This window comes from Podarcis pityusensis, assembly GCF_964106645.2.
Source record: "Podarcis pityusensis genome assembly, chromosome: 9".
In the NCBI taxonomy this organism is placed as follows: domain Eukaryota; kingdom Metazoa; phylum Chordata; class Lepidosauria; order Squamata; family Lacertidae; genus Podarcis; species Podarcis pityusensis.
The window spans coordinates 3589672-3661760 of NC_138034.1; the positions used below are offsets into that span (position 1 = coordinate 3589672).

The 72089-nt window shown below is 41.1% G+C and overlaps 1 long non-coding RNA gene across 1 annotated transcript; it reads left to right on the forward strand.

Annotated features, from left to right (window-relative positions):
• Positions 1-22467: 22467 nt before the first annotated feature.
• LOC308485696 lies at positions 22468-51558 on the forward strand. Its single transcript, XR_013990683.1, has 3 exons — positions 22468-22572; positions 50811-50911; positions 51429-51558. It is a non-coding gene; the product is annotated as an uncharacterized lncRNA (long non-coding RNA).
• The last annotated feature ends 20531 nt before the right edge of the window (positions 51559-72089 follow it).

Here is a 72089-nt window from a genome sequence, read left to right on the forward strand (position 1 = left end):
TCCAAGTACAAACACCTGTGAAAACAAAATTAGCCCTGCCAATATATCTACTAAGAAATGCTTTCCAGTAGGTTATAGATATAATATTCAACCCATTCAGGGGGATCCAAACAAAACACAAAACGTCTTATTGGGGCAAGAGGATATTAAGAATAATAGACAGATTATATACGAGAGTTTATTGAAGGGAAAGGAAGAGACATTAGTCATAGTTTTGCTATAAAATGAGGCTTAATCAAAGGGGAGCAGGTTAGAGGTCAGATGTTGTATTTGTACTATTATTATTTTTAAATCATCGAGGCTTCCATGAGTGGCAAAAGAAATGATCCTGAACAGAGAATAACAAGGGAAATCTCTCAGGAGGAGGACTTCAAGATGAGCCGAGAGAAACCATCACATCAGCCTCACCTATTGTAGTCGGCGTCATGAGCCTTTTTCGAACAAAAAAAATCTTTGTCCAACCATCTGAGACGTTGGTGTTTATGCAGATGACTATAAAATATATAAGATGCCATTTTAAGAGAGAGCGAGTATTTCAAGCTATAAAGGCCTTTGCTTATGTAGACAACATAGTAGCATCCACACCCAAGAGGGAAGCATTAGCAGGCTGTGGGGGGACCCCAAAGTTTGCATAATTACCCCAAAAAAACCTTAAGGGGGGGAAAAACCTTAAAGGGAAGGGACCATGGAAGCACCTCAAAGATGACAGAGCATGCTCAGTGGATATGGAATGCTGGTTGTTGGGAGTGCATGGAGGAAACTGGGGCTGGGGAAAAGGAATGGCTGAAATCCTGAACAGGGAGCACTCTGTCCTGCACCACTTGCATTTTCCTGAGTTAGGTTCTCTACTTTCTTGCCCAACAGCAGCAGCAGTTGGTGTGGTGGGCCTCTGGCGCTCACTTGACCTCTGGCTGTGTCACTTTCTGGGACAAGGCAGTACTGAGGCCAGTGTGTTGCGAATCCACCAACCTCATGGCCTCGACCAGAGCCAGGGCTTTTTCCGCCGTGGCCCCGATCTGGTGGAACGCTCTGTCACAAGAGACGAGGGCCCTGCGGGATTTGACATCTTTCCGCAGGGCCTGCAAGACAGAGCTGTTCCAACAGGCCTTTGGCCAAGGCACAGTCTGACCCCCTCTCTCCTTCTGTGATCCATTTAAAAAAAAAATAATATTCAAAATTAAAACAAAACATATTATCCAGAAACATATCATCCTTATTTCCCCCCCATTTTTCCTCCCTCCCCCACCCTCCCCCACAAAACCCACCCACCCCCATCCCCGACTTCCCTCAGTTCCATTCTTTGATTTCTCTGAGAATGCTGATTTCTGCATGTTACAAAATCGTATAGATCCTCGAACTATTTAGCTGATTATTATCAATAAAAAGTTTGTGAATGTTTATTCAAAGCCAACCAAGGAGTCCAGTTTGCTTTGTTGCGTCTTCAAATACTTTGTAAAGGGTTTCCATTCATCTTTAAAGTCACAGTTATCCTTGTCCCGTAGCTTGTATGTCAGTTTTGCCAGTTCTGCATAGTCCATCAATTTTTCTTGCCATGATTCTTTAGTTGGGGTTTCTTCAGTCTTCTATCCTTGTGCTACCAGAACTCTCACGGCTGTTGTTGCATACATGAAGGTGTTTTCCAGCTTTTATGTCAGATCTTTCCCTACAATCCCTAACAAAAATGCTTCAGGTTTTTTAACAAATGTTAAATGGAACATTTTCTTCAATTCATTGTATATCATTTCCCAAATTTTTTAAATTATATTACAATCCCACCACATATGATAAAATGTCCCCTCCTTTTCCTTACACTTCCAACATATATTTGAACTAGTTTTGTACATTTTCCCTAACTGCACTGGTGTCGTGTACCATCTGTACATCATCTTCATGTAATTCTCCTTCAATAGGGAACAATCTGTAAATTTAAAATCAGTTTTCCATAATTTTTCCCAATCTTCCATCATAATGTTGTGACCTACATCTTGTGCCCATTTAATCATAACTGATTTTACCTCTTCATCTCTTGTCTCCCATTCTAGTAATATGCTGTATGCGGCCTTCAGTAATTTCACTTTCCCTTCGATCACTTCCGTTTGAAACCTAGATCTTGTATAACTGAATCCTTTCTTGCTGTCTTCTTTATGTGTTTCATATAATTGTCGATAATGCAACCAACTCTGAAAGTGGTCTTTGATCTCATCGTAATCTCTTAATTTCCATTTTCCATCATGGTCCTTTAAAAAATCAACATATGTGAGCCATTTTCCTTTCTTTCCAAGTGGTTTGAGCAGTAATGCTTCATGTGGTGAAAGCCACCACGGGGTCTTTTGTTCCAATAAGTCTTTGTATCTCTCCCATACTCTCATTAGTGATTTCCTGATTATTGGTTGTAAAAACTTCCAAGAACCTTCCCTTTCCTGTACCATAACTATACGTGCCAGCCGAATTTGTTATCATGTCCTTCTAGTTCTAATACCTCTTGCTTATCCAATCTCATCCAGTCCCTGATCCATACCAAACAAGAAGATTCATAATACAATTTAAGATCTGGGAGGGCAAACCCGCCTCTGTCTTTTATGTCTGTAAGTATTTTATGCTTTATCCTTGGCCTTTTGCACACCCCCCCCCCGATAAATTTTGAAATCTCTTTCTGCCATTTTTTAAAAGCTTCTGTAATCCTCATCCTCATAGAACTCTAACCCAATGGTTGCCATTAATTTGATTCTGAATTGATTTTAGAATGTATTAATTGACTGTGATTTTATGTACACTGTGCTATTTTTACTTGTTGTTAGCCGCTCTGAGCCCGGCTTTGGCTGGGGAGGGTGGGATACAAATAAAAAATTATTATTATTATTATTATTATTATGGTTCCCATCTGCACTGTGCTGACCTCGCTGCAAGCAGCAGCAATGCTATGGATGGGAGGTCAAGGGAGCACCCCATTCACAACTGCTCAACAGTAAGTAACATTCCTATGTGTTTGAGGGTACTTTTGTGATTTCCTCCAATCTGGCTTTCCACAATTATATTTAAGCTGTAATATATTATGACTAAGCTTTATTCTTGGCCCAATGTATTTCTCAAGTGCTACATATACACAGTCTGCTACAAGAAAGTAGATATGTGGCATTCGCTGCTACAAAAATCCCAACAGAGTTATTTAAAAAGGCCCTCCGGATCGTTGAAAAAGACTGCTTATAAGTTTCGAATGCTGGAGCAAAAATTAAGCCACATTAAATGCATTTTAAGTTCCATGAATTCCAGTCAGGCAATTGCTTGACTCTCTTTCTCCGAAATCAAGCAGAGTTGAAGTCATTTCAGGCAAGATCCAGCCAAATCCAAACCCTTCTAAGTCAGGTTGATTTCTCTTGATAATGCTTCACCTTAACTTTCAAATAATAAATGTACAGTGGTGCCTCGCAAGACGAATGCCTCGCAAGACAAAAAACTCGCTAGACGAAAGGGTTTTTCGTTTTTTGAGCTGCTTCGCAAGACGATTTTCCCTATGGGCTTGCTTCGCAAGACGGAAACGTCTTGCAAGTTTGTTTCCTTTTTCTTAACACCGTTAATACAGTTGCGACTTGACTTCGAGGAGCAACTCATAGAACGCGGTGTGGTAGCCTTTTTTGAGGTTTTTGAAGACTTTGGTGATTTTTGAAGCTTTTCCAAAACTTTCCCGACACCGTGCTTCGCAAGACGGAAAAAACCACAAGACGACAAAACTCGCGGAATGAATTAATTTCGTCTTGCGAGGCACCACTGTATTCATAGACCATCTTTTCCTGGTATCAGGTATCAGCATATCCTGAAATTCTACAACAAACCTGTTAGGTAGACCACTGTTATCTCTGCTTACAGATGGGGCTTTTTCAAGGCCACCCAGCGAAAACAAGGAATTTTAAGTCAGGCCTCCATTTGATCCACTGCACCACACAGGGGTTCTCATTAATAAACATATCGTAAATACAGTGGTACCTCGCAAGACGAATGCCTCGCAAGACGAAAAACGCGCAAGACGAAAGACTTTTCCGTTTTTTGAGTCGTTCCGCAAGACGAATTTCCCTATGGGCTTGCTTCGCAAGACGAAACTTCTTGCGAGTTTGTTTTCTTTTTCTTAAAGCCGCTAAGCCGCTAATAGCCGCTAAGCCGTTAATAGCCGCTAAGCCGCTAATAGCTGTGCTTCGCAAGACGAAAAAACTGCAAGACAAAGAGACTCGCGGAACGGATTAATTTCGTCTTGCGAGGCACCACTGTACACTGTGCTTACAGGCACAATTATACCCACCTGTACACAGAATTCAACCTTAAATTAATTGCATTGGATGCATCGCTGAATTGTGGTAATTGTAATTTGAATGTAGGTTTCTTGGTCAGGTTTCCGTGCCTTTCACACATGTTGACTGCCACATCAGTTTTGTCCCATTTTCATGCAGGTTTCTAATGGGAAATCCTTTTTTTAAAAACCCCGCACACTTTTAATAAAATGTAATTTTTTAAAAATGAAAAGAGACTATTGTTATTTAAAGAAAGAAAAACATTTTCAAGTCAGCCATGGAGCCACCTCATAAAGATGTATCTAGCTGAACCCTCAAACTGTTCATAGAAATGTAGTCTAATCCGCATATCTATTTGTTAGGAGGTACAGAACAGGAAAGCCCACTCAAATTGCGGAGTAAATAAAATCCTTAGTACTCTTACCTTAAATAGGTTCAATGCTTTGCCATCAGCAGTTATGGAAGGTCCATTTACCAGGTTGTCTTTGCACTTGAGGGTTTGTCCTTGTACCCATATTCTCCTGTACAGTAATTTTTAAAAAAGTATAAGATCCTTGTTTTTATCCTCCTATATGAAAATCAGATGAATCCTATGCCTCAATTTTATTGTCACATTTCGACCCTAAGTTTATAGAAGATATAGCCAAGTTCATTGCTGTCATCAAAACAAAATCGCAATTATTAATGGGAAGACAATAGAAGTCAAAATATCTATATTTTTAAATATTTATAGATTTTATGACACTCTCATTTTAAAGGGCACAATTTGTGCACATGTATTCTCTGTTGCGGCTGTATACTACACGAGCTTTAACTTTAGTTGATGTGCTTATATCTTTTGGCAACACATATTATCTTTTGCTTATTGGTAAGAGTTTGCTACCCAAGGCAAGCAGAGGTGAATTTCTCGACACTGGGGGGAATTGGTTCATGAACAAAACCATGGATTCCCTTAAGTAAAATGAAAATGTGGCACTGCTGTGCATGTAACACGGGAGAAAAACAAAAGTTGAGAATGTAAAGAGCCATTTGACTGGCTGTCCACTTGAGCACAGGTTATATGGGTCACTGAGACCCCTCAGAGAGCTGTTGATACCAAATGCTGTCAGGAAGCACTTCTGCAATCCCAAAGGTATAGAGACAAATGCACTTGGAGGTGAATTACATCTTCAAAGATCACAGACGGTCACAAAACACTGGATGACAACAACAACTATTTCTAAAAGCCTTTGGAAGGACTGCTTCCCTGCTTACTTGTGTGCACCAAGATCCTATGGAAATAACATCCGACTTCCTTTATTTTCTCATTCTTATTTTCTGCAAACATTACATTCTTGGTAATAAAAATAAGTGAAGCAAACCAAGCAACCAAGAAAAAACAACAACACAGGCTAGCTTCTAAGCTGGTCCAATTTATGAAGTATTACTTGAACATCTAATAAAAGGACAGGTTTTTAAACAAGGGTGAACTAGAAAACACTAGAAACTGAATATATGATTACTGATTTTATTCTGTTAAATTTTAGAACACAAGGAAGCAAAGTGGTAGAAAACATACCTCAGTTCAGAGGTTGAGTGAAGGCACCTTTTGGCTGCTATGTGATTTCCTGAGGAGCCATAGCCAGAGATACAAGGTGTTGCACTGGGCCCCACAACAGACCTGACATGTAGGTTCACATATTTTGCATGAATAAAATCCTAGGTGCAGTTCCAAATAAGGCCCTCAGGTGACAGGGCAGCAAAATAAAAATACTCTGCCTCACATCTTGGAGAACTGCTGCCAGTAACACAAGAAAATACTCTTCTTCTTCTTCTTCTTCTTCTTCTTCTTCTTCTTCTTCTTCTTCTTCTTCTTCTTCTTTGGTAATCACTCGTAGCCCAGTAAGATTGTCTTCCATGAACACGGTCTTAACAGTGAGTCGTGACTGTGGAGGCCAATTCTGGATCCGCATGTCCTTCCACAGTGGGGACACAGGTTTCTGGGCAGGAGTTGATCATGGTGAGAGTTTGCCAAATGTGCCTTCCTTCTAGCACGTTTTCCCTTGCGTCCTGAATTCGAGTGTCTTCAAAGCCCATGATACCTTTGGGAAAGGCTGTTCTCCAATTGAAGCGCTTGCAGGCCAGTGTTTCCCAGCTGTTGGTGTTTATATTACATTTTTTTAGATTTGTCTTGAGAGAGTCTTTAAACCTCTTTTGTTGGCCTTACGCTTTCCATTTTTAAGTTCAGAAAAGAGTAGTTGCTTTGGAAGACGATAATCAGGCATCTGCACAACATGACCAGTCCAACGAAGTTGATGTTGAAAAATCATTGCTTCGACACTGGTGATCTTTGCTTCTTCCAGCACACTGGAAAAATACTAGAAAATACTAGAAATACTAGAAAATACTAGGGTAGATGGGTCATTGTTTCAACTCAGTATATAGTAGCTTTTCATATGTTTAACATGTGGATATTCTGCATTGACAAGGGGCTTAAAAACTGAAAGACGAGCACACAGCTAGACATGTCTGCTCAGGAATAAGTCCCACTGAGTCCATAGATGCAGGTAAGTGTGTAATGTCTTGTAGGCGAAAAAAGGACTGAACTGAATTTGACCAACAAAATATCAGTCACGATGATGGACAAAGTACTGTGGCTATTGCTTTCTGAGGGCCACTAGAGGGAAATATTGCACTGTTAAGGAAATAATTTTTCCATGTTTTCATATGTTATTATCACATATGAGTGAAAATAATCGTACCAATTCCACACTGTGCCTTCTTGTAATGTGCTTAGTGTTCTGTACAGGAAACCTTTCCCCGCCCCCTTCCTTACAGGAAAGTCATTTAAGGCAGCTTGTAATAAGAACAAAGCTAGGATTGTGAAGCATTTCTTAGTATCCAGTATTGTTCACTGATTTTAAATGTTGCATATTTCATATAGTTGTTTTCTGGAAACCCAAGGGCCACAGTAGAGCTTCAACTACAAAAAATCTGAATCTGCTGCCACTTCATCAGTATGTAAAGTTTTCATGAAGTTCAATCCTATCAATACTGTTGAGCAAAATAATGCAGTGAAAGTTCTGATTACTTAATGATGGCATAATTTTGCCCTAAATTATTATTATTGCCGTGAGTAACATTACTATGCCCAGGAATATGGACCTTTACCATTGACAGGGTATTAGGTAACAAACACAGATATTCTTTCTTTCTTTTTCACTTTCTGCATGCTCTGTTAAAGTGTGTCATGAGATGGAAAGAGGAAATGTTCCTCAAGGCCATTGGAAATACGGCTGCTTTGAAGAACCAGTCCCTGGCGCGTTGTGCTCATTATCAAACCAACGATAGTTCACATGTCACAACTGTGTTTTGCAATAAATGTTGAATACGCCGGCCACATCGTGAATGCAGTAATACATGCTTCTCTGTATATGTTCAGTAGATTGCACTTCAGAAATAAACATACATAATTTACCATAGCATGAGCAACCACCCAAATAGTTAGATGATATTTCTTTTAAAGTTAGCCAACTATTGCATGCTAGTTAGGTTTAGCTGAGTTGTGTTGTTGAATGCACCCTTTTTTAAAAAAAACTACTTTATAAAATGTTCGTGTACACAGAGCTGTTCTGAGAAGCAAATGCCAGTGAGCAATGAATAAAATGCAGTGGAGGCCTACTGTAAGTTAAGTGTGCATGAAAACCAGACACGTGAGTGAATTTTCCATCTTTCTTTGCCCTGAAAATATTACTGTCATTGTTTGTCTGATAAATATTCCATATTCAAGGGCATTAACCAAACATCCAGAAGAGATGGAATGAAAAGTTAAATGTTTGCTCTGCTATTCACCCCATCAATCAGAGCAACGTTCTGGATAGCGTTTCCTCTCATACCCTCTAGGAGAGGCCCAAATATTTAAGCACCTTTTGCTGCTTCTGGGAGATTGACAGCTCTAGTGGACAGTGAGACCACACTAGCCCATTTAAAGAGATCTCATAAATCTCTTCCGCTACCTATTTGAGAAGTGTCAGTACCTCGGGCCTCTGAAGCTGACTATTCACCACCCAGAGAACTTAACTGGAGAAAATGTTAACTTAAATAGAACTTTCCATCACAGTGAGATTTGGTTCAGTCAGGAATAAAATTTTGTCAAGGCAGGCAGATTAAGCAGCAAAGAAGCCGTATCCTCTGACAGACAGGCATAATTTTAGGACCATGAGTTCTTGGGGTTGTCTTTGGTCCAAAATAAAAAAGAACTCTTGGCAAGAAATTGTTTACCTCTTTATGGTTTAGTAGTAAAATTGGCACATATATATTGCAGGCATATATCCATGTCTCTAGCTGCTACTGGAAATCCTAACTGCTCAATCCCCGAGACTGAATCAAGTTTGTAAAATAGTGATATTTCCAAGCAGTCACAGTGGACAATGTTTGGAAGCAGAAACGCTAAGCAGCTCACTTCTCTTGGTGCGGCTGCGTTGCTGGATGGAAGAGGCTTCACTGGGGCCCCAACGGTGGAAATCAAACGGCAGTGCCCTTTCTATCAGGAACTTCCTATCAGGAGCTGGATCTTAGCCTGCACCCTGCATTGGCGAATGGAGGTGCAGGCTGGGATGTGGGTGGAGCCAGAGGCGGAGCCAATGGAGCCGATGGTGAGCTTTCCTCGGATCCGCCCCCTGCCCATTTAAGCAGCCCACACCTGGGGCACAGCCTGTTTGTTCCTGCGCCGGGTTTCCCCCCCATCCCACCTAACCATGGTTTACACTGATAGGCAATGACTTTGCTGTGGTTACAGTGGTCACTGTTCTTTACGGGGCCGGGTAGGAATTTGCCCACCTGGCTAATTGGCACTGACCCGGTGGTTTTGCCTACCTCGTAGCAATTCATCACAACTGGTTGAGCATTGGGGCAATCCCTTGTTTTGGACGGAAGGGAGGTTGTAGTCCCCGCCTGCCCCTCCAAACGTGGGGGTATCCCATTAAAGAAATCCGGGGAGAGTGGCCTATCTGTGTGCCCAGGGGGGCCAGGGCCGAAGGCACCAGTCCCTGCGGGGGTCACCCTATTTGATGTAAGTCTTAGGAACCCCTGCCTGGGTTGACCATGCATCACTTCCGGCGGAAGGGCTGGAAGTATTTAGATTGCCCCATGCCCATGCCAAACCTCTTTCATCTGAATTCAATAAAGTTGTGGCCTGTTTTTACCCCAAACCCAGTCTGATCAGTCTCTTATTTATATGGGTTGGGGTATGGGAAGTCCAATGCCTTGCCCTCAATGCAAGATGCCAGAACAAGTTCACATAGCTTGATCTAATAATAATAACAACAATAATAATAACAATAATAATAATAATAATATATTATTTATACCCCTGAGTTTCCCCAGCCACTCTGGGCGGCTCCCAATCAAGTGTTAAAAACAGTACAGCGTTACATATTAAAAACTTCCCTAAACATGGGATAAACATGAGGTGTGAGTGGATGTGGACAGAGTCTAACATGTGAAACTAGTGACATTGTTTCACCAGCGGCCCAGCTCTCAACTCAACCCAGGATACTGGGTTGGATACTGATAGGGTAAGTATACGCAGACCCTCCAAGTGTCCCTATTTTCCAGGGGCGTCCCTGACTTAGAGAAGCCGTCCCAGTTTCTGATTTGATCCTGGAATGTCCCACTTTTCCTTAGGATGTTCCTATTTTCATTGGAGAACTGTTGGAGGCTATGGAGTTATCCGACCCCCAAGCCATCTGAAGGCAATCCTGTTTAATGTTTTATTATGTTTTTATATGTGTTGGAAGCTGCCCAGAGTGGCTGGGGCAACCCAGTATGATGTGTGGGGTATAAATAGTAAAATTATCATTATGGAATGGGATTTTCATCAGAGAAGTGTTGCAGGTATGGTATAGGTTCCAAGCCTTGGTCTTTAAGTGTCCAGTCAACTCTCCTTCAATTTTCTCCTAGTGAAAACCTAGTCCTGTGAACTGGTCAAAACTTTTTGCCATATGTTTTGCTTTTAGCTAATCCTCTTTGCACCCTCATGATTTCCAAAACCTTAATTTGCAATTTTTGTGAACCACCCTGAGACCTCTGGGTATAGGGCAGTATATAAATTCAATATATATAATAAATAAAAATAAAGCTGAGGTGTGTACATTTGAGACCAGCTGTTGTATAGGCACAGGTGACAGTGTCCAGCTTCATAAATAGGAATTTGGGGGGTCCAGGCATTGGGAAACCAAACAGTTAACTACTCGTTATGGAGAGGGAACTTCCTTTATGAATGTTATAATACCTTTGTTCCTCTCTACCATGGTTTGTTCTCTGCAGGTTCCAGTCTGTTTCCTACTACATTTACTTCAAAGTTTGAAGCTGAAAGGACATAACTCTAGTGAGAAATAACTCTTTATCTGCATGCTTCCTGGATCATGAGTTTATCTTTGGAAAAAAATTATATCGGCTATCTGGAACCCAACTCTTTCTTACAGGAGGTGATAAACTTTGCTGCTAACACGAAAGTGGTGTGTTGCAAAACTGATCTTTACATTAAGTATTAAGAGGTCCGAATATTTAAGATAAAGACTAATACCAGGGTCAAATTCAGCTCATGGGGGGGGGGATATAATGTTATGCCAGCTGCACTGATGCCATGATCTACAGGAATAAATCATGAAAGATATCCAGACTGGCACACAGGATTACAAGCCAGCAGGCAGGAAGGCAACCTAACAAGCAAAAATGCCAGGCAAAGGCTTTTCTCCCCGAATATTCTCCCTGAACATATGAACCTGCGAATGGGGTGGGGCATGCACACAAAACTCGCCTCCAATGTCCCTGGGCACTCAGACTACTTTTGAGATTGTTGTACTGTTAGTGTGGAAGCCGGAATGGTTTTTGTTAAGTTTCTTTGGTTGAACACACTTAGAAACTGTCTTTGCGACCCTGATGACCCAGGTGTCCTGTTTGTGGGGAGCTTTCTCAGTATCTTCAGATGAATGTCCTTAGAAGCCATTGGTGCAAACATCTGATGCTTGAATGTGCACCCCTGACCCACCCACAGCTTAACTCTTGGTGTGTTCAGGTGAAAACCTGACCACAATAATGTAGGGAGAAGAGAGAGAGTTTTAAGCAGTGGCATTGCATCCTTTGTTGGTGCCTGGGGTACATGCGCATGCACCAGGTGGGACCAAGGGCTGGGTGTGGAGGGTGAACAAAATCCGCTGAGCAGGGCATAGAGAGTACACAGGCCATGCTGTGCCACCTGTCTGCCCGCCTGGGCAGCGGGGAGCCCGGCTTGCCGATGCCAGCCCTTGGTGGGTGCGTCCCCCCAATGCTGGCCAGGCGGCCATTCAGCAAGGGGGCCTGGGGTGTGGTGGCAGGCAGGGCGGGATCCCTGCACGGGGGCACCTGGCTCTTGCTCACTCAAAATCATGCACCCAGCACTACGACCCCCCAGTCCTCCCCCCACTATGCCCCTGGTTTTAAGAAAAGATGGGAGAAGCTGCTTCCATCACAGCTTATGATAAGTCCTCATCACCCTTCCAAAGATAATAAGATATTTTGTTTTTCTGGGGAAATCACCCACATGGGCCCTGCAGCACCACAGTGAGTAAAAGCAGGAGGGATTTCTCCAGCTGTAACTCAGAATGTGGGCTGCAAAATGCCAGAAAGCACCATCCTTAGCTGAAGTCCTGGTCACAAAACAGTTCTAGATTCAGCAAAACAGCACTGGGCATGAATCTCCTTCCCCAATGTGTTTATTGAATGCTGAATTATTGTGTGAACAGGGCAGACCAAAGTGCAGTGGGGATACTGACTTGCCACCTTGTGCTAAAGATGAGGTGTTACAACTGCAAAATATTAATGGAATAAAATATTAATATTTTAGGACTTATTCATTCTGCCTTTGAAATGCTTCCATAGTGGCATATTCTGCAGTGACATTTGTGTCTACTTTTTTACAAACTTGCTGCATACTCTGATATTTCAGGTTTTCAACTTGATCCTAGCCACACTTACTTTGTGCGTATGTTCCATGGAAGTCAATGGCAGCTCCCTCCAAATGGATGTGTTTATGACTGGGCTGTTTATCTTTCTGTGGTGGAATAGAGGCCTAGTCTTTTTTGAAAGAAACACAAAAACCGTAGCCAAAGTAATTGTGGGCTGTAATATAATTAGACAGCAAACTGGCTTTTCCACAAACACTAACATAGCATCTGGGCAAGCAACAAAGCTGAATCAAAAATCTTATTCACTAAGTTGTAGGGAAATTCTCCAATCCCAAAGAGTCATAATTGGAAGCAATTCTCACAGAAATCAAGTGAAGTTTATTTGGCCCCAAACCAATTGGCCAAACACAAGCTTTGGGGATTTTTATTATTTTTTTAATACATTGGCTGAGTAATTATTTCTTCTTCCTCCTCCTCCTCCTCTTCCTCTCCCTCCTCCTCCTCTTCTTCTTCTAGTTTCTCTTCTCTTTGCAAATTCTTATAGAAAAGGGCTGCGTAGGGGCCTTAACATTCCACTCTTCTCTCACCTATGCTGCTTAACGCCTCCAACCCAGTACATATCAAAACTAAGGGGTATATGCTAGGACTGTTTCGTATTGCTGGCTACTGACTGCTGCATAAGGAGGGGTGTGTGTGTGTGTGTGTGTGTGTGTGTGTGTGAGAGAGAGAGAGAGAGAGAGAGAGAGAGAGAGAGAATGATCGAATACCAAGCAACATTTTTAAAAGAGGAAGGAAAAGTTCATAATTAAGTCAAAGGAGGCTTCAGAGTGGAACATTCCCTGTCTCAGGATTAGAACAGAGCAGGCAGAGCACTGTAGTGATCTGAGTGTTGGTTTTATGCTGGTGAGATTTTGCGGTGCACCTTGAAAGCCACTGGGAGTGTAGCCAGCAGAAGGAAGAGCATCTACAAAAGGAAGTTGGAGGTAGTGACAGAAGATGGCTTAGGCCTAGCCAAGCTGTGCAGTCACATTTTTAAGATAAAGCATTTTCTCTCATTCCTGACTGTTGTTGGATATATCCGGAAAGTCCATGGAATCTTAGAGTCACTCAGTCTCAGCCTTAGAGTTAAGGAATGGTTCTGATAACCATATAGCCATACGACATTCTTTTTTAACATTAATAATGCATTATTAAAATGTGACACCAGAGGGAGCTGCAGAGCAACCCCCTTCCAGAAACGGAGTAGACCTTGTAGAAAGGAAGCGAAAGTGAAACCAAATGTCTCGGCGTTTTAGAACGGTATTTCTAATATCGTTCTAATAATGCTTAAAAGGTGAGTGTAGATCCAGCCCTGGAGAGTCCTCATGGCTCACAAAGAGACTCTCCCTGGAGCCCAAAGAGATTGGAGGTGCAGCTGCTCAGCCTCCCCGCCTAACAGCTGGTGTATATGACAACACAGCAGCCGCTTTTCCATGCATCCTCCAGACTCCTGCCCACCCCAGATCTTCAATTCCAGGTGTGGATACCTTTGATTTTTGGAGAGTAGTATTTTGGAGAGGGAGTGGCAGAGAGGGCATTTAAGGAACATTCAGAGAATTTTTGCTTAGGTGTGTGGGTCGTTGGAATGTAACCCTCCTGTAAGTGGGGAGTCACCAGTATAAGATAATGAATTGTGGAAATGGTGAATTGAATTTTCTTTTTGGAATGAGTAGCCTCTAGAATTCAACAGTAACATAGAATTAATTATCTTTCATTAAATTTATGATTATGTCAAATTATGGTCTCAGCCAGTTGTGAGTGAAGCACTAATCGTTTACAGTCACCAAAAACTAAATTTCACTGATATAGATAGAGACATATTGTCTTATGGACATTTATTTTTCCAAGGAGTAGAGAGCAGCAGTTTAGTCTCAAACAATCCTATGATATAGGTTAGGTGTGATCAGAGGAGAATTCCCTCCCCATTTTACTAAGACCATTTGACATGGGCCTGACACATTGATTGATTGATTGATTGATTGATTGAATATATATACCACCATATACCCACAGGTCTCAGGGCGGTTCACAGAATAAAGTCAAAATATAAAACCACAAAATACATAATCAAAATAAAAGCAACAACAACCCAATAACCCCCTCAAAGAAAACCCCATTTTAAAAGTGCCTAGGATGTCAGTCAAATCAACCAAAGGCCTGGTTAAAAAGGAATGTTTTTGCAGAGCCCAATATGCACAAGAGCCAGTTTGCACAATCTCCTCTCTTCCATTTTTGGGGGCGGAGGGAGCAGGAATACAAATCACATGAACAGGAAGGGTCTGCATCACACATTGCTTCAGCTCCATTAAAGAAATGAAGGCAAGCACTAATTTCCCAATGACTGACCATTTGGTGTTAATCCTATTATACCACAGTTGCTTGTAATGATATAATGTTGCTCCAATATAATAAAAAGAGCATTGCGTCTGAAAGTATTTTATATTAATACACTCTATATGGGCTGCTAAACAGTTGAAGAAAAGTTATTGAAAGAAGTATGAGATAACTCGCAGCTTCAGAAAGAAAAGTACTTATGCTAAAAGGAAAAGGTAGCCTCTAATATACTCTTTCTATTTCCATTTACAGTAATGAGGCGAAGCAAAATAATCTTTAAATAGACTCTCCCTGCCAAAAAAAGAGAGAAAAGTTTGTAGATAATCTGTTTTGTACCTTCATTCGCCTCCTCTGCAAAGATTCCTCTGCATTCAGAGCTCATACTGTACACCTGTTTGTTTGGGTAGTGCAAGTATGTATTTAGTGGGATAAGTCCTGTCAGCTTCCAAGAATGCGTTAAAAGCCGGAGCCTTCTTGAAAGCACATTCCAAAGCGCCACCTTAGCCCTTCAGAGGATTTCTCCTGGGGGCCCCTGCGTATTGTTGCAAAATGTTTGTGTCATCGTCTCTCCATCACTTACAGGGCCAGGGCTGGGTGTCCAATTCATAGTCCGCACCTGAACAAGCATAAGAAGAAGGATAAGTCTTGAATGTGCTTTGATGAGAATTGTTTTTGTAAGACACCCACAAGCTATTCATACCACAATGAAACAGCTTCTGCTGAAGGAACACCAGACCTTTGCTAAAGAATGTATGTTGCTGATCTTTTGTAGTGACAGGGCAAAGTCCTCCAAGAAGGCTCGGAACGAGGCTCAGAAAATCCAAGTGTTTTCATCTAAACTCAGAAAATATGGCTGTTTATTCTGAGGCTAATTCCGATATCACGACGCTCCCAATTATGGAATCAGGAGCACAACAGGGTCCCGTGCCACCGAGTCACCTCCCTCCACCCACCTATGTATCTGCCCACCTACTGGCTTGCCAGTATTGCTGCTCTAACAGCAGCAATGGGCTTGGAGTATTTCATAGAATCATAGAATCATAGAATAGAAGAGTTGAAAGGACCCCGAGGCAGGAGTCTCAACTCAAGGATCAATGACAGATGGCCATCCAACCTCTGCTTAACAACCTCCAAGGAAGAAGAGTCCACAGCCACCCAAGGGAGTCCGTTCCACTGTCAAACAGCTCTTACTGTCAGAAAGTTCTTCCTGATGTTTAGTCGGAATCTCCTTTCTCATAACTTGAATCCATTGGAGTCCTACCCTCCGGAGCAGGAGAAAACAAGCTTTCTCCATCTTCCACGTAACAGCCCTTTAGATATTTGAAGACGGCTATCATATTTTCTCTCAGTGTCCTCCATAGGCACCAACTCTAAGGGGCCCAGGTCCCTTTGCCCACCCAATAAACTATTGAGGGGTGTCCCACCCAATGTTGAGGACAATCAGGCACAGATTTAGGGGTATGCAAGCAGTGTGCAGGCACCGGGCACTGAGCCGAGGGGGGCACTGGCACCAGGTTTTGGAAAGAAGAGGACTCTGACAGGGTCCTAGAGGCCTCCTTCCTCCTTCCTCCTTCCCAAAGGGGGGGGTGCATGAAAGAGAGAGAGAGAGAGAGAGAGCAAGAGGGGTTTTCCTTGGTGAAGCGGAGGGAGTGTGTGTGTGCACCGTGGTCCATTGCTGAGGCAGGGGAGAGAGGTGGCTGGTGGAAACAAAGCCCAAACCTGTCAGCTTCCTCCACTGCACGCCTGCCGCCCCATTGCTTGCCTTGTATGTCAGGGACTGGGCAGCGGAGGAATGGTGGAGACCGCCTCCCCAGCCTGACCCTTCCAGGGAGGAGGAAGACAGTATAGATTTACACCAGGGGTTTGAGGGAAGTGGCAGCTCAGAGGCAGATGAATGGAAAAGCTGGGAAATCATGGGAGAGCTGGAACAACACCCAGCTGACATTGTGTCTTTAGAAAGCCTTCCAGACCCCTCCTCTCCCAGAACCCGGCGAGCCTTAAAAGTAGGAGAGCATGTAGCAGCACCCACAGAAGTGACGGATGAGGAAGTAGGAGAGAAGGGGGTGGATAGTCACTCAGGACAATGCCATTTATCCAAGAGGCTGGGACCTATAGCCTCTCTCTGTAAAGACTGAAATAAAAAAGGATGGTAAGAAACTTTTCCTTGTTTTTATACTTTCCTGGACAACCAGCTGGGAGCTGCTGGGAGCATCCTGACGTTACAGCAGGCCAGTGAGCATCAAATGAGCTGCAGAGTCATGTGTTGGGGTGGTTAGGTGGGCGCATGAGTATTGGAAAGGGCTTGAAAATATCCTTTATGTTCTCTCCCCTCCTCACTTTTTTCCTCCACCTCTCAAAGATTAAAAGTGGTGGAGAGAATGGGCCTCCCGCACCTGTCCTTTGTGGAAACAGGAGCCTTTGAACAATTTAAAGGACAAGTTCACAAGACGAACACTGCAGTGCCGCTTGCTTCTATGTGTGTTCTGTGTGTTTGTGTGTCTTTGGATCTAGAGGACAACAGCCACACCAGCCACACCGTGTCCTGCGTGTGAGCAGAGGGTGTCTCTCTCCCTCTCCTTCGCAGGGGGATAGGGTGAACGGAGCTGTGGAAAGAGAGTACTGCATATAGAAGGATGGAGGAACTGCCATTGAAGACCTGCGCCCTCCCACCCACCCCCACCTCTGTGCTCGGCAACTTCCCCTGGCTCCTCCCAGCCCCTATGCATCATAACAGGCATCATCACCGCTCCCCAATGTTTTATTTGAGTTGGTCTGCGTGGTCTCCTCCTTTCCAGACTAAACATCCCTCAACTCGTCTTCGTAAGGCTTTGTTTCCAGATCCTCTTGGTTGCCTTCCACACAGAGAGAATCCCAAGCAACTGAACTTCATATTACTGAGCTGGGAAGAAAGTTTCACTATCGCTTTTGTCTGAAAAAAAATCTATACATAAAATCACATAATGCATGCCTAAAAGACTAGCTTCGTTGCTAAAATATATTTCGCTTACATTATAGTAAGGATATGAGGCCATGGGACAGAAAGTATAAAGCCTATGTTTTAAACCATGGGTAGGCAAACTAAGGCCCGGGGGCTGGATCTGGCCCAATCACCTTCTAAATGCGGCCCATGGATGGTCCCAGAATCAGAGTGTTTTTACATGAGTAGAATGTGTCATTTTATTTTAAATGCATCTCTGTGTTATTTGTGGGGCCTGCCTGATGTTTTTACATGAGTAGAATGTGCGCTTTTATTTAAAATGTATCTCTGGGTTATTTGTGGGAGCATAGGCATTCGTTCATTTCCCTCCCTCCAAAAAATATAGTCCGTCTCCCCCCCCCCCCAAGGCCTGAGGGACAGTGGACCGGCCCCCTGCTGAAAAAGTTTGCTGACCCCTGTTTTAAACTGTGAAGACTTTGAAATGATTGATTTATTACAAGACCTTCGGTTGTGGTGGAAATCATCCAGGACCAGCATTCAGAACTTGCTACCATTCCAACCACTATGGAGTAGTTTTGGGCTTGGTGGCAATGGACATCTCTAACTGATAATGTTTGCAAGGGGTGAGGAATGACTACAGATGCTGACATCTAGAAAAGCATTTGACCCCATTTATTGGAATCAATATTATAAGCATGCACTCCTTGAAAGATTATCTCCCCCCCCCCAGTAAATAATTAAAAACTTACAAGAAGCTTGTTGTGAAGGACAGATGCTCTTCCTCTTGATAGGAGTTCAATTTGCCTCATATATACGACTCCAGTATTTGGATATTCAAGCACCCACAATGCCACTCAGGTTTTTTTTATTAACAGGCACCCGATGTGTCGTAATGTTGTGTTGTGAGCTATCATGTGATATTCAGATGAGGGGCGGTATAATAATAATAATAATAATAATAATAATAATAATAATAATAGTAGTAGTAATAATAATATAATAACAACGCTGCTGCAAGATTATACCATGTGCAAATTTAGCGCTGAGCCATATTTATTCCCTTCCCATTTCACCACCCAATTTGTGAGCACCTGTGTATTTTCTGCCAGCAGGTAGAGATACCACACCCTCCAACATTTCTCCAATGGAAATAGGGATTCCTTCTTGCTGGGTCCTGAACTCACTGTCTCTAAGGGCTTATCTGCCACCAACCATGTAATCAGCAGAATCAGGGGGAAGATGAATATTTCTGCATTTTGTATTTCTGGACTTCATATAAATGAAGATTTGCTACATCTCATTTTCCGTAGCATGTTTGGTTGGGCTGTCGAGACCTTTGACAGATTCTGTAAGGCAATTTGTGGAAATCCGTCCCCAAAGCTCACATTATAGTGGTTGGTTGAAGATAATTTACTTCACACATAGCTTTCCCCCCTCGCTCAAACTGCTTGCCTATTACTCTTGTCCATCCTACTGATAATTCCAGAAATATTTCTTCTGTTGTAGTTTGCGTACAAAGACGCCAGTCCAAGCCATTTTGAGGGGATTCTTTTTTAAAAATAAAAACCATAAATGAAACTTCATGCTGGCCTAGGCAAGTGAAGTACTTGATTAATAAAGAGTTTCACTGTTTTCAAACACATATTCCATGCAGGCTCATTTCAAGAAAACCGCAAGTGGAGAATGCTTTGCTCTTTCCAGTCACAAGGGGGTTGTGTATTTCAGCCCTGCTTACACAGTTAGCTTACTTTGGAACTCAGGTAGGAAAGAAACATGACCGGCAGAAATAATGGTACATTCAGTGACCCTGTCTTTTGAGTCAATTGGCCTGCTGGGGTAATTTCTCTTCGCTCCCCCGCCCCCACTTTCCCTCATCTCTTTTGCTGCTACTGTTAATATATTATAATTTATGTGGAGAAAACAAAACCATTTAAAGGAACCCCTTTGCACCTGAGGATTTCACACACCAGTTGATACGACAGTTTGAGAACAGAACCAAGAAACTGACTTCTGGAGTTTCTGTCTCTGTGTGTGTTTGTGGTTTATACCGTATTTTTTGCTCCATAACACTCACTTTTTTCCTCCTAGAAAGTAAGGGGAAATGTCTGTGCGTGTTATGGAGCGAATGCCTACGGGTAGCGGGGGGGATCTGCTGCAGTCGTGAGCAGAGGATCCATGGTTCCCCTTCCTTCCCTCCTCCGTGGCTCGCTTTGAAACAGCAAAGCGGGAGAAGAGCCACTGAGCGGGGAGAAGAGAGGGACAGAGAGCCTGGTTACAAAGCGCGGATCCACATGGATCCTCAGGATTTTTGCACTGGGTCACCCCAAATTCACCATCAGATCACATAGCATGTCCATGGCTACAGCCTGCACCAAAAAAATCACGCACCCACTGTTGCCTGGGGCCGCAGTGGTGCAAAAACGTGGTTACAAAGCATGGATCCACATGGATCCTCAGGATTTTTGCATTGGGCTACCCCACACTCACTGTCAGATCACATGTCTGTGGCCACAGCATGAACCACAAAAATCATACATCCACTGTTTCATTTAAAATATTTTTTTTCTTGTTTTCCTCCTCTAAAAACTATGTGCGTGCTATGGTCAGGTGCGTGTTATAGAGCGAAAAATACGGGTAATTAAGAAATATTTTTTTACATTTCTACATTTTTATAAATGTAGAATGCATTATTTTTTGCATGCAACTGGCATGCCAGACATGCTTTGGAGTCTTCTAAGAATACAGGAGGACTGTTTGTGCAAACAAACCTTTACGGTGTGGTCCTAACCATGTTTACTTGAAGGTAAGGTTACACTGATTTCAGTTAAACTTGCTTGCAAGTAAAGAGGTTGATTCCTATGTTCTGTACACACCGTTTTGCTGCTGCAATTTGACTTCTACTTTCTCTTGTCCCCTGCATGGCTCAAAAATCTGCTCTGGAGAGGCCCCCACTCCTCTGGAGGTGGTTTTGAGAATGTGCAGGAGACAGGAGGAGACAGGGAAGGAAGTGAAAGCTTCATCTCTCACACACAGGTATCTGCTGCACCAACAAAGCCACAGCATAAGATACAGCATCACAGGCCAAGCTTATTCATGTTTATTCAGAAGAAAAGACCCACCTGCCTGCACTGCGCCAGGCAAAAACGTTCCTTTTTAACCAGGCCTTTTGTTGATTTGATTGACAATCTATGCCCTTCTAAAATGTGGTGTTTTTGAGGGGGTTATTGGGTTGTTTTTGTATTTCATGGTTTTATATTTTGATTTTATTCTGTGAACCGCCCTGAGACCTCTGGGTATAGGGCAGTATATAAATACAAATAACAGCAACAAAAATAACAACAACATGTTTAATGCAAGAGCATGCCTCCTTAAAAAGTCATGGGAATCCTGGAAACTGCAGTTTGTTAACGATGCTGAGAGTTGTTAGGAGACCCCCCCCCCCAGCAACAAATCTCAGAGTGGTCTAACAGTCTCTCTTCACATCGAACTTCACAGCTGTTAGGGGAATAGGTGTCACCTAACAACTTTCAGCCTTGTTAACAAACTGCAGTTCCCAGGGGAAGCCATTATTATTTTAAATGGTATGATCCTGCTTAAAAGTGTAAGGTAAAGGTACAGGTAAAGGGACCCCTGACCGTTAGGTCCAGTCGTGACTGACTCTGGGCTTGCGGCGCTCATCTCGCTTTATTGGCCGAGGGAGCTGGCGTACAGCTTCCAGGTCATGTGGCCAGCATGACTAAGCTGCTTCTGGCGAACCAGAGCAGCGCATGGAAACGCCGTTTACCTTCCCGCCGGAGCGGTACCTATTTATCTACTTGCACTTTGACGTGCTTTCGAACTGCTAGGTTGGCAGGAGCAGGGACCGAGCAACGGGAGCTCACCCCATTGCGGGGATTTGAACTGCTGACCTTCTGATCAGCAAGTCCTAGGTTCTGTGGTTTAGACCACAGCGCCACCCGTGTCCCTCTTTTAAAAGTATAGTTAGATTCATTTCAATAAGAATTACTTCCAAACATGATTGCAGCTTTAGGGCCGTTTCCCACATTACACAGAGAGTTGCCACCAAGTGTACACTCAGCAAAGAGGTGCAGCCCTTTTCGTGCAACCTGACAAAAGTATCTATATGATCAACATGCCAGGAAACATACATTGTCACATTTACACACTTGGAAAAAAAGGTGCATGCCTAAAAGAGGGAGAGAGAAATGGCAATTAGTGTCAGAAGGGGACATTGGGGTGCAATGAGGTGAATAGCTGAACAGCAAGAAGAAAATATGTCCTAGTGGTGAGATCTATTAGGCTGTGGAAAAGCCACCCACAGGGTTTGTTTCTCTGGTTGAAGCCCTATCTCAGGGAGTGATTTAAAACTGGATTGGACAAAGCACTCAAACACATTCTGTGGTTACAGTGAAAAGCAAAGTAAAGATCATTATTTATACTCCTTCCGTCCCACTAGCCGTCATTGGCAGGCTCCAAAGGAACAAGGCTGAGCCTGCCCAGTTGTGGGTGTTACCTACTGACCGTCTGGCATTTAAAAATCTGCTCAGGATTAGCCAATGCTCTGAAAACATTTGCTGCTCTGGCAATAACTGCAGTATGCATTTGAAATGGCATTTTGGTATCTAATAGTTTATCAACATCTCCTAACAGGATTAACACCAGTGTAGAGTCCAGTCCTATCATGTTTCTTATCAGAGATTTAGGCAGATAATCTAGTTAGATCTTCAGCTAGTTTGTGGCACTGGGAACGTCATAATCACCAAAGTCTCTTCCTCCCACCCCCCACCACAATTTAAATATATAGCTCACAGGGCACAATTAAATATTAAACATAAAAAGCTCTCAGGGCAAAATGTGGCCAAGCAACTTCCTTACGAAAATGCTACAGGGTTCTGTCTTCTGTGTTGCCATTCACCCAGTCTGATTGGTGGAACTTCTTCTTGGTAGGTAACCAGTTTCAGAGTCTGCAAAGCCAGTATGCTTCCAAATGGGGAAAGCCAATTGCTGACATATCACAAATGAGGCTTTTTGACTTATCAGATTTCCCCCAGAAAAGGTAAATATAAATTAAATGGGGGGAGGGTAATATAGACTGGCATTTTGATGACAACAACTTTGTTTTGATGTTGCTGCAAAGAACTTGTAGGCATAAGAAGTACCCATTCCACAATAAGCATATATCTGGTAGCACCTCCAGTCTAACAGAACAAACAAATAGGAATCCTAGTATTTGCTTCATAATGAGACAAGATAAACCCATCAAAATTCTTCACTGAAGTTGTGCTTGGATAACGTTTGTGTGAAAAACTGAAGTAAAACATAACTATGCATGAGCTCTAGTTAGTGCGTGAAGGGGAGAGGTCTATTCCTTGACTCAGGCGGGTCACTCCCCTCTCCTCCATGAGGGAGGAAGTGAAGCTCCTTCTATTTCCTTTTCTCGCCATGTAATCCACCAGGATGAACTTGGATCAAGTTCAGACCACATGTTTAAAACTATATGCTGTATTCTGCACCCAAAACACATCTACCTGTGTTCTTCTTGCTGCTGGATGGAATAACGCATGTGGTCTGTTCATTGCAAGAAGGGGAGAGAAAGAGCTTTAAAGACGGGTAAACGGTATAAGAGTTTAACAACCTATATTCCATGCCTTCCTTCTGCTCAATTCTGAGAATGTTTTTAACTCTGCTGGGGGCTCTCTCCCACTGGAGAGTGTGCAAAGCCCCATGTTCTGAATCTAGGTGCCCACCCAATTATTTTGTTAATTACCCACACGTGGGTCAGATATATTTCCCACCACCTACAGTTTGAACTATCCGTATTAGGCTCTGCCCCAGTTCTTCAACTTGCTCTCTTGACTCCAACCCTGACCCATAATTCTGGCTCCACGCTCCACCCGGTCTCCAGCTTATCCCTTTGGGAGTGGGGGCAGTATATTTAATTCAATGCTAGCAAACCTATTATTTATTAGGCGGACCCTTGCCAACCCTGAAAATTGCTGCATCATCCTACCATCAAATGATTGTCATACAAATTCTTATTAACAATTATTGCACTAAATCGTCCTCTCCCTCCCACCTGCAGCTTGCAGTTGTGGTGGATTTGCCATAGTTAGTGCCCAGAAGCAGAACGAGGCTAGCTAGGGGCTGTTGGTGCCTGACAGGGATATTACCAAAATAGTGCTGGCCAAAATAACCCCCAATCTAGTAGTGGGGGCAGAGGTGCTTTTCAGGCAAGTCATCATGACTGGTTTTGTATTTAAATTGGAGAATTCCTACCAAAGGACACACTAATTCCATGGAACACAGCTAAAAAGCATAGACCTAGAGAATAGCTGCATAAGAAAAGTAAAAGTCACAACTACAATCCCAAGCAGAATTTATTTAAAATTTAATAACTAATGGGATATCAGACATGGTTTTGCTGAGATCTTTCTTCACACGTGCAGCTTTTTTGCACACAAAAAACAGAACTTACTTCTTAGCTTGTAAATCTCATGACTAACGTTCTAGGCTTCTCCTGTTCAGATTAGCCCCCTTGCATATGAAAAGGGTGGGTTTCACAGATTGCTTAAAGTGCACACTTTTACACAAGAAAATGTGAGTTTACATTTCCTGGGAAATGGTATCCAAATGACTCAAAACCAGGACAAAATTATATATAGCTTTTACAGCACAGGCTCATGGAGCCTTATATAAAAACAAATCCTTTTTATAGGATTGGCAACAAAAATACAGAATAATATTTTGGTTGTTTTCCTTTTCCTTTTCTTATTTCTCTTCCCCCCTGCCCCAGATTAGGAAATATCCTGCTTTGGGAATCCAAAAAGCTAGTGACTCACATTTTTAGTGTTTTCAGAAAAATAAAATTAAAATTAAAAGGTCTATATTTTCAAAGGCATAGAGAAACATAATCTTTATAGAAGATCATAAACAAGTACTCTGTTAATTACTGGTGAACTTTGTCTAAAGAAAAACTAACATTTCTAAAGTGCTGCTTGCAGATCTTGTGCAGGTTTTTATACAAAGTGTTGTTGGTGACTAATGAAAAACAAATGATTTTTCTGAGAAATTTTGCTACTGAAGCATGTGGAGGCAATATTGGTGTCTTGCATTTGCAGCTGTCGTTGTTCTGCATCTGACTCTCAAGGCCAAGCGAGATGTTACACTAAACACATGTCATTCACTGCAAACAGCAGCTCTGCCTCATTTTCTGATGCCGCCTTGTTCAGAATGCTGCCTTTAAAGATAAGTTTGAAGCTTCAACGCAAGCAAACTGTGGCTGCTCAGGTATGGGGGGGGGGGAGAGATAAGAAAATGTGACACCTGTGTAGTACCAGTGCCGGATTTATGTTTAAGCTAAGCAATCTATAGCTTAGGGCCCCACTCTCTTGGGGGCTCCCAAAAAAAATTAAAGGAAAAAAACCTGGATGTACATTTCCAAAATATAAGATAAAAAACAAATAAAATGAAACCTACATACAGCAACAGTGTTTTGTGTTGTGTAGGCTCCTATGATGTAAGTCATGGGCCCCGCCTGCTGGCCTGCTCCCTAAAATATTGCTCATTTCTATATAACATTCTGCATGGACTGGTTGCACGGCAACATGTGCAAATGGCTTGAGACACCTATTAGGTCCATCAATGACCATATAGCATATGTTGTTGTTTAGTCGTTTAGTCGTGTCCGACTCTTGGTGACCCCCTGGACCAGAGCACGCCAGGCACTTCTGTCTTCCACTGCCTCCCGCAGTTTGATCAAACTCATGCTGGTAGCTTCGAGGACACTGTCCCACCATCTCGTCCTCTGTCGTCCCCTTCTCCTTGTGCCCTCCATCTATCCCAACATCAGGGTCTTTTCCAGGGAGTCTTCTCTTCTCATGAGGTGGCCAAAGTATTGGAGCCTCAGCTTCAGGATCTGTCCTTCCAGTGAGCACTCAGGGCTGATTTTCTTCAGAATGGAGAGGTTTCATCTTCTTGCAGTCCATGGGACTCTCAAGAGTCTCCTCCAGCATATATTCAACACAAAAAACAGTGACAATTTGTTGTTGACAAAGGACAGCTGGACATATAAGGGGCCCCATTACTTTCAGTATCTTAGGGCCTCATCAAACCTAAATCCGGCCCTGGTAGTACCACTTGCACTGACAGCCAGAGTATACTTGGGACCAGTTTAAAGTGATGGTTTGATTTTTAAAGCCCTAAACAGTTTGGGGCAGAGTTAGCTTCACCTTCACCTATAGCAGATGGCTCACCTGTGAGATTTACTTCTGAGGTCTTTCTTCTTTGTCCATGTCTGAGAGCTAACAGCCACCAGGGAGAAGAACTTTTGTTTGCCAGTGCAACACTTACTTACTGGCAGCTTGCTATAATTGAGTCTGAATTATTGTTTCGGTTTTCAAAACTATGTGATTTGATATATTAGTATTATATTTATTTTGGCCCCTTTAAAAGTTTCTAATAGGTTTTGTATTGTTTCTATTTGCTTTGGGACATTTTCTCTGGAAAAGCAGTTCATAAATTTATTAAATAATAAATAAAAATCTACGCATTTGTCCCATACATTGTTGCATGGGGCAACATTCTTCTGAGAAAGTTTCTTTTTAAGAGGCAGTATATAAATTTATTAAATAAATAGATAAATTATGAGGCACACAGATGGTGCTTTGTGGAAAAATCAAGGAGATGAACTTTATAGCACATGTAATTTGTAGAGTAAAGAAAATAAAAATTAAGCTGCTATTCAAATCAAGCCTCCTTCCAATTACTGCTTTCCTGTCTGTCAGGTACAATTATTCTCACCTTTGACATGACCAGAGCTTCTAACAGCAATATTAGTTTTTCCCTGTCTGCAGTCTATGAAGTGCTGCAAAGCCACTTTGAAATGAGTGCAAAATAAATGAATGCATGCAGGAAGAGAAAACTTACTCAGCTTGAAAGTATCTTCTTATGTTTGTCATTTTGAGGCAACTCAAAGTTCAGGAGCGCTTGACAAGTGGTAAAATGTATTAGACACACCATGCATGTTGCTTCCTTTGTGAAGAGTGAAAAATTATTTGGAATACAAGGAAGCTGCTGAGCTGGCTTTTTCACCATATGAGAAAGCAAAACCTGGGCAAAATTATACAGGTTGTGAAGGAAAGTTTGACATCCTGCCATCAAAGCTATAGGTATCTGTTGACGCTTCTGCAGTGCTGTCCATTCAGTTTTGTCAGGCAATCAAATGGGAACAATTTATCAGAAGTTCTTTTACACAATCCCTATTGAAGTGAATGTGCCCTGCATCTAGATTTCAGTGGTGTACTTACACATCAATTAATTTAAATAAGGAGAATTATATCCAATATCTATCATTATGGATCAAATATAACTTTTTAAGATTGTTAAATATAACATTTTTGGCTGAAGAATTGATTGGTCAAGTGACACAAGGACTTTGGTTTAACTAGTCTTTTGGACATGCCATGTTTTATTTGCAACATACCGTATTTTTCCGTGCATAAGACGGTTTTTTAACCAAAAAATTAGGTTTAAAAAATGGGATTCGTCTTATACACGGGCAGTGTTTTCTTAATTTGGAGTCCCCCAAAATAGGGGGCATCTTATACCGGGGGTGTCTTATACATGGAAAAATACGGTAATTCTCCTGAGCAGCTACCTATAATAATACAACTTGGTACACATACTTGGAGCACAGTCTTACATTTCAGGTGCAGATACAGGTTTGATCCTCACACCTGCTTTCAAAAGTGGGGAGAAAAATTAACATACATTGAAATGCAATGTCTGTCTTGAAGTTTGAAAAAAGAGACTGAAAGCTGGCAAGCACTTTCAAGACACAATTCCATATGTTAGGTTTGAGTCACAGCTTAGCCATCACACCTACAGTCAAGAGAGCTGGAAAAGATGTAAGAAGATTCACTGCAATATCCAATATTTTAATACACAACAGCAAATATTATTATATTATATTATTTCACAAATAATACCATATTTAGCACAAATCAACAAAGCCTAAGTCCAATGTTTACTGAGAAAATGAAGTGCATTCTGAAATTTCTCCCACTGAAATTGATAGGTGTTAAAGAAAACTTGTTGAAGTATTAACATCCAAGAAAGGTTTTTAAATATTCTATATATGAAATAATCACACAGTGTTGAACAAAGCCTTGGGGTTTTCTTCATGTGAGAGAGAGTGAGTGTAAACGTAATACTGAATAGTCAGAATGCATAATAGGAAGAGTACGTGAGCAAAATCCTGACCAGAAAGTCATGTTATCTTTCGGAAATCAAAATGCAAAGCTCAGGCTAATTTTTATTGTAAGGGGAATAGTTTTCGTTTCTGCCAATATATTCTGCTGATAAATTCTGAATTGCTCAAAGTCAATAACCTGAAGATTTAGAGATTGGACCTTAAGTGGGAATATATAGAGAAACAAGTGCTGGCATAAATTAATAAATGAACATGATATCCCTTTCAACTGATGTCTCGATTGCGCTGGCCTGTGTGAGGTTGCCAAGTTCCAGTGTGTGAGGCTCAGGATATAGAGAGGGACATTAGCAAGTCATTAAGGAAATGACTGGAGAGCAGTCTATGACAAACAGCCAACATCAGCTCATTTGCATTGCTGAGGGTTTCAAGCAGGATGCTACCTGGAGTCAGGGCTGACTTGGATCACAAGGCAATCATTTGTACATATACAGACTAGAGAATTCCTCATGCTACTGTTGTTATTCGAATGATAATGCTGTATAAAGGGCACAGGAACATCTGTGATAATGGTTCTGAGAATGTAATGAAGAAGGACCAGGGAGCTGTTGTGGTGCAGAACAGGAAAACTGCTAATGTAAATGAGAAACCAGCCGAGGCTCTTTGAGTGATTTTCAAACTGTGTGCTGAGAAGCCCCAGGGTTTCTTGGAAGCGAGTCAGGAGTTCCTCTACGTATTTTTCCTTTAAAAAATAATGTTATTTATCACATTTGCATATGATCCTCCTTCCAAACATCTGTGTATCACTCTGATCTTCGTCCTGGCCATCTTCTAAGGAACTCACGGCAACAACGATCCTCTGAGGTAGATTAGGTAAAGACAGCGACTGAGCCAAGGTCAGCCAGAGAGTTTCATAACTGAGAGCCTAATGGTGTGCTATGTTGATGGTGTGATTGAGTTTCAAAAAAAAAAAATTAAATACAAGATGTGACGGGTGACTGGAGTTTTTTCCTATCACTAGTTGTGCAATTATTGTTGACAACCCCTGCCTCCAGCCTGCAACGGTTATTTAACTGTGTGCGCGCGCATGTATGCGTACATACACTATGAATGCTAATCACACTATTAACATAACAGGTACATCAGCCCTGAGTGGGGATTCCAAGGGAAGTTTCCCAGTCCATAGATGGGATCATTCTACACATCTGGGGAGCTCAGAGCTGAAACTGGTCCCACAGGAAATCCTGGATTCTGGCACTGAGTACTTCAGCCAGAGCTGCAAAAAGTACAGAGTCAAGAGCAGGGGTCGGCAACCTGAGGCCCATGGGCTGGAAGCGGCCCGTAGAGGTCGTTTTACTGGCCCACGAGCCGCCCCCGAACCAAGCCACCCGCTCATGTGCTGCGCTAAACCGACGCAGTGTGGCATGGGGACTCGCTTTCGCGGCCCCGGAAATCACGTCTACGCATGCGCAGATGCCGGAAATCGCAGGCGCACACACAGTCCGGCCCATGGAGCGATCTCCGCATGACTGATCTGGCCAGGCAAGATAAACCTTGCTGACCCATGGTCAAAAGCACCCCTAAGTCAGGAGGCTTTATCCATGAAACATGTAGCCAGTTGGTCACAGCAGGTCTTCAAATGCTCCTGAAGTATCTCCCCCACAGGGGACATAAGTCATGTCAGACTAACCTGATCTCGTTTTTTGACAGAATTACAACCCTGGTAGATGAAGGGAACGCAGTGGATGTAGCCTACCTTGATTTCAGCAAGGCATTTGACAAGGTGCCCCATGATATTCTTGTAAAGAAGCTGGTAAAATGCGGTCTTGACTACGTTACCACTCAGTGGATTTGTAACTGGCTGACTGACCGAACCCAAAGGGTGCTCATCAATGGTTCCTCTTCATCCTGGAGAAGAGTGACTAGTGGGGTGCCACAGGGTTCTGTCTTGGGCCCGGTCTTATTCAACATCTTTATCAATGACTTGGATGATGGACTCAAGGGCATCCTGATCAAATTTGCAGATGACACCAAACTGGGAGGGGTGGCTAACACCCCAGAGGACAGGATCACACTTCAAAACGACCTTGACAGATTAGAGAACTGGGCCAAAACAAACAAGATGAATTTTAACAGGGAGAAATGTAAAGTATTGCACTTGGGCAAAAAAAATGAGAGGCACAAATACAAGATGGGTGACACCTAGCTTGAGAGCAGTACATGTGAAAAGGATCTAGGAGTCTTGGTTGACCACAAACTTGACATGAGCCAACAGTGTGACGCGGCAGCTAAAAAAGCCAATGCAATTCTGGGCTGCATCAATAGGAGTATAGCATCTAGATCAAGGGAAGTAATAGTGCCACTGTATTCTGCTCTGGTCAGACCTCACCTGGAGTACTGTGTCCAGTTCTGGGCACCACAGTTCAAGAAGGACACTGACAAACTGGAACGTGTCCAGAGGAGGGCAACCAAAATGGTCAAAGGCCTGGAAACGATGCCTTATGAGGAACGGCTAAGGGAGCTGGGCATGTTTAGCCTGGAGAAGAGGAGGTTAAGGGGTGATATGATAGCCATGTTCAAATATATAAAGGGATGCCACATAGAGGAGGGAGAAAAGTTGTTTTCTGCTGCTCCAGAGAAGCGGACACAGAGCAATGGATCCAAACTACAAGAAAGAAGATTCCACCTAAACATTAGGAAGAACTTCCTGACAGTAAGAGCTGTTCGACAGTGGAATTTGCTGCCAAGGAGTGTGGTGGAGTCTCCTTCTTTGGAGGTATTTAAGCAGAGGCTTGACAACCATATGTCAGGAGTGCTCTGATGGTGTTTCCTGCTTGGCAGGGGGTTGGACTCGATGGCCCTTGTGGTCTCTTCCAACTCTATGATTCTATGATTCTAAGATGGTGAGCTCTAAACCATCCAAAATAACACTTCTGGCTGGCTACTGGAGGGTGCCATGGAAGCTGCAAAATGAGCTTTCTTTGCAGCCTGCAGTGCCAATGGTAGGTATGCTCAGAGCAAGACTTGAGGCCTTTGCGCTGCAGTCTTTGCCTGGCTTCCTTCATAGCCCAAAGCTCCCCAGAATACCAAGCACCATGAGCAGCTGTGCAGGCCTTCTGCTTTGTGCATATGTGGACATATTTCTATCCTGCCTCTCTGTTGCAGAAAGTGACCTCCAAGCAGCTAACAATGAAAATATAAAACCTGCTCAGGAATCTTCTAGTGGCAGCAGGTAGCAGGGCTAGTGACTGGCCACTGTGGGCAGTCCTCTGAATCATAACTAGCTGGTCGCACCAGACTCTTGGACTTAGCTCACAGCCATATGTGTAATAGACCTTCAGACCTTCACCACAGAATTCTCCTTACTGTATTTCTATGATTTGCCATTAAGAGGGGGGTGGGAACAAGACTGGCCTTGGGGTAATTTGCAAATTAGGAACACACAATGTTCTGCTGTAATCTCACAGATGGTTTTTCTGTTACATTGTAAATGGATACTCCCCTGTCTCCCAATTTATAATCATGTATTCCAACCAGTTCCACAGGCCTTCCTTATCTGTTTTCTGATTTCCTTTTGTCATCATCCTCTGGAGGCCAGTAAGCATCTCGTAACTGTTTCACAGGTTCCTTCCCTGTGCGATCAGTTGCCTTTCCTGTAGCAGTTCGATGGCCATGTCTCTCCTCTCGCTGGGATTAATGGGCTTCCTTGCCCCTATAGCACTGTATCCCCTGGTGTCCTTTTGAACCTCTATTTTCCATAAACTGTGTCCCAGAATTTTAATGTCCAACTCTGTTTCCTGATGTAGGTAAATCAACCAATTATATCATATTTCATGTCTTGCAGTTTTATGTTTTGTTAACCTGTATTTAGGATGTCTGCCTGGGAAATGAAGTTTGCTTTCTTTCTTTTTTCTTTCTTTTCATCAATGCAACATCCCTACTCCTAAATATTGTTCTTGCTCTTTTTACAGAGTAAATGCTTGGCCTTGCGAAATTATGTGTTAATCAATTGTAGAAGCTTTTGGACAACAGGAGCCACAGCAGAAATCGTCAAGAAACAGTCTTTACTGCCCCTAACAACACAGTTTGGAATATGAGGAGTTTCAGTGTGCCACAGCTAAATCACACACACACACACCTCAAAGCCAGCTAACTCAGGCTGGTCTAAAGAACACCCCTTTCATCCTACCCTTGATGCCTCAAGGCATTTGCCCATCTTTTCCTGATATTTCCTTACTGGCACCTCCCTGGGATGCTGTTATTATTCTGTAATTTGGGAGAATTCATCCACCCAAGAAGCTAAATCAGCCCTACACAGTTCATCCACTTCTGCCAAAAATGGAAATGTTATACAGTAGGTGGTTCCCTTTAAAAACAAAACCAAGCAAACAAGGTGCCCAGCAAATCCCCCTGTAATGTGCCAGGCCTTATCTACTCTGAGGGAGCGACTGTGCCTGCAAATTTTAACTACTTCTGTTACAACAAAAAAGAAGTTATAGGTGTTTTGCTTTTCCCATTATGAAGTGGGGGTGGGAGGAGGAACAAAGCTTCATTATTCTGAAACAGGCTCAGACCTTGAGCTGAACTGGAGAGCCTTTTGCGTCGGCTGTTTTCTGAAGCAGCTAAGTGGGATCTGAGCGGAATCTTCCAGCCAGTGCAGACCCCTCTAGTATCCATCCAAGGCAATTCTTTCCTCATATTAATTTGTAATTTCTTACCTGTGCTGAATTATTGTGAACTAATAACTTACTGATTTAAACATGTTGTTGAATTATTGCAATTTATGACATTCACACCTCTGTTTCGTATACAAAATGACAGAATGGCCTCCTGAGGCAATTCATTGTCATATTGTGCAAAAAGGACTTTTTCAAATCCAGACATTTCTAGCTCACTTAAAGAGAAAGTTGTTAAGTGTTGAAATTCCAAAGAGAAAACCCAGGTACCCAGCCATTATTAAAGTGGTTGACTACATCATTCTTTCTAGTAATTGCTGTTATTTAAAAGAGCCTTGGAGCTGCCTCTCAATGTCAAACCATTTTTCCAAGATATTGACAAATGGGAGTAATATTATTTGAGGTCATAGCTCCTGTCAAAATGAGTACCACATGTCCAAGGTTAAAATAGTAATTCAGAATTTGTTCTGCATGCACCCATTTTACTTGTCATATTTTAATGCCAGGGTAAACCAGAGACTAATCCTGCAATTATAATTAGCCAAGTGCGTAAATCTACTTCAAAGAAATATGTGCTCCCAGTCTACCCATTATAAGCCAGATTTGAAATAGTATCAGTAAAGAGAACCACATCTTATTTACAAACCATTGCCTCAGGGGGCAAAACTCTTCCCTCAGGAGCTGATATTCTTTCTTGTGTACTATCTCTTTCTTATGCATTTTGTGTACAAGTACTCAGCCATTTTCTGTTGACTAGTCTTGACATCTGACCCTCAGGTTGGCAACTATTTTCTAACTATATTTTCAACTGAGGGAGAAATTAACAACGAAGCAGCAGCACTGAAGAGTCAACTGACTCCCATATATCTTTTTTTTAAAAAAAAAAATAATATTTATTGAGGATTTTAAAATTACAAAGAAACAAAGAAAAAAGTAGACAAAAAGAGAAATTAAACAATACAAGTCAATAAAAACAGAAATCAAAGAGAAAAACAAATCACACAAATACATCAAAATCAAAAAGCAAAAATAAACAAAAAATTTAAAAACAGATCCAATATTCCCAAATCTTTATCTTTCATTAACTTGTTTCATGGACCTCCTCACACCTCCCTTTTTTGTATTCTAGTTATTGATTATCACAGCAAATCCTTCCCATTTTTCATAATATTCTGTCATTAAATTACCTTAATCTATTTTAACCTTATCTTACTATAAAAACCCTAAAACTTAAAGCTTGTGTCTTATCTATACCAATTTCTCATAACCATGACATATTCTTGCATAGTTCTTTTTAACATTTCTGCTAAAGCCAAATAAATTCGTTCCAACATCTTTTTTAATACTCATTAATTTTAGAAAACATTCCTAAATAGAATTTTTGAAACTTTCTCCAATCTTCATCCAACGTCTCTTCCTCCTGGTCACGGGTTTTGTCAGTCCTTTCTATCCCATCCATCTAGTTCATTAACCTGGTAACCTTATGTCCGAGGCCCTTAAGTCTCTTCCATGTCCCTTCCGCAGATCTTCTTCATATTTATACCCGTACTTTACTTTGTCTTCTGCACCTTTCACACGTGGAGACTCCAACTTGACAGTATTTTTATCCCTTCTCGACAGATCAGCCCCTTTTCCATAGTCCACACTAAACTCCATGTGGTATTTAAAAACATTTTTCAAAATCCCTCCAAAATTGAGGACCCCCACAACTCCAAACTCCTCCCGACCCAACGCCAGCCTTGAAAAGTCAAAACATCCCTGCATAGGGGGGTCTATCCAGCCCCCCATCTCCAAACCAAACAAGACTCTATCTCTCCAAGTCTGGCTTTTTCCAAGTTCATTTGTCAAATCCAACAACTCATGTTCCTGCTGGGCCACAGCTCCCTCCATCTCTGCCACCCGAGGTCTAACAACGATCTCCTCCTTTATCTGATCTGTCAGAGCACATTCCTGATTTGATTCCTGAGTGGGTTCTATATAGGTACCCACTACCTGTCCAAAATTTCTGATCACAACAGTCATCAAGTCCGTCTTCTCATGTAACTGTTCCAATAGAGCATTTGTTTTGCAGAAAGCACGTACCAGAGCCTCTGAGCACATTGTTATACAAGGTCAGAAGTCTATTCCCACGATCTTAATCTGTTGCAGCTGCTCCCCAGTTCAAGTTTAGTAACAGTTTCACAAGCTCCCTCTAGGGAAAGAACTTCTCTTTGTATCCAACTCTTTTCTTTCTTTTTTTAACAGCAGATCTAACAACAAAGTTTCCTTTTTCAGATATTTTGTCAATATTTGTTCCTTTAAATTGCGAAAGAGCACAATGGAATCACTATGTTTCTCTTCTTTTAACTGTCTGTCAAAAACCTTAGTCTATAGTCAATGAACTTTCCCAAAAACGTCTGTCCTGACACCCCGCTCCCAGGTTCAAGACGGTGGAAAATTACTTTTCTTACACTCTCTTCTGCAGGTTTAAGCAATCCGGAAAAAATCCCCCCTCTTCTCCTGCTTCCGAAGGGGGTTCAGTAATTTTAGATGATGAAAGTTGATCCTTTACAAACGATTTTCTACACTCTAGTTTGCCATGTCTTTGCTTTAATCTATCTACAAGAAACGGAAGGCTGACTTCCTGTTTAGACCTTCCCGCTTCAGTGCCAAATTAAGAGGAATTTCTTAATCCAATTTTCCGTTCTACTCACAGATCGTTGTTTAAAGTCCAATTGTCCAAATTTGATCTGCTCACGGGTAGTTGTTTTGTAGCCAAGTTGTCCCAGGAAAAAGGTAGCGCTCTCCGGCAACGGCTGTGCGGCTTCGCTCCATGGAAGAAGCAGTTGACTCTCAGCACCACGCCACTAACCCCTCTTCGCTCCGGAGCCCGTAATTGGGTTCCTTTACGAATTGGGGGGGACGCAAAAGGTGCCCGCTGAGTCCCATGGTCACAGGCTTCATCCGCCTGTGATTTTTTAAAGGGTCCCCGCTTCGCCGTAGCAGAACAGACCCGTTTCCCGTGGAGCCAGTCCCTCCAGATCAGAGGGAATCCGCCATTACCGATGGCGCCACCCCGGAAGTCCTCTGACTCCCATATAGCCTATGGAAGAGAAAAAGGGAAATCTTCCCAGTGTATATATTCAGAGAAACTTTGGCAAAAGCCCCCCACACACGCACATGCGCCTTTGTTATAGGAGTACATGATTGCTCCTGTAGTTAAGGTGAGTAGCAAAAATATGCTTCCATCAATATATGCCTCAAACTTCTTTAGCTTTTAAAAATAGCATCCGTTGGGCTAATAACTTGACCTTTAGCATACATAATATACCTACAAAAGTGCCAAATTTCAAGCTGCCACAGATAAGAAAAGGTCATAGATACCACAAGTTAAAAGTTCTGAAAATTGTCACTTTGGTCCCCTTTTTCCAGTTTTTATGAAAGCATATCATATATCTCTTTCCAGTCTTGGTAAAAACCACTGGCATAATTTATTCAGGCTTGTTGCTTTGGTGAAGTTCTGGTCAGTGGTTCAAAAGTTGTTAAAGTCTCCTGCCCCCTTTGAGGGCTCATCCAGACTTCCTTTTGCAATGAAGCAGTGGGAAAGCTCTTTAATTCCCCCACCCCCATCATCAACACCTCCCCCATCCATACACTTTTAATTTTTTAAAGGCTACAACGTATCTTGCTTGAAAACCTTCCACATTAAAATTACTGAGCTGAAGTAAGTGCAATATGCCACTGGCCCCTTCTCTTCTGAATGTGCTTTGTATTCTCATCCTGGAACACTCCGTCCCTGTAATTTCTGAGAGATTATAAATCTATATTCCACATTAAAACTGCCTGCATTCCTCCAGACGATCCTGCCTCACAGCTCTCAATGGCTTGGCTTTTGCTGAAGAGAATCAGGCCCTATCAGCAGAGTCAAAGGCGATTACATAGCCTCACAGACATTTTGAATTTCTGTGGCTCAATTAAGCATGTACAGCACGCCACAGCCACTGAGGCTCTGTTTATTCAGTGAAAGTGCCCTGTAATTTATTTTAAATAATCCATATTTAACAAATAAAGAGGTCTTTGATGGCCCATTGCTGCAGGCATCCATTTAAATGCTCCATCTTGACGGTCTGTTTTGCTGGTTTAAGTTAAATACCTGACAAAAGCGATTCAGTTTTTTGTGGGGGGAATCAGACCTTGTATGTGTGGTATTTATTTTCCTTTACACCAGTAATCAGTTAGTATTTCTTTTTCTTCCAGCCGATTAGCCATTAGAATGATTAATGTTTTTTGGTTATGATAATAACAAATTGTGACAGCCTGCTATTTCTTTGGGGCATGAAATGCTTAGGAATTGTATTCCTTTTTGTGTAGCGCTAATGAGGAATCGTGTTAGACCTGTTGCATGTGCACTGAAAATTAAATTTAGATGCTTATGCCTGAAACAAAAAATCTTTTCTTCCCAAAGTGCCACAGATTTAAAGACCTCCCTCCCTCTTTTTCTCTGTTTCTCTTGAACAGCTCGGAATACATTTGTTCCTCAAAGGACCGGGTACAGTTAGTTTATCTGCCATTATCAAATACTGCAGTCTAAGTCCCTAGAAAGTGGCATTGCTTTTGTTAAACTGGAAAATTCCCAAGATAGGTTTTCTCTCCTTATGACGAACAACAGTCATTAAACCACGCCTGGGGGAATAGAAGGGGGAGAGAAAACCAGCACAAGGCTAAGTTTTCACAAGAGAGGCAATGGATTTCCTTTGGTTAGACAATTGACTTTTCAGAGTTTCAGGAGGAATACAGTTCTGACAACCATAATTGTCTTGCCTCTCTGGCAGCCAAATCATTTAGCTCTATCTTCTCTTCTCCAAATAATAAGATTTGCAAACGATACCAAACTGGGAGGGGTAGCTAACAGAAGACAAAATTGGGATTCAAAATGACCTTAACGTATAGGAGAACTGGGCTAAAACTAACAAAATGAATTTCAATAGGGACAACTGTAAGGTTCTTCACTTTGGCAGGAAGAAGCAGCTGCACAAATATAAGATGGGGGACACCCAGCTTGAAAAGGATCTAGGGGTCTTAGTAGACCACAAGCTTCACGTGAGTCAACAGTGTGATACAGCAGCAAAAAAAGTGAATGCTATTCTAGGCTGCATCAACAGAAGTCTAGTGTTCAAATCAAGGGAGGTAAGAAGAAAGGAGATTCCTACTAAGCATCAAGAAGAACTTGATGACGGCATGAGCTGTTTGACAGTGGAACAGACTCCCTCAGGAGGTTGTAGACTCTCCTTCCTTGGAGTTTGGAACTGGAGGTTGGATGGCCATCTGTCATGGATGCTTGAGCTGAGATTCCTGCTTAACAGGGGGTTGGACTAGATGACCCTCGAGGTCCCTTCCAACTCTACAATTCTATGATTCTATAATTCTATGAAACAAGTGAGTGAAACAAACCTACTTGCAGCTTCCTGCAAGGCCCAGCAAGGATTGAACCAGTTCTGTATTCCCCACTTTAGCATGACAAATGTTCAAGTTCTGGACCAGAATTCTTCTGGTCTGTGAATCTGGTAACTCCATCTGCAAAACTCTAAGGTTTACTGCACTCCCTCAGTCTAGGTTACTTGATTTTGAAAGCATTCAGTTCTGCCTATCACCTGCTGTGTCCCATATACTTGCTACCAATATCATAGTCTGAGTATTTGACTCTTCCAAAAGTCTTTGCAGCTACATCCGGAACATAATTGCATTCTTGTACTTGGGTGGAAGTTGAATTATAACAGAAATATTATAATGAAGCTGCTTTACTTTTGGTGGATATTTTCAGCTCCATGCTCATTGAAAAGCCACTGTCTAAATCATTCAATGTGAGCAAAACTGGATTCTTTTTTGCATCACAAACATGCCAGAAGATGAGTGGATGGTGACAAGCAAAATGGCAGCTTCTGCTTGTGGTAAAATGCTGAGAGTTACCACAAACTTGGCTTTACCACAAGCAGGTTTAAAGCCAGTTGTCTTAAGCAGAGCCACCAAATGCCTCAATCCTTTCTTCTATTGAAATAAATGGGAATTATTAGGTTACGGATTTATTTATTGCCATTCTATCATCACAGACCACTCTGTACAATGGCTTCAAAGTGTGAGAGCTAGCTCCTTTCACTGAGGTTGGAAGGGAAGAGTGGAAAGAAAGTAAGTTAGAGGTGAAGCCAGTGGTGCTGGTTGACTAGCAAAAGGAACGAAGCAACAGAGTTTCCTTCTTGTTTCCTCTATTTCAGCTTCAAAGCCCTTTTCCCACACGGGTTGAACTGGGGGTGGCGGCTGTGTAGAGCCATAATAATAATATCATAATTATTGCACTTCTTCCACTGCACACAGGTACACTACATTTGTTGTGTCTATGTCCATTTCTAATACAATTTTATATAGTTGCGTGTCGAGGTCCCCAGGGCCACCCCAATAACTCACACATCACACAGAATTTTTGTTTAAGATTTTTGGCATAATTTTGGCCACAACTTTATTGAAATACAAATTTGTGAGTGGTTGCTTAGGCATTGGTTGCAACTATCTGCCCCCACCACGGGGGACAGACTGACATTCCGCACGATGCGAAAGTCAGAATAGGGGAATACACTTGGGGGTTACGCGGAGCAGGGAACCTGCCCTCACCCCAAATGCAACCAGGAGCTCATTGCTATGGCCCGAGCCCCCTTGACAGAGTGGACAAGCAATAGTTAGCCCCCAATTCCTTTAACGGAATCCCTTGCAGCAGCAGCATTAGAGGGGCAGGCACTCAACCTACCAAGGGCAGGCACTCAACCACTTCCCCTCAACCAACCAAACCATAAACCAATGCCTAACCGCAACCTTACAAGTTGTGACGATTTGCTACGCAGTAGGCAAAAACCAAATGGCCCCAGCCAATCAGTCAGATGGACAAAATTGCTACCAGGCCCCTGCCCCAAGAGCAGACGACCCCATGACAGGCATAGCAAGGTCAAAGCGAACAACCCTAATTCTAGGGAGGGGGGGACGGGCAATCCGATGCACGGTCGAAAAGAGGAAGCCCTAGCCTCGTGCAAGGAGTTTTAGCATTTCTGGCTGTCAATCAACAAATGGCAACATTAACTTCTTCCCAACAACAAGGGAAGCCCCAGTCGCATCAGTGGCCAATGAACAATTAGCCCGCCCCCAACTTTGGAGTGTCCTGGCGGCCCCCACCGCAACACGTGCTCTCCATGAAGGAGAACACGCTTTGTGAAACTTAATGTCAGGATTAAGGGCAGCTCAGTATTCTGTGTACAGCATGCAACAAACAGATTTAAAATCACAAAACATGCAGCAAAGTGAAGTGTGGAAGCATAGGCTGTTAGACCTTTAATATATGCCCTTCTAATCTCCTTCCAAAGTTCCCCTCTTCCCCTAACATAGAAAGAGACCACACATTTGGGAAGTTTAGAATGGTTTACTTACAAACTCTCCAAAAGTCAGATTCATGTGCTTTCCCATACAGCAGCCAGAAGACACAGGCAGTAAAATATGGCTTCTTCACAGTGATGAAAGTTCCCAAATTATTAAGGACTATTATAAACTTGATGAATGTTAGAATGTCGAGGTTTTGAGAAAGAAAGGGTTACAGCGATACAAGATTAGACTGAAGGAAAGATTAAGAAGACATATGTTTGACAGAACTATTTAGAAGTTGCTGGAAAATTTTGGACATTGGGATGCAGAAAGGGGAGGTATGGGGGAGTCCGAGAAAGAAGGTTTATGGGAAAAAAAGGTCATGAAACTATACGTGTTTGTATGTCTTTTTATATGTTTGTATTGTTTTAAAAATTTTGTAAAACCAATAAAAATTTATATAAAAAAAAGAAAAAAGAAAAGAAAGTTCCCAAATTATTGGTATAGGATCACAAGAAAGACTTGAAGGGCCATGTAGTCTCAGACTGGAGAGAATCGAAGGATTGTCCTTCCTAAGGTGAACTAAGCCTGGCAGGACAGCTTACTCTATGGCATTAACCCTTTCATGTATTAGATTTAAGCATGTTGGTTATATGAGACTGGTTATTCCACAACTTCACCTAACACTGCTATGACTGCATGTCCCAGGAGATCGGTTGTGGTGAAAGTAATCATGTCAGGGAAGCTGGTCTTACATGACTGATCTTTAGAGGAATTCCATCCAAGCTTGAAATAATAACCCATTGAAAGATGACTTGGAAAAACCATTGTTGTTTACTGAATATAAAACCACAAAATACATAATCAAAATAAAAACAACAACCCAATAACGCCTCCCCTTCCCCTGCCCAACCACATTTTAAAAGGACATAGGGCAGGATGTCAATCAAATCAAACAAAGTCCTGATTAAAAAGGAGCATTTTTTCCTGGCACCTAAAGGTATATAATGAAGGCGCCAGGCAAACTTCCCCGGAGAGAGCATTCCACAGATGGGAAGCCACTGCAGAAAAGGCCAGTCCTAATGTTGCCACCCTCCAGACCTCTTGAGGAGGCAGCACACAAAGAAGGGCCTCAGAAGATGATCTCGGGGTCCGAGTAACAGGTTGGGCAACTGGGCCCAAACTAACAAAATGAATTTCAGTAGGGACTACACATAGGCAGAAAGAACCAGCAGAAGTTGGATGGCCATCTGTCTTGGATGCTTTAGTTCAGAGTCATATGAGCTATGAAATATGCAGTTTGCTTGCTTGTTTGTTTTTATTTATTACAGCATTTATATGCCACCTGTCTGAGTGGTTTACAGTAAAGGTAAAAGTTCTGAAATGTAACTGACAAGGCAGAAACAAGAAATGTAATGCCGCCTAAAACTCAAGCAGCAGAGAATGAAAATCAATAAAACAAAACTCTGAAGCAGAACCCGAAGCTGAGCAAATTCTAAAAGATTTTAAAAGCCACGCAAAATGGAAAGCACTGAAATGACCACAGAGTGCTTCAAATTTCATCTCAGCCATTACCCTGAGGCTGTTTCCTTTCCCCTCTGCATTATGGAGATATTAAAACTGACTTACTTTGCAGGACTGTTGTGCAGATTACTGAAATACAGTGGTACCTTGGGTTAAGTACTTAATTCGTTCCGGAGGTCCGTTCTTAACCTGAAACTATTCTTGAAGGCGCATATTACAATATAATTGTTCTATTATTGAAGGACATGCTTAAATGTCACATTGCAAATGGGCCCCTCAGAATGTCTAGCCTGGGCAGATAGAGATAAAGAACAAGGATTTATTGTCACACCAGGATGAGGGAGGTTGCAGGAAGGAGGGAGAGAAGACCAAGACCTTATATGGTAATATAGGAACTTATTATAAGTTTCAATTTCCCAGAAATCAGGTGACTTACAAGAAATCAGGTGACTTGCAAGAGATCAGGTAGTATTCTATTTTGCAAATCTATATAAAGGGGCGCACCCTGACTACTGTGTACAGGTTGCGTACTGATTGCCCTGTGTTTTTGTTCTGCATATGCACTTCAAATAAAAAATCCTGTTAATAACCTGCAAGAGCGTTTTGCCGCTTTGTGTGAATCTGTGCTTCAGGGACCCAAATAGCAGATATGTGTGGTCCTTCATTCTTAACCTGAAGCACCACTTTAGCTAATGGGGCCTCCTGCTGCCGCTGCGCCGCCGGAGCCCGATTTCTGTTCTCATCCTGAAGCAAAGTTCTTAACCCGAGGTACTATTTCTGGGTTAGCGGAGTCTGTAACCTGAAGCGTATGTAACCCAAGGTAGCACTGTACTGCATGCAGCTTAAGGACTTGCACTGCTCAGAAGGCACTATATTGATACAGCATGCATATGGGATACACATACAGTGTGTATATTTATATTTATATATTTATATTTATCCCACTGTCTAGGGCTTGTCTTGTAACTTCTATCCATTATTAATAATAATAATAACAATAACAATGGAATTGTATTGTTCTATAAGTTAGGTTTTGGGTTTCTCCAGTAATACAGCACTACATTTTTATTTTTTTTTACTTAATCTCAAAATAAAGACTTGTAAATTCAAAGACATAGTGGAGCATTAACTTGACTCCAGATGAGTAGCCAGTGCGTCCGTGAGGGAGAAGGCCTCTCTCCTCCACCCTCCATCTCCCTTGCTCTGTTGCTGCTAGCCATCTGTTGATAATTACTGTCCAGTCTCTGCTGAGAACTTGTGATATTTAATATTTCCTCACCACTTGAACAAATAAGCGATAATAACTGCAAGGTAGTTGACCACAGGAGTAGAAAGATGTATAGCATGAAAGAGTCAGTGTGCACCTTGGTTTATGAAAACAACTTCGTTTTCTATTAAGGATTAGGGTAAATCCAGGCCCTTGAGATCTGGGAGAATAGATGCATTGAGTTATACAATATCTCAGGGAAACAAGAGAGAAAGAGTTAAGCTTTTAAAACCACAAATATCAAAGGGATTTCAGAAAAGAGAATAAATATCCCTGTGTTTTTCCTCATGTCAATTTTTCATTTGTGCTGTCTTCAGTTCAGGCTAAAAAGAATCTGCCAAATGTTTTGCCATTCAGGTTTAGGAATCTTCCCATTAGATAACCATTATTTCTTTATCAGTTTAAAATCTTTCTATAAAACAAAACTGGAGTATATGGCAGTGTAAGGATAGCAGGAAGCAACATCGCAAACGTGCTTTAAATATAAATGATATTAGATCACAAGAGTAAGACTCAGAGCTGTTCATTTTAGATAGTTTGGTGCACCTGAATTGAGGCTTATATTCTAGGGTTGCCATATGTCTGTATTTCCCCAGATACGTCCTCTTTTTAAGGTTTAAAGTTTTGTCTGGGTGGATTTTTTAAATGCAAAAATGTACAGGTTTGTTGCTGTTGTTGTTGTTGCTGTCCAAATACGTCTGGTCCACAGTCTCCACGAGCAAGTGAGCAACCATGGTGGGATGGTGCTTTTGAGATCGAGCGTGAGACATCCAAGGCCTTGATTGCTGGGAAACTACTGGTACCTTTATTGAAGGAAAAGAAAAGAAAGGGCGGAGCATGTCTCTCCTGCATGCTTCCCTCTTTTTCATGTGCATGCTCAGGGAATCGGGCTTTATCTGCAAAGCTGAAGTGAATAAATCTTATATTAGGCTAGGTTGCTCACCGGAGCAAGACGGTCTGAGCATATTACACTGATCCTGGTCCAACTGCACTGGCTACCGATTAGTTTCTAGGCCCAGTTCAAAGTGCTGGTTTTGCCCTTAAAGCCTTAAACGTCTCAGGACCGCAATACGTCAAGGACCGCCTCTTTCCATATGAACCTACCCGGACCCTGAGATCATCTTCTGAGGCCCTTCTTCGTGTGCTACCTCCTCAAGAGGTCTGGAGGTTGCAACACGAGAACAGGGCCTTCTCTGCAGTGGCTCCCCATCTGTGGAGACTCAGCAGGGAGACTTACCAGGCACCTTCATTATACACCTTTAGGCACCAGGCAAAAATGTTTTTATTCATGCCTTTGGTTGATTTGATTGACATCCTAAGCGCTTTTAAAATGTGTTTTGTTGCGGGGGGGGTGTTATTGGGTTGTTGTTTTAATTTAGATTATATATTTTGTGGTTTTATATTTTGATTTTGTTCTGTGAACCATCCCAAGACCTCCGGGTATAGGGCAGTACATAAATTCAATCAATCAATCAATCAATCAATAAAATACTAACCCTGCCACCCCCAAATATGCACAGGCACTAAATGCACTAAATGCACCCCTCCCATTGCAGCATTGATCAGATCGTGAATGCTTAATCAGCAATTTCCCCACGCCGCTTCCTCTCCCCAAATAGCATCGCTTTTTAAAGGGAGTGGTGGTTTTCTGAAAAGCTGAGGTGGGAAGGCTTAGACGTAACCAGGCAAGCCTGGCATATTTGGGGGGGGGGTGTCTGACTTTCAAAGCAATACCTTCCAAAGTGGTGGGAGAGAATTTAAAATGCAGCTTGGCTGTTGTTGTTTAAGTTCCTCGCGCCTCTCTAGGCAAATGTGTCCTCTTTTTTTGCTTTTCAAAATATGGCAACCCTATTATATTCTAACTAAGAACTAATCTTTTTGCCTGGACATTCCCAAATTACCTGACTTTTATGCTGCAATCTGGGTGTTGTTGTACTGTTTTGCTTCACTTAAAAACCCCTGAGATTTTCTTTTTTAATGAAAAATGGTCGGGAAATATGCTAAATAAATAATATTTTTACAACCCTTTGGTTTACAGAAGAGTTAAAGCACTTACAAATTCTCCCATGGGATCTAGGTGTGGACATTGTAGATTAAGGTGTCTTCCTAAATTTCTGCACCATGTACAATATTAAGCAAGTTCTATAGTCTCACATAGGGAGATTTAAAAAAACTATTGCAAGGCAGGCGCACCATGCACACACACGCACACATATAAACAGCAGCAGCAGAAACTGAAATTGGCAGGACTCATTTTGACAAATTGTGGGGTTATGGTGAAAATTATTTATTTATTCATTCATATCTTTATTGGGATCACAGGCAGTCAGGGAAAGTTTTCTTTCCTGATACAAAACATAATTCCAAAGCTGCTGTTTGTGTTGGAGAGAAACTCTTCTATCAACACGGCAGTCCTCTGGTCCATCAACAAGAACTAGGCAAATAAGGAAAAATGCATGCACAGAATTGCACAATGAATTCTGGAGCAAAAATGGATATTGTTTAGGCAGTTAGGTTTTGCGATGCAGAATATAATGGCATGCTGACGACTTCCAAGAGCACACAAAGAACATGGTTTGTTAATTTGAAGCTGGCATTGAAACAATGCAAAAGATGTGGGACATTTGTTAAAGCAGGTATTAAGGGTTTTATGGTGACTAGTCTATATCGTGCCAAACACCAGAGAATATTTTAAGCAGCTGTCTCTAATTTTCCAATTTGCTCAAGCATCAGCTTGTTCGTCAGCCTGCAGTCAAATCTTAGTAGTTCCCAAAAGCTTGCACTAGCTTTAGATACCCAAGTTATCACTTGGGTGGGCATTAAACCAGTCTTACATCAATGCCCAGCGATGAAGTTTGCAGACCCTCAGTTTCAGATATAATCAGCATTCAAGCAGACTTTTACTGTAATTCAGGCCTATACGGAAGGGCATATCATGCTGCTTCTGGTCTGTGTCAATTTTGCATGTGTATTCATAAATCCATTTAAAAAGAGAGAGAGAGACCCACAAATATTGCATTTATACACATACCTAATACTTACCTAATGCATTTTTGTGTAATTTATCTCAATGTATACATTTCTAAAATATTTTATCCTAAAGTATGCACTTTTTTACACTTTTAAAAAAATTGAAGATCTTTATTCCATAATTTAGAGAAATGCAAAATCTGTTTTTTAAAAAAAGATATTTATTAAAATTTCAGAGAAAAAAAAGAATTACACAAAAACAAAAAGTAAAAATACAAGAAAAATACAAAATACAAACTACAGAATAAAAGAATAAAAAACACTTAAAAAAAAGAATAATGGATCAATCTTTCCATAGCTTACATTCATATCCTTGTTTAACTTACCTCCTCATACCTCCCTTTTTTGTATTCCAGTTCAATTAGTTAAGTCAGCAATTTCTTTCCCTCTTTGTTTTCTCATGATCCTTTAACTTAATATACTATAACTTTAATTTTTCATCTGTTATCAATCCTTTTTTACATACACCTTTATAGCATTACTGCTGAGAAATGCAAAATCTGAAGGATAATTATAGTATGTTCCAATCCAGGAGATGCAGATTAGGTGAGTTCATTTAAAAATGAGGATCAAGTGAAATCCCCCTCATCCCTTCCCTTTACCTGCAGCATAAGGTAAGACATATAATATATTTATATTTTTTATTATTGAAGAGCCTGAAAATACAATGCACAGTCAAAGGATATGAGAGAGAGAGGCCCTGCCCAATGGGCTTACAGTCTAATTTACAGAATCAAGCAGCAGGAATCAAACGAAATACGGGGCGGAGTATCCAATTTCACCGCCTGAGGCAAAATGGTAATATGCCATCCCACTACCATTGAATTGTCCCTCACCTGGGTCGTGCAGCGGTACTTGCAAAGAGGCAGCAGTGGTTTCTGGTGAGATCTTGTGTACTCTGCAAGATCTTGTACGAATTTGGCAAGATCTCACTGGCGGCGGTAGGCGCCACACAAAGGGGCTCCCCCACTTGGGCTTCTGCTGCCCAAGGTGGCTGCCTCATCCCACCCACAGGTGGGCTGGCCCTGACTAAACAGAGCGCTTGAAGGAGAAGGCGGCCATAACTGGTTAGCAGGAGCCAGTCAGGAGACGATGGGTGCAGGGTTGCAGGACGGTCAAGGCTGCCCAGGTGCGCCATAGGATTCACTCTGGTACTCCACTGGTGCACCCGAACAGTCTGTGTCCCTCTGTTACCCTACTCTAGCATCAGTTTAGAAAAAGTTCCCCCCGCATGTGACACAGTTGCCGAAAGCTACTTTTCATGCTACTTGTTCTGGGCACAATTCTAGGCAAGCTGGATGCTTATTTCCGAACTATAGCATTAGAAACTTGACAGGTAGTGACTATATTCATGTTCCTCCTGGTAGCAATGCCCTTTCATTAGGGTGTACACCCAGGGAATTTTTATTCACATTTCCCCCAGCTCCTTTTAAAATGGACAGACAGATTGCAATGGGGGTTCGAACAGGATTCATAGAATGATGCCCTAAATGAATGATGAACATCCACTTTTGATATCTCGAACTTCAGGGGAGATCTTTACAATACAGTGCGTTTTACACAACTCCTTCCCCTACACTGAAATATATACCAGGGGGCTAAGCTGGTGTTCAAACTGGAAATATTGAAAATGCAAATTGGCTTTCATTCTAATGTGTCAACATTCGTATCCCCTCACTTTCAAAATCCAAATGTGCTCTGCTCTGTGTACCAAATTTCACTGCAATACCTCGTTTTCAACTAAGGTGTTGCACGGCAAGAAAACAAACTTAAAACTAAATAGGATGACCACCAAGCCAAATTCCTCACTTCAATTGTCCAGTACTCAAAGCCCAGTGAAAATAAGAATTTACTACCCTAGACTTTATATTATTTTAACTTTTTATTGGCTACCATTATTGAATATTACATTAAAATGTTCTTTGAATATACAGTGTGGGGGTCTTTGTAGAAGTGGGCTTTTGTTGTTCCTGATTCCTCCTTTTTTTACATAGATGTAAGAAAACTGCCATGGGTTTCAGAGTTTTCAGTCTCTGTCCTTGTCAATGGGGAACCTTAAAATGGAGGTTGTTAGAGGCAAAAGGTTTGCTCGCGTTGTCTGAGGTGTTGGTTTTCATCCTTGCTTCCTCCGCCCGCTTGGAGAGCAACAAATATTAACTGCTACTGCAATACTTCATTAAACAAATATTTGTGTAAATCACAGTGTGAATATGCGAAGTGCTTTGATGGGCAAAGAGAAGTCGTTCCCCATGTCCTTGTTTCTTGTTTTAAACACAGAGCTGAAGTGCTCTATACACTGACCTGAGCTTGGCACTCCTGCTGCTCCAGATCAGCTTGAGTCCCCCGTTCTTGCTTTTATTCATAATTGGTTTACAGCTGAAATACTGAGCAAAATGCAGACTTTCTATTACAATGCAGCACTTCTTCTCATGTGCAAGCATTTAGGGTTGACACCTGGGGTTTTCATCCTGGGGTTCTGAAAGTGGCCTCTGACACGGAGGGCAGGCTTTGCCCCACCTTCATGAGATCAGTCACTTACCGACCACATTCTACTGAATGGAAGGACACTGCTGGAGTTAAAGTGTATACTGAGGCATGCCAAAAAAATATATGTCTCAACCAAACTCCTGCTAACAGGCTTTTGGTGGTGCTACATCATTGTTTTAAGTGACTTCTCTAGGTTTCAACACACTGATGTTTTTGACTGGCTTTATATGTGTGCATTTGCTATACAACTAACACTGTTTTTTGAGGTATGTCTAAACATCTGTACAGGAAATACAGATAATGTCATGTCATGCATTGCTGCTTAGCTACAATTGTTTATATGGTGAGCTTCCAAGTCATTTTATAGCTTTCATGGTGCCTCCCCCCCCCCCCAGTGTTTCTGCATAGATTGGTGGAGTTTTTCACTTTCCTTTGAAGATGAAGAATATTCTGTTGTTGTCTTGGGGATCAGACTAAGCCTGCATACACAGGACAGTTTATTCTAGAATCAAGGGAGACTGAATTATTCTTTCTACCTGGTTCACACACATTCTAGAACTACCTCATATTTTTTGCCCCTGAAAAGTGCTTCTTAACACACTGGTTTCGTTCCAAAAATAAAGTCACATTGCAATTTGCTTCTGCATTACCCTGTAGAGAACAGATGTAGGCATTCCCAGCAATGTCCATTATGTTGTGAGTGGGCAAATATCAAAACCAAGAGAAGGTCTAACAAATGTGTCCTCTAATCAAACGGAGGGTTTTCAAATACATGTCAATAAACCACAGCCACCCATCTGAAGACTGAAAGCAGTGTGATGAGGAAGAACACAAATGATGCCATGTTGCAAAAAAACCCTGCATTTTTGAGCTACAAATGGCTTCGGGTGTGCAGTCTTAGTACTGAACTGCGGCACTCAGAGGTTTCCTGTGGGAAACGTTAAAGGAAGCTGCAGCCTGTAAAACCCAGAAGAAATTCCCAAAAGTCATAGGACTCTGGCGGCTGGTGTGGTGAGTGAGATAGCATACTTTCAGTCACTGTGACAAGCAAGGACCTGCATTCTTTATTGAAAGAAGGGGGCTTGATATGTATCTGAGTCTCCTCAAGAGTGTTGGCAGAGTAGCTAAATTGGAAGCCAAATCAAGTGCAATAGTGGCTCTTGAAATTAAAACAAAGTCCAAACACTTGTTAAAATATTCAGAAGCTTTTACTTGCTTTTTTATAGTTAAAGAAGAATATATGCAACGTATTTACATTCACATGCTTATCCAAGCATGGGCTTAGTTTTTTCTTACTTGAATATTTCAGCTTCTTCCTTCAGCGTTCAAACAAACAGAGTCTTTCTCTCTTCCCAGTCCTTGCACTCAGCCTTCTGCACATTACCCAGCTTGGCCATGCAGTTCCTTCTGAGAAGTTTCCACTTTCACCTTCCAGCAGACTCCTCCTTACTGCTTCTTCGGGAGAACATCAACTTCTGGACTTCTTTCCCACACATACATTCACACAGAAACGTTAGCACTCCCCTTGCCTATTGCGTATAGAGAGAGAGAGAGAACATGCAAATAGCAGCTCCTGCAATAATCCTACTACCTATCCACACAAACATTCACTCTCTCAGGTTATGCCATGAGAGAATAGGATTTGTGAGAGGAGGATAAAATCCCAGAGGGGAAGGCTGCATTGTGATATGTTAGGAGAGTTCTCAAACAACGGCAGCAAGAATGCTGCTAGCCCAGAGATGGAAGGAAGGAGAAATACCAACAAAAGAAGAATGGCAGATGAAACTGATGGAGTGAGCAGAGATGGCGAAACTGATGGAGAAGATCCGAAACCAGGAAGATCAAGTATTTTCTAAAGATTGGAGTAAATTTGTAATTTATTTAAAAGACCACTGTAAACAGTTAAAATCTTTGGCAGGGATGTGATGGCACTTGTAATGTGGAATTATTTATGGTAATTACGGCTATATAATAGATGGATAATGGTAAAAGATGCAGCAAATAAAAGATGCAGGAAATACAAACTTAAATATGGAACCCATGGAGGGAAGGAGGGCGGTCCAAAGGTTCAAAAGAACCTTGTATTTTAATGTTTGAAATGGTTATGTTTTATATGTATAAAATTATCAAAAACCCAATAAAAAATTATTTTAAAAAGGAGAGTTCTCAAACAATTACCTTAACACAAATATATTTGCTATTGCTCTGAAGATCCATTAAAGATGTCGGAAATGTATATACGGTATGTATCAAGAGAAAAAATCCACCTTGTATTGTGTTGATGTTTCAAATGGCAAACTCAATAAAATAGGAAAGGCCTGCTGATAATAATTAACATCTTCATCAGTGCATGATAAAACAAAAATGTCTGTACATCCATATCAGACTATTTCTGCACTATTCCAGCATTATAAATAATTATTAAGATGTCATCCTAGATGCTGAAACTACATTTTAAGTGAAGCTATTGCTATGGATTGCTTTTATTATTTTAATTACTAGTTAGTTGTTAGGAACTTAAATTTTCCAAATATGCAATCCACTTGGAAGTTCTCCTGCACAAAGCCCATTAAAATGAATGAGACCTCTGCAAGAGCATTTTAACTAATATGGAAATTCCTTATGGACATGATAGCTCCAAAGCTCACACAGGCTTGCTGGAACATCTGCTCTCTGCAGAGGTGCATGATCTCATGGCCGCTCTCTTTCCCAAAATGGTTTTGCAGGTTGCACTCTGCTTACCATCTGGTTCTGCTTCTCCATGTGCTGTGTTTTCAGAATGCCAAAGAAAACGCAGAAGTTAGCAGCTTAATAACAATGGTAAGTTGTGTTTTAGGCAGTTTGCCTAGTCCTAACACGACAGGGATGACAGAATATATCTACAAGCAATAAAAAATAAATAGCAACCTTTGTGACATATTAACTTTCCTTTTGATGGAACAGTCATAAAACCACAGTAAAGCACACTCAGCAACAATAACAGTGAACGTTCAGCAGAACCCTTTTGTAAAAGGAACAATTGTTGCAACAATTCAAACTGCAAAAACTCCATAGTGACTACTCTGAAATATAAGTTACATGGGCAGGAATGTTTGAAGTGTAGGAGTTGTCTCCAGCTATGAGTTACTCTGAGTAGACCCACTGAAATGCATGGACCCAAGCTATTCTTGTCTATTAATTTCTATGGATCTGTTCTCAGTATGACTAGCGTTGAATGCAACTCTCTCTCTCTCTCTCTCTCTCTCTCTCTGTGTGTGTGTGTGTGTGATGGGATATCAGATGTGGAGGGGGGAAAATGGACTTGTTTGAAAAATAACTGTTTATTTTCTATGGGTATCAGAAAGATCTCCTGTGAGAACTCCTTTAAAATGAATGGGAAACACAAAGAAGAACGTAATGCTCTTGTGCTGATCCTACTTTCCAGAGTGCCATACTGCCCAGCAAATGAAAATGAAGCTTACATTATTTCACCCATTTTCTGTGTGTTGGCTTTTAATGTTCTCATGAGTCCCCAGAACCTGCTTTTTAAATGTTTCCTTTGATCACCCTTATGAATGGTCCAGTTACCTACCCCCAGTTTTTACTTCTTGCTGAGGGGGAGGGACAGCCAGGAGACTCAAGCAGCACTCTGTCTGGGTTCAATGAATGTACATACTCGGGGGGGGGGGGAGTAGGATTACAAGAGCTGGCCCTGCTCTGCTCTACATGTGTTCGGTTGGCTGTGGCAACAGGCCCTATATATGTACAGAAAGTGTTTGCACACACTGGCTTGTTAACATCGTCATGAGAAGCAGGAACCCCAGAGCACAGGCATGCAGACTGCCCTGTGCATGTACGGTCTGGTTATGCCAACTACATGGTAAATCAGTGGTGGGTCTCCTGGCCCCTCCTCACCCTCCTGTGAATTCCTTGTATCCGCAGTGACCATTTGAATCGCATGGCTCCTGGGTCATGAAATTCCCCAGCACTTTTCTTTCACTACTCTTGAAAGCAAGGAGCATTATTCACACGGAATGCATGTGAAATTGTGCCAGGAGAATAAGATGCCTTGCCCAGTGCCCTCCTAAAGATAACCTGGCTCAGGGTCTCCCAAAAGCCACCAAGCCCTGCTGTTTTGTGGCATAGCAGGCTTGCCAAATATTGCCCATAGGGCTTCTGTGACTTCAAAAGCTTTTAGAAAAAGAGCTGCCATCTCCCATAATAGTTTTGGGCTACAGGCAACCCCCTATTTATGTGAGGGTTAAATTCCAGGTCATTGCACACATCAGTGGAGGGTGCATAAGGCTGCTCCATTCCGCCCCTGTTTCACCCTCTTCCAGTGCCAAAGAGGGTCACATGTGCATTGAAAGTGCGGAAATTGAGACTTGCCTGTATTAACATTTTTGTGCCCTCTCCGTTTTAAGTGTAAACATAGCTAGGAACAGCTTCCACACATTTTATTATTATCACCACGAGTTATTTCCCATAAGAAACAAGTTCTAAGTGGTTGACAGTATATGTGCTCTTGCACATGGGATTCATGTACCCTGTGCACGAATAACAAATTACAGATGAGATATTCACTGCTTGTGGATTGCATTAAGCTATTGGTCTTTATTTGTGCAGTGTGCAATCTACACCTCCATCAATTATACAACAGCGTGATTCTATTTCTCCCAGACAGAACACTTCCTTTGCGACACATAGAAATTTGAACAAAGCGTGGCAGGAGGGAGGTAAAATGAGGGAGCAGGGAAATTATTGAAGTCCTGTATGCGCACAACACACATGAAAATACAAGGAAAGCCTCTGGGTGATGTTTCACCTTTTGTCCCATGGATACAGTGGACTTCCCATAATTTTCCAGAACAAGGACTGGAGTCCTATCCAAAAAGAGCTTGTCTGGTGACAAATGGATCTTCTTGCCAAATATTCCGTGTCCCCCTCTTTCCTTCCAGCTCCTGCTCTGTCTCCTTTAGCTCTTTATGAACTGAGTGGTTTATTGTTCTTCAGTTTCTGTCAGACTTTCTGGATTCAGTAGTAATAATGTTTGACTTTCCCCATTTGCCTATCTTTATGTTTTTAGTATGATTTCTCTAGAGGCATCTCAAAATCCCCTCTGTACATCTGGGAAAATCTATGGGATAGAATTCTTTTATTAAAACAGTGCAGATTAACCCAGCAGATACACAGCAAGACAGTGCAACAATATTTGAAGGAAAGTGTCTGTAACGCTTTCTCCCTCTTTTTGTTTACAACACAGGCACATTTGCCAGCAATTTTACTGCGAGGCCCACATAGCTCCAGAACAGATTGTATCTGGAAAAGATAATAAGTAAGACGTAACTGTGTCAGGAAGATACTTTTAAGCCTTAACAATTTTACTGTTGCTGTTAAAGCAGGAGGGGGTGCTTGTGGCAGTTTTACATTCTTTATATTTAATAAAGACTGTCTTTTAAACTGAATTAACGTTCCTTCATCTCTGCACATTGGAAACACACTCTTGGTTTTGTGGAATGCGCAGGTAATTGGAAATGGGCAGCATGTTTTTCAACTGTGCCACATACTTTGCACAGTTAAATGTACCCAGCCTAGCATACCTTGCTCAAAATAGTTCCCTCTTCACAGCCACAGTGCTAAGGAGAGCAAATATATAAAGAGGGGCTCTGGTTTTCATAGCTGGAATGCTTAAGGGAATAGGTGGTTCTTCAGAAATGTTTTGAAGGAAAAGGAGGTTGATGCAGTGTTTGTAGATACACTTCGTCAAATTTCCCTGCACATGCGCAAGCGTTGCAAAGTCCAAAATGTGGGGGGAGCACATTTGTCCATTTGTCCATCCTCACAAGTCACTGTTCCACTACTCTCTTCCGCCTGCGGCAAAGGGCAATACAGTATAGTGTTGTTCCATGTTTTTTAAAAGAAAAAAATGTGCTACTACTCACCATGAAGTTGTTGCAGTAAGTGCTACATGTTTAACATTTGGAAAGAAAAGGTGCCGGTGCTGTGTACCCTGAGTACCCCCAGAAAAAAGCACTGGTTGTTGGATATTGGATTTATGGGATCTGCCTTCCAGATCCATTTTGGATCAGGCACTGATCTCTCATCAGAGTCTGGGCTGATCAGAAATGGATCTCTTTTGGTTCATCACTGCTCAATCCAGAGTAGAATGGAAAGGAGCTTACAGCACACACATGTCCAAATTACATCTCCCTCTACAGCACGTGCAGAAACCGCCTTCTTGACTGTTGGACCCACTATTGCTCTCTTCATATGCAGGCGAAGCCCCTAACTCAGTGAGGGTTTGAGACCTATCGGCTACCCTCACCTGGTTTAGTTGGCCAATCAAAGCTGTTTCCCAGAGTGTGGCCGCTGTTGCATACTGACAGCTTCTAAGAGAGCGGAGTCCAGGGTAGTGACCAAAGGTAGACAAACTACCCCAGAAGGAGCGCAATGTGCCCCCCACCCAGAGGTACTACCCCTCTCATAACACCCCATGTACCATGAGGCGTACTGTATATGCATTTAAATTACAGTGGTACCTCAGGTTACATACACTTCAGGTTACAGACTCCGCTAACCCAGAAATAGTGCTTCAGGTTAAGAACTTTGTTTCAGGAAGAGAACAGAAATTGTGCTCCAGCAGCGCAGCAGCAGCAGGAGGCCCCATTAGCTAAAGTGGTGCTTCAGGTTAAGAACAGTTTCAGGTTAAGATCGGACCTCCGGAACGAATTAAGTACTTAACCCGAGGTACCACTGTATAGTGATTGTTTCTAAATTCGGATCTGTACATATAAGTTAGCACCTGCCAATCTGTGTCATCTTTTGACCTCATTTTGGTGATGAATTTCTTCTCTTTTTCCCCTTCTTTTTTTGATATTTATCCTTTTTTGTGGTCTCCCTACCTGTGGGTCAGAAGCACATACTACACCATTCTAGTTTTATATGTGGTGTCAATGTGCTACTGGCAGACAGCGCAGTGAATTCAACAAAAATAAACAAATGGTGTTTTTTAAGCCATGAAATGTAAGTAAACTTCACCCCACACAACTTTAGGCGAAAGCAAAAATGAAATCAACAGTGTGAGAGGAGCTCGGCACAAATTATGATAAACAGAAAATATTCGTGTATTTCGTAACTTTTTGGAAACTGTATGTCTGTAAATACAAGTGCATTGCTCTGACACCAGTTAAAAATCTTGCAACAGCCATTTCTCCTACAGCATCTTAGAAAGATTGCTTTTTTTGACTCTCTAACATTCTAGCTAGCACTAAACATAGAACTTCATTCATCATCACCTAAGCCAAGACTGCCAAGGGAAGCCTACCCTTCCTGAGCTAAAAGTGGCAACACTCCAGTATTGGCAGAAATCAAATGAATCATTTCCTGCTTTTAGCTTTAAATAAATAATCAAAAAAGATTGTCTAGCTTCTGGTCCAAAGGTAATTTTTCACAGTAAGGCACAGGAGCCCATTTACAGTGAACATGAGTGTGGAGAATTATTCTGGTAACTATCACTGCTAGAATCTAGTGGACTTGTGGACTAGATGAAAACAAATAGCAAAAAAGCATTTTATCATGATAAAACAGGTCACACAGAGAGACACAAAGAAGAAAGCTGCCAAGTAGATGCACATGTTCGTGGAGCCCCATGCTTTGTTAAACTGGGAAGCAAAGGGCACACCCTGTGGGTTAACTTTTTGAATAGAAGAGCCTTATTTGACATTTCTGCAGTCTGCTACACATTCATGTCATTCATCATTGTATCATATTATGTACTGACCACAAGACAGGCAAGAAATGTCTAAATAAATAAACTAAATTCATGTATTGTAAAAAAAATCTAAAAATACATCTGGATCACAACCTTTACTATCATCTCCAAAACAAAACACAAAAATGGCTGGACGTATGCTACAAGGAGCAAGGACTGTTCTAGTTAGGCATGGAAAGAACTTTCTGGTGTTAATCTGTAAAACTGGTACAAACTAGAATGGGAAATTGCATTATTAGAAAAATTAACAAATAAATTAAGCATTGCACAAAGTCAGACTAGGAAAGCTAGACTTACTATGGTGTGGTCTGATTTTATAATATTTACTAATATTGAAGAGCATGAACAATCCCCTTTTCCAGGTTTGATTGATATAGGCTTTTTCTTTCCTTCTCACATGATGCATTGAAAATAGCAAAAAAAGTTTGAATTTTTATGTATAAACTTTCTAATTTATTTTGAACTCATCCATTCAAAGAGAAATGAATACCAAACTTACCTGCACGGTGGCTATGTTTTGGATAAGGCATACATTACAGAGCTTTTGATTTATTGATTTTGGTTTTAAATAATTATCTACTGTTGTTTTAGTTACCTTTTCTCCCTTTCTTTAGTACTTTATTATCTGCCAATCTTATGTTGTGTCAGTTTGTTTCTTTGACATGTATAATGCTGTTTCATTTTTATGTGTTTTAAAATGTAATAAATATTAATTTTAAAAATCAAAATAATCTGGAATATATCAAGCTCAAGTCACCATGAGTTCCAAAAGAGTCTGATAATGAACAAAGAACAGCCCAGCTCTTCCAATAGCATACCAAAAACTGATTTTGAAATTCCCATCAACTTTTCAGCATTTGGGGGCAGCGTGGGGTAAAATTCTAGTGGGTGTGGGGAACTGGTTGTATTGTTCTTGACGTCCAGGGCCAGGTTTCTACAATGTTCCCAACATCCATGGGGAATACCTAATGTTGGTGACTTGTTCCTTTAGGACCTGCTGAGGCTCAGCATCCCATGAAACTTGGTTATGTAGCTATGGTGGTCAAGCTGGCAGTGGACTTGTCTACTGAGGAAATATATATCAATTTTATACTACTTTATCTATAGACCCCCATAATGTAGGCACATTCATCTCTACTACATTTCCTTGATAATAAAAGCAGAGCTTCCAAATTCTGTTCTGAAGTCGCCCATGTCTTCATGGGCCTGTGGTTGGGAAGTACAAACCAGCCCTCAGGAAAAGAACTCCAAGAAAAATAAATATTGTCTCTAACCATCATGATATGATACACACAAACATGCGCACTCTCTCTATGAAACCAACAGTTCTTAAGACATGTTGTGCCTACATGTAGCAATACATGTGGCATCTTTTGAAGATCAAGTTCTCAACTGAACAAAGAGCCACTGGGGGAATGTGAGAAGCAGGAACAGAGGGTGCTCCTGGCAGGTTTTTAACACAACTTGCATTTTGGAAGCTGGCATACCCTAATGCATCATTTATTTTATACATTGTTAATACATTAAAAAAATTCACAGTTTGGAACCATGTCCAAAAATAGTACGTTATTTGTTTATCAAACAGAAAGTTAAAGAACACAACATGATTCTCTAAGAGGCCCTTATTACCCTACACATCCCTTCTAAATTTCCGTCGGTTTCCTAAATGTTTCACACCGAAAACAGTTTGGTGCATTTTTTCCAGGGAAGCATAAAAGCAAATATTTGTGTTTCATGAAATTCAACACCTCATCTCCTCAGACTCCAGCCATTAGACATGCTTCAGTAACAGGCCTCAGAGATGTAAAAAATGAATGAGGAAAAGGGGAATATTTTGCTGTTAAATATCTATTTTCTCCACAAAAACATCAATATGTAAGTCTGTAGGACGGGAGTCAATGTTGTTCTTGCCCGAACTATAATTGTGGCTTGCAAAGAATTAGTAATGGTTTAACCACCAAAGGCCGGACTTTTCATAAACAAGGATTTTGTTACAAATCGTTACAAAATGTGAAGCCTAATCATTTGCAAGCTTTACCTCTCCACTGCGTCAAATAATGTGAGAAGAGGTCCTTTCTTGGATATACATTTTGTGTTATTTCCTCTTTGCAAGAGTACCTTCTTGATAACCCTCACAAGCACATTGGGAATCTGTGGGCCTGTTGTCGGCAATGTCACAACGAGACACAATTTGCTTGGCCTTCATACGTTGCTTCATGGTTTCCATGATAAGTATGTAAGAAGATCAGGATGGTGGTCTGTTTGGCCCCAAATTCTGCTTCCAGCAGTAGCCAGCGGCCAAATGCATCTGGGAAGCTGGAAGGCAGCTTCACCCAACCCAACCCAATCCCAGCTCAGCAGGGATTAATGTAACAGAGCCAGGAGCATCTGGAAACCAGGCATGCTTCAGGCATTCCACCAGGACACATTCGGGCAAAAAATGAGGGTTCGCGGGCTCCAGCTGACCCGGCTCCACTTAATTCGTTTCGGAGGTCCGTTCTTAACCTGAAACTGTTCTTAACCTGAAGCACCATTTTAGCTAATCGGGCCTCCTGCTGCTGCTGCGGCGCCAGAGCACGATTTCTGTTCTCATCCTGAAGCAAAGTTCTTAACCCGAGGTACTATTTCTGGGTTAGGGGAGTCTGTAACCTGAAGCGTATGTAACCTGAAGCGTATGTAACCCAGGTACCACCGTATAGCATAAAGGCCAGAGAAGAACTGAGAAGTGTGACTGCCTGAAAACACACTCTTTTTAATTTTTTTTAAATAACAGTTTACTAATTTTCCAAAAATAACAAAAAATAAAAACAACAAAACAAAACAAAACAAAACAGATTGACTTCCCTCTAGTGTCTTCCTTGGTTCCATTATTTATCAATGTACTGCATGTCATTGCTCAGTTTACAATTTTATTTAAATTACTTATTATCCAGTCATAACAAACTTACAAGTAATTCTGCAATGCTTCTGTAAATATGCCAAAAAACACCTTCCATTCTTCCTTGAATTCGTTGTCGTCTCTTCCTCTTAGTTTCATTGTCAGTTTTGCCATTTCAGCATATTCCATTAGTTTAATTTACCAATCTTCTTTAGCTGGGACTCCTTCTTTCCAGTGTTGTGCTAGTAATGTTTGTGCAGCCATAGTTGCATACATAAACAAGTTGTTTTGTGATTTTGGTATGTCCGCTCCTTTAATGCCTAATAGGAAAAGCTTCTGGTTTTTTAAACAAAGGTTATTTTAAACATCTTCTTCCTTTCATTATAAATCATTTCCCAATATTTCTTTATAATTTTACAATCTCACTTTCAAGCCCTCGTCATGATTCAAAGATGTTCATAAGAAGATTCAAGCAAGCACATTTAGAACCCGCTTCACACCTTCATGTTAAACGTACAAAGCAGGTGGGTTGGGGCGTTGCTAGAGGCAGCAAGACAAGCATGGGCAAAGGCTCTGCAGAGTGAAAGCTATAAAGCTACATAAAGAAAGAACAGCAGAGATTCAGCACTTAACAACAACAACAACAATCCCTGAAGTGGAGTCTTCATGTGCTTGTGTCCATTTTTTGCACACCCATGCCATATTTCCAGTTTTTCCTGGTTTAGATTCTATCAGAACTTCAGGGAAATAAACAGCTGTTGGATATTTGTCCCTGTAAAATGGTCACGGAAACCTACTATTTTACCTCCCCTCTAGTATATCTTCCACAGAAATATTTAACATACCAATAAAAAAGCAGATATAGAAATGTGGAATTCATCAGACGCTTTTTCTGTATCTCTAAAACTTTGACTACAAAATGATGCATATAATTTTAACTGAATTAAAGCATATTTCAAACGAGGGAGTTAGGTCATTGTTTTTTAATATATGCCATGTAATCTTTAAAAATTTTGTGCATATATATGTGTGTGTGTGTGTGTGTGTGTGTGTGTATGTAGTACAACATTAGATTATGTAAAACAATAAGATGCCAAACTTGTGTTTGAAATGCAAGGAAATGATATTGAACCAGCATTAAATAAAATATGGTTTCAGACTGTACCTTTGAGGAGGCCTTGCAAGTTTCACCCCCTACATGAGTACATAGATCAAAAGTCTGAAATTAGACTGTGAAATTACTGCCACTACCTCCCACCAGCTGCTGATCTGTCATTTCTCCCTGCATGTTTTGAAAGCTGTACTTGTATGATTCATTTTTAATTGGGTGGCCTTTAAAGCTACAATGAAAGAAGAGGAGACTGAGCAGAAAGCAATGGTAAAAAACAAGAGTGAGGCTGAAAGATGGCATTACAGACAGATGGCACAGAAAAATATATATAACCAAAACCCTATCATATAAAATTTAAAAAAATTAAGCTGTCTGTGCAAATATTTGCATGCAGATCTGTTCATTATGTAAAATATGTAAAATTTCATTCATTCTCTGGCAGGATCTCAAGTAACAGGCCTCTGACATATTTCTGAGCCATGAGCAGATGAGCAGCACCTTGTGGGAAGAAACAAGGAAGAAGACAAAGCCCCTATTATTACTTCTCTGGGCCGGGTATGATTCCATCTCTATATACTCTGGAAACCAGGAAGGAGATGATAGATCTTGGGGAAGAATTTGGCCCAGGATTCTCCAGTTGGTTTCTGGGGTAGACGGCACTGGGGTAGATGATACTAAAGTCCAGGCTTTGCCAGTAAAGAATTCAGGCTTCCTAGACAGCCTTCTTTTCTACTGTTGACCTGACTAAAGCCTTTTATTTAAAAGGTTTTGTGCTGTAACTATGCCATTTGTTCTTTTATGTGTTTTATACACTAGCACTATTGCTTAATTTCCTGAACCTATTCATCTATAATTTGGCTTTATTCATTCTTTAGGGGCTTAGCGTGCCTGCAAATTTTAGTCACTTCTGTTAAATGATTTTTTGAAAAAATCCCAATGGTTAGTGGGTGCTTTGTACTGAGGCGGGGACAGTTTTCTGAGGGACCAAATTTTGGGCCAAACCATACGTTCTAAACTCTTAGACTTTGCTCTGACTTTGCCTTATACTAATGAACCTTCTTTAGCAAATGTGACCCTCAATATATTGGGGCCAGTTCCTCCTTTTGAAATGTCAGTTGTACTTCTCTGCCTAAAATTAAACAATTCCTCATAATTCATTTTTAATGTATATACAGACTGTTAAGCTTTCCTTTTCTAATCTGCAAAGGAAAAATGGGTGGGAAGGTGAAACAATCTTTTCTTAACATTCAACTACTTCTGGGCAAGTAAATTATATGCCAAGACTTTTTTCATGAGGGAAAGTTAAAAACTGAAAATTGAAAGTTTGTAATGGAAAGCCTGACCAACCAAAGTAAGGGAATTAAAAAATACACTCAGTATTTAAGACATAAAATAATATATATGAACTGCATTTCCAGCATACTGAATGTTTATTACAGATTAAACACTTAAAACGGAAAGAACCAACACATACTCCAGCTCTATCTTCAATGTTTGCTTAATATAGCCAGAATACACATTTGAAATCATGGGACTGAAGAGTACAGGGTAAGTGTTTAAATAACACCAAATCCAATAAAATGTTTCACTTGACATGTTAAGCAGGTAATAAAAATGTCATGTAGAATTACTATTTTGTAGTCTTTACAATAGTATAATTTGGTTGGGAGGAGAGCTATAGAAATGGAGACCTTTTTTTGTTTCAGAGACATTTTCCTGATTTCAGAGATCTAAAGAAATGGAGACATTTTTCAACACTTATTGGTGATTTTGAAGCAGATCCAAGTTAAGGGTGTCCATAGGAACATGCATGAGTAGGGCGGCACACGCAAGCCATTCTCTCCAGGCATGAATTGGACCAGTGTGAGAAGCAGCATTCAACATGAGGGGAATCCCAGTCGGTCCAACAGCAGTCCTTACATAGAGGTACTGTATGTGAAGGCTGGTATGCTTCTAGAGCTGCTTCACACATGCTGGCTGCAGGCAAGGCTGGTGGGGGGCACACCTGGTGTGTGTGCCAGTACCCTGTGTATGGCTGGTGTAGTCACTAGATGTGATCTCATTCCTCCATCGACACAGGAGGCTGTTCATCTGAACACTGCTTATTTTGTCAGCTGTTGGGTGTAGCAATGGAATAAATCTGGATGCTCTTGCTACCTGAAACAGCCTGTGATCTGTCACTGGTATAAGGTACACGTGACACCGTAGTACTTTTTCATAAGCCAAAGGGGTCAGTCTAGAACACTGGTGGTGGATCAGACAACTTGGTCATGAGTGACTTTGAGTGGATTGTATCAGTAGCACCACAGCCATTCTCTTTTTGTTGTTATAAAAACAATTCATTAAAGAGGAAAAGATTGCAAGAGTCAAAAGGAGACAGGGATCCTTTGCCTGCAAAAAATGTGTTGTAATTCGGCATAGCTTATCTCACCCTCCATCCAACTGAGGCTAGGACTTGTTGAAACTATGTGGTATAGAAGAGAACTGAATCGTACTACCAGTAGCTTCACACATATGAAGCCACTGGATGGCTCAGACCTGAGACACACTAAGAAGCTGGGCTTCTATTTGTGCCTAGACAAGGAACCAGTAACTAGGAATGTCAGAGCTTTCTCATCAGTCCTCATCTTGGCATGGATGCTTGCTATGAATGCTTCTCATCTAAGTTCTCTAGAAGACCTCTCCTCCTCCCAGAGGGGAGGAGTTGTGTGCGGGAACTGACTCCCGCGTCAGCAGAGTTTAGCCGTGCTTAAACGGCCACCACAGCGCTGGAGCCCCATTCTGCTTCCTGCTACCTTCGGATCAGCCACCCTCCCTCCCATTAGGTCAATTCTGTGTTTTTTGACCTTGCTTTGGACTTCAGTTGGTTGCCTTGGTTGCCCAGGGGGCCTGGTAGGAATTCTATCCATTTGGCAAATTGGCACCAGCCTCTTGGTTTTCGCCTACCTCAAAGCAAATCATCATAACTTATCAGGTATTGGCAGTTAGGCATTGGAATATGTGCAGTGTGTTGGAGGGCAGGTTGTGGCCATCGCCTACTCCTCCCCTTGTTTGGGTATTCCGTTAAAGGAATCTGGCGGTCGTGGATCCCATCCGATGCCCTGCTGGCTAGGGCCATGGCACGACCCCCGGTGAGGTCTGGGGAAACTTTCAGTTGTATTTGCATCAACAAGCTTCTCCCATTGGCTGTTAACCCTCGATTGACCCCCCCCCCGCTCTGTGGGGTGGAGTCATGTATAGTTTGTTTGATCCAATGCCTAAGCCAATACCTCTCACATGCTGTAACCAATAAAGTTGTGCCCTTATTTAGCCCATTAACACTAAATACATGTGTCCTTGTGTCTTTCTTATCTCCATGTGGGTGGCGGGTCCTTGACACACAATGATTTTTTAAAAAACGTGCACATTATATGTGAATTGGTTTCCTTCTACTGCTGAGATCCATCCCTTTCCTTATGCCTCTGCAAGAGGAGGTGTTTGTAGTGTCCGACTCACACATGCAATTAATATTGTTGTTAGCAAGAGATGAACATTTGTGTGTGAACTAGCACTCTTTCTTCTAGGTTCATACATTTCCTCAAGTCAATATCTAGTTGGTTGTCATTTTGCTTGTCTTTCTTAATATGGAGAACTTCTGTGGTCTTTGATTGAGACAAAGTGTTAGGGATGTTGGGCATGAACAATCCCACAAAAGATTTTAATACTTTTAAAAGAGAATTGATGGTGATATGGTGGTGGCAAAGTTGCCCATAGTGTACACTCTCGCTTGTCAAACACACTTTGCAAGTCTTTGAAACACTGGGAAAAGGCTGAAAACCACAAATAATGGAGATGAGAGCAGGATGAGTAGGCACATCACAAGCATACCACTTCCACCAGCTCCATAATTAGTTTTTCTCCCCCCCCCCCTTGATTTCACAGTGAATTCTCGGGGGGTGGGGGGTTCTGCAGTGTTCCAGAGGAAGTTCAGCAAGGTTACCTGACCCAGAGCAGCTCTCTTTTCCAAAGACAGTGAGGGCCACCAACAAGAAGGATTCACATAGAATGCTTTCACAAGTATCCAAGACCTCATTGCTAGAGCTTAGAAGCTGGAAATTTATTCCAGGCATGCTCAGAAATGCTGCAGGGGAGCCTGGGAAACAGCTCACAAAATATTTCTAGGAGATGTTGGGGAGTCGATTTCACAGGCCGTTCAGATCTAAATTTCACTTCCATCACTACCTCCAGCACTCCATTATCATCTCTTTCCAGCCAAGTTGGAATAAATGTTCTCTTTCAGCTCTATTATGTACAAATTTTATGGCATGGGTGCACAAACAGAGGGGAAAGGATCTGCCAAATCTTTCCCCATTTTTTTCCATCTGCAAAACCCGCAGCATTACAGGGTGGAACGTTTGCCTTATGGCAGCAGCCTCCCAGCTGCCATAAGTGGTTGATTTTCCTGTTCCAACTAGCAATGAGCCCACAAGTGCTAATTTTACACAGCATGTGAACTTGATACATTGAACTCTGGCTTGCTCTGGACATACGTTCTCCCCTGTTTCCCTCCAACGTTACTAACATACAGGTGCTTGAGTATTGTGCACTTTAAAGGGCTTTAGGGAAAAGAAGCAATTGAATTGTAAATGGAAGCTGACAGAGATTGTTATGCTTTTATAGCCAAATGTAATGAATAATTCTGGCTATAAAAGGGGGAACAATTAACTATTTACTACCTACCAGCAATGCTGAGACCTCAAGTCCATTTAATATTTGACCAGATGAAAAACTTTACCTAACCCACACATAAAGGTATTCGGAGGGGAGACCTCCCCAAATGGGGAGTTTAATTTCTTTATATTGTTATAATGCCACATTAGGCTGTGGTGGTAACAGTTGTACAGAAACCAAGATGTATGCCAATGAAGGGACAAAAAAAGCACTGACTTCTGGCTGTTGTTTATGGCTGTTGCACGGCTCAGGGGTTAAATTGTGTGCATGTGTTTGTGTGTGTGAATGTATAGGCCGGATGGCATTCACTCTTCCATTGTTTGTGATTCCCTTAAACAGTGGGAAACACACTTGTAAAGGGACTGCTTTGATGGTACCTGCTACAGGTGTGCTTCACATTTCAGCTTGCGCTGCTGCTGTAGTTGTTTTATGTGGTGTCTTACAGAGCTTCAAAATAGATACCTCCTTGCCCCCATATACTACAAAATCTAACATATTTGTCATTATTCAATGCACTGTTTACTGTTAGTGTCCTCAGAGATTTTTATTCTTATTTTTACAAATGAAGTACTAATGGAATATCGTAGGGATGAGTATTTTGTAACTGGCAAATATTTTTCATCTACACCTTTATTAATGAGTTTGAAATGTTAACAGAAAGCCAGCATAAAGGAAAAGAATGAAAAGTATCCAGGAATTTGAACTATAAATATTTTTCCAACCTATAAATCCTCAGTATTTTAACATCAGAATTAGCTGCCGCTGAAACTTCAATTGAAATAAAGCACATTTCTTAATGTTCGTAGAATGTAATGAAGCTCTAATTGGCAGTCTCCAATGAAATACATATTGGATTTCATTCCTATTAGCAGCAGTTTTAAGAACTATGCTCCTTGGAATATAACTGCTGAGTAACAAATGTAACTTTCAATATAGAAAAAGAATAAAATATTACTATTTTTTTAAAAAGAAATTTGGGGTGAGCAGGACCACTGTGTGTAATTCTGAGATATTTCAAAGGGCACACACCATACAGAATATTTACCCTATATTGGCTTCACTACTAAGCTGTTAAACAGTGAAACACTGATTGTTGGGACTGGTTGATTAGAGTTGGAATATGAAACAACTGGCTCTAGGCACACGGCAAAAGCATCGCAGCTACTGGAAATTCAGTGACAATAAGTTCAAAAATACTGGTACCTTTAGAAATATTTTAAAAACCCTAACCACTGCCTAAGCAATGTTACTTCATGTGCTCCGGTGATACTATACACGCATTTCTCTTTCCTTACTTCAACAAGTGTCAAAAGTTCATATTAAATACTACATAATTAATCATATAATTAAATGCCACTACGGTTTTTTGTTGGGGAGAGCATAAACCTGATTCTCCTTAGAGAGCTCTGTGCAGAAATATGATGTGGAAATTATTGTATGAATACAGGTCAAGGATCAAAGTACTAAAGGGTTTATTTTTTCATAAGAGGAACAGAATTAGGAATCTTGGCTTTCCTTAATTAAATCATTTTTTATCCGAATCCTAATCAAAATGGGAAAGCTGAGAGTCCAAAGAGACTTAGACTGCTAACTCTGAAGTAATCACATTAAATAATGGACTTTTATTCTACAGAGTGGAGTATTTGAAGTTTTGCTACTTTTAACACTGCGCAGTATATCATGCTGCAATCTTTCGTTGAGATTTGACCACCTAGCCAAACAGGACACATTTATTTGTTTAAATTTGCATTAAGTAGTTTGTTCCAGGCTGATGCCCACATCAAATCCTCCACAAACACTTCAAAATATTCCCCCAATTTTACTCTGCTTAGTTTCCCTGAAAATCAGAATCCATTACCACCACAGTCGCATCATGGCCACGGCAGGTAAAGGGAGGGCCACAAGAACGGACACAGGAGACTGGTATTGGGTTGAATTAGGCCACAACTTTATTGATTACAGGAAATAGTAGCTAAGGCATTAGGCAAGGATCCAACATGAGGCAGCTCGCCTGCTACCCGATAAAAACCTGGTAGGGAAGACGCTGTGCATGTAAAAAAAGGAAAAAGGGAAGGAAGCTTTATTTTGCAAAGGGTTCACAATGGAAACTTAGAGCCAACTTTTCCCCATCCTTTATTATTTACAAAGTGAACTTAATAATGCTAAGAGGACTTGGAATTTAATTTAATTGGAAGTATAATTGCTCATATATCTTCAGTTGGAAGGAAGGATGAAAGGAATCTGTGAACTGCTAAGGAACTGATAAGGTTCTTTACTGAGTCATCTGCAGTTCAACAGACCACTCTTCTTCCCAGGCTGAGAGGAAAAATAGTGAAAACAGGTTATTTAATGGGACAGAGTGACTTTTGCAGTTGTTGTTAAAGTTGCAAAACAATGAAGCACAGGATGGAGGCATGATGGATAACAGCAACAATTGGGGGGAAGAAAGACGTAACATCTTACAAGCACTGGAAGAAACACCACAGACAGAATAATTGCTACACCCAGGAAGAACAAGGATATAGTTTGAGTTTCTCACTTGCAGATTTATAAATCATTTAATGTGTCAACACGAATAGAAGTTATTAATATTGCAGTTGTTGTATAAGGGATTATTATTATAACCGGAATGTACTGGAAATTAATAAGATTTTGGAATGCAGAAATAAAGACAATCATCAAACCATCAAATCTAGCACGCGGGGGGGGGCACTTTATCTAAATTATATAATTTGGTATTTGAACTATTGGTATTAATAACTGTATTATAAATTGGTATTGTTATAATGAGGTTATTATTGGACTGTAATTGAAAAAAATACAAAAGAAGAAAATGAATGGGGGCCCATGAATCAGTCCCTTGATGAGGGTTCTCGACCAGCTCATACCTGCTACAAGGGGCATTTATTAACTGAAGTGCGTATCTGATGGATCCCTCATGCTGGAATTTGCACAGCTGCTGGAAGCATTGCCTGCTACTGTCAAATTCCTAGCATACAGGGAGCAATTGAAAGCACATCAAAGAGAGGTGCAGCTCACCAGCAATGAAAGTGGAATAAAAACTAAAAAGACTGGCTAAGCTCTGATCTGGTTTGGGCTGCTTTGCATCTAGTTTCACCCAGAATGTTTCCTTAAAGAATATAAAATGCCACTTTGCCACTTTGCCTGTCACTATTGCTTTGTGCAAGAGTGGCAGCCCAAAGAGGTCTGATGGTTGCAGTTGATATTGAGTCATCCAGCACTTGGGGGTGGAAGTGGAGAAACACATATCATGGAGAACTCAAATCAGAGATAGCTGATCATCTGGGGCATATTTGAAGAAGTAATCAGAGTTATTTGGAGTATGAAGTCCACATGAAATAGCTTGGAATAAAGAAGTTTTTTTGGGGGGGTTAAGTAGTATGCAATAAATTGAGGTGGTCCCATGGTTTGGGAGTTAGTGATGTGGGAGCACCAAAGGTTAACACAGCCACAAAGTTATAATTCCAAGGGGATTTTTTAACATATGAAAATAATAGACCACATGAGAGCTTTTTAGATGACTCCTGAATAGATGTAACCAATAACACCTCAAGTCGAACCTGGTGTGTGGGAGGAAGCCCCTTTCTACCAGAAACATGATGTTCCGTGTATCAGAGTACTGTAGATCTATTAAGCTGAAAAGGAAAGAGCCGTGGTAAAGGTGCAGAACAGAAACAGTTAAAACAGAAATTAATGTCAGAGAAGGATCTGTCGTGGTCAGCTATGAGTTGAACAGACAGATGCCAGAACAATAAAAAAAATTCCCATTCTTTAAGCAAAAGCAGTTTGAATTTGTGAGTCAAGGAAACATATTGCAGCAAGTATGATGATAAGGCAGAACAGCCTACTCCTAGTTTGGTCTGGTAACTCTTAAACTGTCAACAAAGACCAGTGGAAGTGAAATGTTTGACAGGGAGCTGCATCACTCACGTCTGAAAGAAATTACGCCCAAAGTTATTACTTCATTTGCATCTGAAGTCATCTGCATGTGACGTGCATCCATGAATCACTGAGAGGATCTTGTAGGCTTTGGAAAGTAAATCTGTAGCATGGCAGCTCCGTCTTGGCTTCTCTAAAGAAGCCAAATGTCTTGCAAGACAAAGAGGCTTTGGGAGAGTGAGGCGTTGGATTTAATGGAGTCATCCAATTTTTATGGGCAAGAGAATCCCACAACCCGGGTGCTGCTACAAAAATATGTCCTGCCAACTGGACATATGGTCACAACTTTTAATTCATTCATTTTAAACAGAGCTGATCTGTTTGTACAATGCAGTGTGATGCATATTTGGTCCTTAGAAATACTTATGAAAATTTGGCAACATTTTAGTGTGAATTTGTTCTTGTTGCTGTTGTTATATGTTTATTTATACCCTGCCCTTTTCCCTAATGGGACTTAATACAGCTTACAGATAAAAGCAACAGCTGCTAAAAAAAAAAAGAAAAATCAATAATTAAAATACAATTGATAGAATTAAAACTATATACTTACTTAAATTATGTTTGAAGCATATCAAAAATTACAATAAAAACAGCATGCCATCAGCCCTTTAGTTAAATTTAATTAGTCAGATCCCCCAAAGCCTGATGGAACAGAAAAGTCTTCACTTGCCAGCAGAATGACAGCAAGGAGGGAGCCAGTCTACCTTCTCTAGGCAGGGAGTTCCAAAGTTGCCTGGCAGCAGCCACCACCCAAAAGGCCCTCTCCCACAGCCCCACTCAGTGTGCCCGTGAGGGGGGCAGGACTGAGAGAAGGGCCTCCCCTGAAGATCTCAAAAACCAGACAGGTTTGTATGTGGGAAGATGGTCTTTCAGACAGCTTGGACCTAAGCCAGGTATATACCCTAATAAACACATTTTTGTACACAAATTAGACTAATATACAGATTGTTATATGTTGTTTCCACCAATATATACATTTTTGCACACACTTTACACCAGTATGTGCATTTTTGTACACATTATTTGGCTGGAGAACAACATTGCAAAATTTGATGAATTTCATGTTTCAAACAATGGCTGTGTTTCGGTTTACACATTGTTTTGAAAAGTCTGAATTTGGTAGATTCCCCTTCAAATAACTGAATTCCTTGCTTGTCTGTATTGGTCATAAATGCTGGGGTTCCCCTTCCTTTCTCTTGCTGATGTGTATGTCACATCATGATGAAACAATGTCCATTTGCATGTATCAGCCTTGTTCCTGCTGGAAGTGCAACAGCAGCATTCAGTTTGTAACTTCAGAGGCTAATTCTGCAGTTAGTGTTAAATCAACTGGCCAAGAGGAAGTCTGCTGCAGGTGCTTCTTAGCAACCAGTAGAAAGATCCTCTCTGAAGTAGAATGTGCTCTGATTGTCGGTATCGTTCTGAGGGAATTTTTCCTCTATATGTTCTGTTGAGTGTCTCCCTGCTATGCACAAGGCCTTACCTAAAAAAACACAAAAGCTCTCTGTTCTTTTCTCTTCAAATTATGCACCGTGGTGGTGGTGGTCGTTGAGGTTTTTATCAGTGAACGGTTATCAAGTTTCTTTTCTCTTTGGACTCTGTCTACATTATCCAAGTGACTTTTCTAACAGTTGCCATCATTTACATACCATAACTACTAACATAGACATTCTCCTCCACCAAACTGAAAGTATATAGGCAAAGTAGAAGGTCTATTTGAAATGCCACCTTTAATGTCCTGTTCCCCCGGCCTGTGGGTGGAACCGAAAGGGCTTGAGAGACTAAGGGAAAGTGTGGGAGCATGCAAGACCTCAGAACGTATTTAGTGCTTGCATGATAGGAAGAAGTTAAGTCTAAGTGCCTTAATTTACAATTTCCATGCTTTTTGGCACGTGTGAATTTGTGCTTTAAGTCTTCTTTTAAACCATTTTTTAAAAAGAATATATGTATATACAGAAAGTGAAAGTTATCAGAAGCTATGAATGCTCAGAAAAACATTCTTTCATCTAACAGTCTTCCATTAACTATGGTTTTGCCAGAATGCTTTATGACAACACAAAGCAGTAGTTCTTTATGCCTCTCTGACTAAGATATTTATATTGAACTCTGACATTTTAATCTAATAAAAATGCTTTTTTACCTCATTGCAGTATAAACAGAGAGCAACTATTCTATAATGGGCATCTGTGGAATAAGGACTAATCCTTCCAGTGTGGAAAACCTTCATAACTCTCTTGTGGCTTCATCACCCTTTGAGTTATGAGGTCTTCCTTTCAATTAAGGGATAAAATCCAAAACCCAGAGAAGCTTATTATGAGTCCCCTTTTAAGATGTTACTATTTAAAATAAAACACTTAGGAAGGATACTATGAAGTATTTCAGAATTAAAAAGTTGTCAGACACAGTGATTTGTTGTACTGGAAAGTTTTTCAAAGTAAAGAGGTGGCACATTATACTTTGCCATAAATGATGATGAATTTATTCTGTGTATTTTCTTCCTCTCTCTTTTTTACTGTCTTAGGGACAAACTAGATGAGGTGTGGGGATGCATAAGTTTAAAGATCAAAGTAGTCAGGGAGGTCAAGTTGTGGTGGTGAGGAGGAGGATTACGGTATCTCTCCCCCCTCCCAATGTCATTTCCCAGTTAAATTTCCTACAGTGCTGCTATTTGCCCTATAAAAGTAAATTAATGACACCTGTACTTTTTCACCAGTGAGGCAAATAGCAGTTTCAGGGGGACAAACTGCAGTTGGGGAGGGGGGAGCACAGTGAAATTTAGCTCCCAGCACTGGGCCTCAGTCTATGGAGAACCCAACTAATGCAGAATGGGATTCATAAGGTGGAATGTAAAGAGTTAACTATGATGCTATCTCAACTTTCTCTTAGTAGCTGTAGCTACTCGCATAGAGGGCCCAGTGTGGTACAAAACCATGTCAGTTGGAGCCAGGGTGGATAAAAATCTAAGATTTTTTAAAAAATAAAAAAAATTAAATCAGTTTTTTAATTTAAATCAGTTTTTTTATTTAAATCAGATTTTTAAAATAAAATGCTTTTGGAGGAAAAATCTTTCTAAGATATTTTATCTTATCTATCTATTCTAAGATAGATATTTTCTATTTAAGTTACATTATAGTCCAAAGGATATTCATCAGAAAATAAGGATTTGTTTTAAGTTTTTAATGTGCGCTAAAACTCAGTCTAAGTTAAAAAAATAATAATCGTTTAACCACATCGGTTAACAAACATGGATACATATGCTATAATGTTATTGTTTTAGTTAAATAAATTGTTTAAGTTGTTATTAAGGAAATGATTATTTTTTCCCCTTCCAATAAAGTACAACAGAAAAATTGTCCAAATATAAACAATAATTTCATAATTATCTGTCTATGTATTTCTAATAGTATAACCAAATGAGTAATTTTTGATATAACTGTAAAAACTACTCTGAAAATTTATTATTCCAAAAATGAAATCTTCATCTGGTTGTAAATATTAAGAGGATGCCAGCAAGGTTGAACCTTTCGGTAAAAAAATGATATAAATCAAGTCTTACTGACTAATGGAAAAGCTCTATACAGTCAGCAAAAACAAGA